Raw genomic sequence first — 71,699 nt, 5'->3', positions numbered from 1 at the left:
TCACAATAAAAGATGTGCATTAAAAATGTGGGGAAGAAAGAAAATAACCCCAGCCTCTATATGAGATAACAATATGAGTCCAAAGAGCATGAGGACGTAGGGGCAGCACAATTTGTCCTACAGCATTTGAAGCAAAGAAAGGACATGCCAGGCTCCAATGTTTAAAAAAGCCCCATGACTGAATTACATGATAAAAGGTTCAATCACAGCAGAAAATTGAGTTAGGTTACTGGAGAAGCTGTCACTTTTAAAGATGTAGAAAGTTGCAAGACCAGATTTGTCATTGGAAGTCAAATTGGTGAAATTTACCTTGCTTGTGAGCAAAAATGAATATTAAGCATCATTCCAAAGAGAAGCTTTAGAGAAATGCATAATCCTCTTTCTGTGGAGTTTTATTTCAGAAAGGGGCAATTCTGCACATGATTTATCTTTTTTCTGTGAATAAATTTGTTAAGCCTGAGAAAACGGAGTCCATTATATGGTCCCATAGTCAGATAGCACGATATACAGCTGTGAGATGTGTTATTATGCAGTAAAGATATAGCACAATTGCAATGAGTCTTCTCAGAAGGGTTGCAAATCCAGTAAGAATGGTAAATTTTAATCTTTTGTTATCTCAGCTTTGGTCATTGATTTCTCTGGCATTTTAAAATGAAGGGGAAAGAACCAGAAGCAATGTGTGATAGAAAGCTCATTAATTCAAAGCTGAATTCAACCCCAAAATCCGATTGATGCTGGTGAGTTTGGAGTACACCTCAAATGTAGGAAATTTCCTGCACCCACAAAATCAGGCTTTGGCGTGAACAGACTGTAGAGCTGACAAAGAAGCAAGATAATGCATATCCTTACTCACTGGAACCTATGAGCTGGAATAACAGCTGCAGTGTTTGGGCTGTTACCATCCATTTTGCAGGGTACAGGGGCTCCTAGATCTGTTCAAACAGAAATCTGTAACCTGTACCTGACCTACCCTCACATTACCCTCAGCCTGCACAGAAAGCAAGTGACCTTCCCTGCTGGTGCAGTGTAAATTGTTAAAGATTATTGTTTTCTCAGGAAGGTCTTCAAGCATGCTTTGCTGTTCCCAGTGAAACGCACTGTGACTTTACCATTGATCACCAGAGGGCAAAAAGGACAATTTCATCCCTCTAGAAAGAAATGCTCTGCAGCAATTTTCTCTTTTTTATTGTAACTGCGTGTCCTTTCACTTAATTTACTGAAATAATTCCATTTTTCTCTGCAAAACACTTTTATTCAATAAAAGTTTGTCCTCTTTCAGCCCCCTTTCTGTTTGCTGGCCTTGATTTTATTGCTTTGCTGGCTGACAACAAGGTCCGAACTCCCTGTGCAGTCCCCCCCTGTGCAGTGAAACACCCAAACATAGACTTTACTTCCAGATACTAAGGTGTAACACTGCCCAAGCTTGACAAGGATGCCCTGTGCCAAGCTGGAGAGCTGGATCTGGTATCTGTTGGGTTTAGCAAGGTTGCTTCACCAAAAGCATTAAGACAGAGGAGGTATCTCCTAGCTGAACTAAACATAGAGAGTAAAGCCTGTTCTGCAGATTATGAAAATGGTTTGACATACCAGCTTGCACCCTGCAGGGCAGAGAAGCCCTGGGCCAGACCAGAATGACAGCCAGCCCCGTCCTGGCCGTGACCTGGCCAGGCACAGGCGCCTCGGGCAGGCATGGAGGACACAAGCAATCCATGCAGGTGTTGCCTCCAGGCTACAGCCACAGTGACCCCGGGACTTACTGAGCTGGCGGTTGCGTCCAGGTCATCACGTTTCATAAGCACAGTCTGACATTAATCACATTGCCCTGTTTTAGTCAGGGCCCTCACGTAGTTAATCCTCTTGTGCCACTATAGGAAAGGGAACACATGCTTGACACCAACAGTGCAACCCTCGGGTACAATTAAACATCAGGAACTACTCAAACATTTGTAAGGTTCCCTTTTTATGCACATCTGCTTGTTGACCTTTGGGAGAGAGACTCTTTCATGGCCAGTTTTCGGTGATAAGAAGCTGCTATCACAAAAAAGCACTGTCACAGCTGGCGCGATACCAAAGACGGAGCTGGGAGATTGAAATGTTGCTGGAAGGGGTTCGTCCTAGTCTGCATGGGGCAGCGCAGGGAAGTTTGCTCTGCTGTCACCCTTGGTTTATCTCTTCAGCGGCTAAATAAAGGACTTCAATCTTTGCAGCTGCAAGCTCAGCAGCTTTCTCTACCACGCATCATTCACTCGAAGATAAAACCAGTTGTGGAGAGTCCCAGATCTTTGGTGCAAGCTGTTATTTGATTTATTTATTGGCACAGGGTTCTAAAACATGGTAGGTGCTTTTTTGCAGATAGGAGACACAGTTCCCTAGCTTTGAAGGGCTGACAGCAAAGATGTAGTGTACACAAAAAACACTAATGCAGCAACAGAGACAGAAAGCAAGTTTGCAACATTAGATTAAGTGGTTGCTTATGGTTGCTGTACAAGTCTTGGTTGTTTGAAGACAGAGATGCATATATACACATATGTATTCCTTATGCATGCACCTCTGTACTGAAGATGTCATAGGCGTAAACAACAAAATGGAGGCTCGAAGATTTATCCAATGGGAATTAGGAAAAATCCAGCATTTCCTGGCCAAGGTACCAGATCTAACCATGGCTCTAAATTATTACAGTGCTCAAAATAGTACAAAGGGCTGCAACATAATCACTGCAAAAAACGGTCAGGGGGCAGGGGACAGAACAGGCACCATCCTAAAGTGCAAAAAATGTCTTCTGTTGCCCCATGAATGGTGTCAGCATGTGAAAGAGCAGATCCTTGCTCAGTGAGCAGACTAGTGTGCAGTGGAAGGCGTGCAGAGTACCAGCCGACTGCAGGCACAAGTCACTGAGTCACCTCTGATGAAGTTCCTGCTCTGTAGACAGTCCCTTTTTGCAACAGTGAGTTTATCACGCTGGCTCACCTGCATGATCTCAACTAGCTCCTCTACTGAGCCCGTTTAAAACTCAGTGCATTGGTTGCCTTCTTTTTAACCCCTGCTACAGCCCCTCGAGAGCGAAGGGTGCCCTCCTGCCTCTTGCCCTTAGAGGTGTTGCTGTGGCAGATCTGAACTTTTCCTAATACCAGAGCATCTTGGTATGGGTTTCATCTGGCCTTTATTTTGTGTGTTGCCTTTTCAAGAAAACAGCTGAGACTTGTGTGTGCTCTTTGATTTAAAAAATGCAAGAAATAGTATTATATAGAGATGTAGAAATTAACGAGTTTCTCATCTAAGTGGACTGGTAGTGTATAAGAGGTGTTTGAGAGCATTCCTAGAGGGCCGTGACACTACCTGCCATCACTGAGAGGGTCATCTGAGTTATTGGCTATTATTTAAGACTTTGGACCATGTAATTGTTTCCTTTCTTCCCGAGATTAAAGGTAGAAAAAGCAATACTGTCTCTTTAGACAGGAGTAATCCACATCCAAAGCCTTTCCTGCTACTTGAGCCAGCCGTTTAGTTACTAGATCCTGTAAGTGGGTGAGAAGAGATGCTGTGCTGCCCCATCAAAATGCCACAGTCATGGCACAGCCACATCCTCTGCCTGCCCTGGGGGAGGCAGGACACTGTGGCCATTTGCAGCCGGTAGTGTCTGCACAGGAGCTAACGATGGCAAATCCTAAGGTAAGATTGCAGCCAGACAAATCTGTCTGATCCTTTTTCGTGGTTTTCTCAAGTGAAAGCCTTAGGAGATTCTGGGGTTTGTGGCTTTTGCCTAAAAGCAAATGCTCGTTTACCGCCCTGACTTAATATTCAAGTGTGGTTTTGCTCCCCCACTGTCCCCTCCTTGCCTGCAGGCTGAAGTCACGAAGCAGGCAGTGACTCCTGGTGCCTGACACCGGCGAGCACCTTGCACCGACTCCACCAGGAGCAGCTCCAAGTCAAACTCCAGGGCTGGAAGGGAGATCGGGGAGCGTGAGGCACTCCTCCAGCACCACCCAGCACTTCTTTAGCCAAGCACTCTTCTTCCTCCTCTTATGAAGTAAACATCCTCCTTTGAAGGTCAGAAGGAGCTGTGGCTTTGGCTTCAGCGGGGAACAGGAGCTGGCCCAGGGACCACCTGAACCTTCTGCTTTCTGGTTGCACTCCTGAAGCTGCAAAGCCACCACCCTAAATTTTAACCAAAGGTAAACTGACCCAGCCCACCAGTAGCTTAATTTCACACTGATGTCTGATCAGCAGGGACAGGTGTCTCTGCCCATAGCAGGGGAGTTGGAACAAGAAGATCTTTAAGGTCCCTTTCAGCCTAAACCATTCTCTAACTTTATGATTCTATGATCTTCTTGCTGATACCAGCTGACACCCAGCCTGGCCACTGTGGACCCCTGAACCTCCCCCTCAGCACCTCCCCTCTCCATCCTTTCACATCCCTCCCACACGCAGCAGAGCCCATGCTGCCTGGGGCCAGCTGAGGCTCAGCCCTGTGCTCGCACACCCACCTGTTTTCCAGACTGTTTTAAGGATTTAACCTTTCCTCTCTGCTTTCCTTCCAAGGCTTTCGTCCAGGCCTGTCACCTGGAGTCTGCATGACGGCTGCGCCTCTGGCCCCAGCAGCTGTAGCCTTGTCTCCTGCAAGATCCCACGAAAAAGACCTCATCCCGGCTTGCTGATGGGGCTGCCTCACCCCTCTTGGGACATCACATCACCATATCACCAAAAGCCAGTAATGACTTGGCTGTGTGTTGGTGCTCTGGTAATGCTGACCCTCATCTTTATTGTGTCAAATGGCCAAGTTTTCCTGCCAGCTAAGTAGCTTCCCTCATGTTCACCATTTAATTTTTTCCTCTTGCCTCTGTTCCAGGAGAAATGAAAACAGATGCGTGCCCGTGACAAAGTGGTCTTGCTCTGCCGCAGAGCTCCCTGCACTGGAGGTCCTCACAGGAAGGCACGAGGCACAGAAGACACTGCTTACGGTGCAAAGCTCAGCAGTGCCTCACTCCATCTTTATGCATACAAGCATCTGTACAACCTCTCTTTACAATGTGTCCCAGTGTGGTTTTGCAGGGACTGTGTTTTCTTCCCTGCCTGATATTCACCACACCCTGCAGATGATGCACGCGCTGGACCTCATGTTACAGGGGCTGCTATACAGCAGCACAGCCCCCTTTCCCTAACTACCCTGTGGCTGCTGCACCCACCCCTGGTCCTGGCACAGTATTCGCAGAGGCTATCAATCACTCCTGACTTAGCACCATTTCTAGCATGACAGAGTCACAAGCTCTGCAAGCACATCACTGCAATACATTACCAGTGTGGAGCTGGTTTCCTTCTGCAGGCAAATGAAGACTCGGGTGCCCAAGGCAGCACTGTTCTCCTGGACTCCCCATTCCCTTCTTGCATTTTACCTCGCTGCCTCATGTCCTCTTTATCCATCATTCATTTCTGCACTTTGTCCTTACCTCAGCTCCCCCATCTATCCTGATCATGTAATGGCTATATAATAATATTACCGATGGATTTGTTTTCTTCTGCGGATAAACTGTCCGTAGTCCAGCTGAGTCATATTTAAGCCCAACAATGAGGACTTGGTGAAAATGTAGAGAAAAAGACCTAGAGGAAGAAAGGTCTCCTGAGTCATGATCAGCAATCTACCATCAGTGCAGATGTGCCTTTCTATAGACATTTCTTACAGTACAGTATTTTTAAATAATAATAATTAAAAAAGACCCTGGAGAAAATAACCTTCCATTTGGCACAAAATACAGTTCTGGACACCAACCAGATCTGCATACATTTGCTTCCTCTTGCACAATGTCTTTTGTTGCCTTCCTCCCTTCTCTAGAAAATGGACAACGCAAGACAAGCAAATATACGTATTTTATTTTTGTTGTGAAACACTTCTCCTCATGAAAGAAAGGAAGCCTTGAGAGCATTTCAGACTGTCTTTTATAGTTCCTGTGGCTATAACTAAAATATGTGTTTTCAACATGAATCAGAGTGATATAACTACTTACACATCTTGTACGGTGCCTTTTTGTTCCTCCTACAGAAAACTCCAACAGGTTCCAATAGAAAATAACTCTTTTACATCCAGCTTCAAAAGCTACATTCCCATTTATAGCAAGAAAAGAAAAACATGAGAGCAGATGATGGCAAATCAAGCTGGGTGATGCAGACCTGGGGGATCTGGGAGTTCTTCTTCTGTGCAACGCATATTTTACCGAAGCTATGAAACCATTTCATTATGGGGTGCCAAGAGAAATGCATGTTCCATTCAGATCAGATTTACCCAACTGGGTCACTGGAAGCCAAGGTGCAAATACCCAGGCTGTGCCACATAGACTCTGGCGTGGCTGGTGGAGCCTGGCTGGTTTTCCACCCCTGTGATGGGAGAAAGGGTTGGCATCTCAGATGTTGCAGAGGAGGAGAGGCAGACATCGTTAAATGGTCTCTCAGGCCAGCTTTGCTGTACTGGCCACCCAGGGACCCCGTGTGCCCTCCGGGTGAGCGATAAGGGAAGCATGGTTTGAGAAAGGTGGCTGTGATGGTGCAAACATCCTCTGGCTACAGCGGTGAAGCCTAACTGCAGCCAGCGACAGCCGTGATGAGAAAGTGGAGTGCCAGAGCCACACAGCCCGGGCTCAGGCTGGAGGAGCTGCCTGGCTGGCTCCTCAAACAGGGGCTTAGAGCGTGACACGGAGGCACAGCACCGCCTGGAAATGTATGACCACAAGGTGAACCAGGGAGAGCTGTCAGCAGCAAGAATGGCAAGAGGAGGTGGGGCTGTTTGACTTGGCTCTGGGATACCGGTAAACTGAAGGAAATGTCAGTAAAGGTAAAAATGTCACTCTAATAATAGTAACTGACATTGCTGCTCCCTTTTTAATCAGAAATAACAAACACTCGGGGGTGGGGCGGGGAGGGTGTGATAGGAAGAAGATTGTTTGACCCACAAGGGTCGGGCGGACACCTCTGAAACAACAACATGGGAAGTCTGGACACAGAAACACCTAAGACATGAGTGCAGAGCCCACAAGAAGACCCTAGAAACGTGGGGGTCACCTTTATTTTCAACAACCACCAGCAGGAGAGTTTGAGCCATGCAAAAAGGCAGAGTGCAGATTTAGGTCCAGCCCAAAAGGCAGTTGTTCCCGGTATGTCAGGTTTTAGATTGGATTCACACAGGCTCTGTTTGGAGGAAAAGGATCAGGAATATTACTATTGCTTTCTGTGGAGCGGTAAGAACATAACCTTCTCCAAGCCTGCCATGGCATGGAGCAGCATTTTGCTGTTACTGGTTGATGAAATTGCACACCAGCAGAATGACAATCAGCTGTCCTGAAGGTTTTGTTTTCTTGCCTTTTAGACTTTACTGATCCTCTTCCCGAAATCACACTCTCAAGCTTGACTGCTGCACGTGGTGAAAGGACACCATGGAAATGCCAAAAGCAGCTCTGTGAAAGCCCTGTGCTGACATGATGCCTGTGCACTGCTTCACTAACAAGTGCCACTCATGCCCACCGAGCTGCCAGGATGCCTGAGGGTGCTGAGAACCTGCTGCTTTTGCTGGAACTCACTCGTAGGAGCTCTGGGACAGAGACAGTGACGTTGACAGGACAGCGTGCTGTGGCACAGCTGCTCCCTATCTCTTGGCCTTGCAGCACGCACTGCATTTGGCTGGCACTCATGTGGAAGCAAAAACGTTCTGAGCACCCCCCCTTTGCTATACCCCAAAGGGAAGCCTCTCTGCCCTGTGGATGCTCAGCACTTCTGAAAAGCAAATGTACAGCTGGGAAAGTATATACACAGACGTGCACTTTTTTCCTCAGCCTGGGCCTATGGATGTTCCAGATCCAATAGATGTGACACTTTGCTTGGGTTTGTTTGGAAAGAGCTTGAGGGGCAGAATCATGAGGTACAACTAGCATGCACTTATTAGACACGTCCATACTTCTGGTTGTGTGTCAGTGGTAAGATTGAGAGCCAATATCCTGGCAGTAAGCATAAAGGCCACTTGCACCTCTGAGAGATACTCTTAGACAGCCAGGAGTTTGCGTGCTGTTTACACTTGAAAGGATTTTCTTTGCAACCACAGATACTAGTCTGCATGTGTATGAAGGGTTGAGAGGTTTCTTCAGTGATGAAAGACACTAGGCCAGCATGCTCTGAAGTCAAACGCAGACAGGGTTTTTTCTTCCTTTGTTTCTGCTCCCCACCTATCTTGCACTGTGTGGTTTATTTATTAAGAACATTACAATCATTTAGCTTAATATAAGCCCAGAGAGTGCTCAAAAAGGGGAAGGCAATATATGAGTAACTTCTGGCTGCTGCCCTCTGTTGCATCTGTTAGGACAAATGCATATAAGCAGAAAAGCTGTGTGAGCAAAGAGGCAAACGACAAAGTTCTGTTAGAGAAAAAGCGCCATCACTGTGTACTGGAAGGTATGTTGAAATCAATGCTAATAGCTTCCTTGGAAAGAGTTTTCGAGGTAAATGTTCCTGAGAAGTACCTAGCAGATAGATGTTCTGACTCACAGGAGGAGGCTGTAGTGCTTGTGACTCTCAGCTGCTTACTGATACCACTTGGATGAGACAAGCAGAGGTTTCTTATTTACTGAGCTAGAGAAAGGTGAAAGTTCTGATGTGTTCAGTCTTTTAGTTATTTCAGTAATTTAATTCCGATTCGTATAATATTCTTTTTTCCCTTTAGAGCCCTTTCGCTTGGAGTCCTGTGATCAGAATCAGGGCTTTCGTTTCTTGCAAGGAGGAAGTTTGCGGTTCCGATGTTTTATGGGGGAAATCTTTAAAATACAGCCCAAAAGCTAAAAAATCCCAACCAACCAACCAACCACAAAACAGATCAAGTAAAACCTAACAAATACCTTCCTTCATCTGGCAGTGAAGCTATATGCACACACCTTCTTGTCTGCATGAAGCAAATGCTGGAGCTCTAATCTGCACATGACAGTCACTCCGGTTCAGAATAGCAAAACTATTTAAATTTGTTGAAAAGATGCCTCCAAACCTTTGCTTCAGCCTATTGTCCCCTTGAACATCTAGGCACACAATTTGAGGCTTTGTGTCCTGCACTTCCCTTCCAACCTGTTGAGATTTCCCCGGTGCTGGCCCATGCCAGCCTGGTTCTCTTCCTTGCTGCTCTGGCATTGCTCCCACTGCTGTCTCCCGGCTGGCCGCGCTGGCAGCCCTGTCCAGGAATGATCTTCCCCAAGAGAGGGAAGGCTGAAAAAGGAGTGCCAAGCCCGGCAGAGCAACGGGCAAGGATAAAATGCCAAAAGACCCAAATTCCTCCCAGGCATCCAACACTAGCACTCTGATCACCATCTTTTAAAAAGTCCTGCACTATTGAACTCTTGGTAACCAAGGCATCTGATGGAGGGACATGAAAGATGTCACCTCTAGGTGCCTTTTCACTTCTTAAACATGATCTAAACAACCCTCTAAGTGCAGCAGCAAAGTTTTATTTGCCATACTGCGGGACCAAAGGGATTCCAGACTTCACATTTTTACTATCTTACTTTCATGCAGTGTTAATTTTGTGTAGAATAGAAGTGCTGGAAAGAAGCACAACAGTGCTACTACATATAATGAAATTATGTTTTTGGATGCTGGGAACAGGCTTAGTACAACAAAACAAGCTCTGGTGTACGACAACCATGGCTCCTGGTGCTCTGAAAGTTTGGGTGTGCTAAACACACAGATGCTGAGACACTGGTTTACACCATCCCAGAACAAAACTTGCTCTTCACTTAGGTCTTTCACGTCAAGGGGATTGTGTTATCCTCAGGGACAACGAGAATGGGCCCAGGTCTGTCTCCCGGTGCTCTGGGCAGGGCTTAGTGACAGCTTCCTTGGCTAATCATCAAGAACCTTTACTTTTCCTTCCTTGGTGGCACAAGACATCATACCCCACTGCTTGGAAGAAGACTGTTTCTGATGGATTAAGGCAATTAGATGTCGTACCTAATGGCAGAGGACTGTGCTCTCTCCCTTCCCAGCAACAGCAGAACTTTGCATTGTGAGTTAGAAGTATGTCTGCTATCAAGGACGAAGAAAGCAATTCAGGAATATCTGAAAAATCCAGGAGTCTGCAGATAGGACAGCACAGAGGGCTTAATATGCTCCCCAGAGTGAGTATGCCAAGACACATCACCTGCTCCTGGTGGACAGACAGCAATGCCAACAAGCAGTGGAGTCCAACTCCGGCCGTTGGACTCCACAGTTCGGGAGCAGGAGTTGAAGTAATATCATTTACCCTTTAGTTGCTAGCTGTTGAACTGCTGACTGATGCCAATGACTGTCATCCAGAAAAAAATGATACCAGTGTATTACACTCAGTTAGTGTTAACGAGCCTGGAATAATCTAAATTTTCAGGTTAATTAGGCTGCTCCCATCTCTGGGCTTGTACCACAGCATCCTGCCTCTACAGCAGTGAAATATAGTCTTGCCCTGGGCTGCCCAGGTTATTCTGCAAAGAAATCACTAGCGTAACACCTGAAGAAACTCGGTGGCTCACATTCAAATAGTGCTATTACACTAAATTAAGGTCACCAGGCCTGTATCCAGATCAGGAAACAAATAGATGAAGGACTGCTATCTGACACCGCGGACAAGTGGCCCAACGCAGCCCACATCTGCGTGGCTAAACGCTCCAGGAAAATAGGATGGCTGTCTCCAAACTCCCTGTTGGAAATTACCTGGGACATCCATATCTTAAGTCATACCTTGGATGGATCCATAACTCTAAGAAAACTGTTCACATGAACACTAAAATTATGCCTCTTTTTATCTAACAGACCTCTTAGATCCAAACCTCCTTTCATAATGGTGTAAACCGATCCTATAAAACATGGACGTAGGAAAAAATGAATAAAGCCCTGTTCTCCTGTGGCACAAGCAAGTTTCTCCAGGCGTCTAAGAAAAAGAAGATTTTTATTTCATTTTATTCCATTTTTATTTCATTTTATTCCATTTTTATTTCATTTTCTCAATTTTTCAGTTCTGCAATTAGTAAAATCATTAGTATTTTTTAAATGCAATTCACAGAACACTTTCAGATGAATGATGACTGGTTGGATATGTATTCAACCTAACATCTTGACCTTGCTTTCCTTTACATGCCAGCATGAATCAGTGAAATCACTATATAAAACCAGTGTGAGATCAAAATCAAGTCTATGTGCAGTGACCATTATTAAAGGAAAAAAAAAGTGCTTCTTTCCCATTATATCACATAGAATCATTTGCCAAACAACATGCCATGTTGCCTTCAGGCACATGATTAATGCCAGTGCAGTTCCAATAAAGCTTACAAAGCGCACAGCCCCGGTCTCCCTGGAGAGTTAGGAACAACAGCGAGCAAAGCCTAAACGATGCTGTTCTTCGTCTTTCAGTCACCAGGGATTTCCAGCCTTTTCCTCATTTCTGAGTATTAATCTTTATTTCTTTTTCAGAGTAATGACATTTCTCAGCAGTGGATATTTTTATCAGCTGGCTACATCCACAAGACACTGAGTGTTCATTTCAGCTGTCCTGTTGAAAGGATTTTGCCTTGGAGTGCCACTTCCATTTCCCTTTTTCCGATTTGCTTATTCTCTCATTTCCATATTGTTTTCCAATTTGTTGTGGTCTGGGTTTTCTCTGTTGTAAATACCAGCCCCCAGCTTCTTTGCCAGGACAAAGGGCTTTCTTTCAAAGTTATCTAAGGTATGCTGTGTGTCTTTTGTGCACAGCACTAGGTACAAGTCCCTTTGTGACCAGGATAGTGGGCTAAATGCAAATGCTTTCACCCAGGCAGAACTACCAGGGGCCAAATTCTCATTTACATGAAAACCTCTTTATACCAGTCTGGTAGTGGCAAGAGCGCTTACAGTACCTACAGATACTTAAGGGCCATTTCCAGTGCCAGAACATCAGCATCCTTCATTGAAGGATCAGCTCCCAATCCTGATGCGTTTGGGCTAACTCTGAAGTTGTGGTTTTGACCCACTGTGGCTTTTAATCCTGGACACTTCATAATATCAATCAAGGCACTGCACAAACTAGGCATTTCTCTGCCTCCTCAGAGGCAGCTGTTTGCGGTGATTGTATTCGGATGTAACAGTAACATCTCTGAAATGCGAAGGTCAAGGAGTGAAAAATGCCTTTCCTTTAATCCTCCAGGGGCAATTTTTGGTATGAAAAAACCCCATAGGTGCTCAGCCTAACACCTAGCGGTGCTCTGGGATTTCAGTGGCCACACATTGCCCTTCCCAGCAGCCGGGGGAAGGCAGGCATGGAGGTGTGGGGTGCGTGCTGCTGGCACGCTGCAGGACCGAGCCCCAACCTCCAGGCTCAGACTGCTCGGGCAGGTATAGCTGATGAGCTCACAGCACACAGGCAGGGCTTCGGTGTGACAGAGTATGTATGTTTACTTTATTCATGGGTGCCTGGTTCTATTTTCTGATAGATAGATAGATAGATAGATAGATAGATAAACAGTCTGTGTGAGTGCATTAATAGAGTGCTTTCTCTGAGTGAATGCAAATATGCTTTCATTACCAATTGACTAAATCAAGTGTGGCTGTTCTTTCTTTTACCCGTTCTTGAACATGCTTATTAGAAAACCCTTGCTGATCAGGCCAGAAATGATTTTTAAAAAGGCTTCTAATGAAAACTCCTAGATGCAGTTTCCTGAGGAGCCCTGCATATGCACTGGAGACTGATAGGGAATTGGGCACTTAAATCATTGGTGGTGCAGCTCTGGGGGAATAAATACAAATTCAGTATGTTTAGTAGTGTCAGCAAGATCTGACATGATGCAAGACACTAAAAGCGTAGTCAAACCTAATGCATTAGGGCATTAGTTGAGCATGTGCAGGTGGTGAGACACAGGTAGCATTGTTTCACTGGATACATGAATTTTAAAGGAGTCAGTGGAGAGAACTGCTGTTTTTTACAGCACCATCCACTGTCCATCCCTGGAGGCAGAGAACAAGATGTGATGAGCCAAGAGTCTGATCTGGGGTGGCAGATCCATCTTTACATGGGAAAAACAGATAGTTCACTATGAAATGACATCATCTTTAATAGCGTGGGATCTGTCACCAGCAGTTGTAAACAGAGACTGATTTACAAACCAAGCAGCCTTCTTAGACAGCAAGACTTGATTCAAATTTGCAATTGCAGACCTTGGTAGGAGAGATCTTAAAGTACACTGATGTTATCTAAATCCTTCATTTTAAAGTTACGCGGCAAAGAATTTCTCTAGACTCAGCAAATCTGACCTTCTCACCAAGCATTTTCTACTTAAACAGAAGTTACATGGAAAATCACCCTCTCAGGGTCTTTAAAATAAAGGATCACATGCAGGTGAGGGCCAGTTCTGCAGCACCTAAGACTCCTGCTCATTTCATGCTATGTCATACATAGGACTTCAGCATGACCCTGTCATTGCAACTAATTTTTGACCCTGAGCACAGGTTTCAGTTCCAGCAGTTAAAGTCCATGCTGTGGACTCCAGCCTCACACCTCCCCGGGGCTTGGGGACGCAGCTTGTGCGTTAACAGCCCCCACAACACAGCCTGTGTCCTGCTGTAGGGCTTTGCCTTGTCAGGCTGTGATCTGCCAACCCACAATCTCCCTCCTGTATAATCAGAAAGGGGGAGAGCAACTGAGGTGCTGCCTTGCAACTGCAAGAGCTGTCCTGCAACTCATGCTACAAGCCATCCTGAAAATCACCCTACAAGCCAGCCCAAATTTCACCCTACAAACCAGCCCACTCCTTAGGGGCCACCAAGAGCCCTGGCCCTTTGCACCAGAGTTCTCTGCTGTGTCCCCTGCTGTGATGCCCAATACAGAGCACATAAAATGATGCTCAAGACAAATGTGCTACAGCATCTCTCTGAGAAGGTGGTTGCGTGCAGATATGAGAAAATTGTCATCCTAAGACAAGTTGCCATTGTATGGATGCTTTATAGTACTAGAGCCTTCCAACTGAACAATTGTAACTGTGTAGAAGTGGTTTTATTTACCTTAGCCTAAGTGCCTCCAAATTTGACATGATAAAACAGCAGAGACCTTCTCATATTAAAATAGCCTACATTACTAGACTGCTATAAATTTACACCTGAAATTATAGCAAAAATATTTATGTGCCTGTATCTTTCTTCCAAAAAAGACAGTAGCATTTCAAAGAGATGCTCAAAATCAGCTCCTGTAAATTTTAGAGACTGTTCCCATGAAGTGGTTTATTAAATAAACCCTAAGAATGAACAGGGGGCAGACGACCCTTTACGGAAGAGTATTATTGAGGATCTTTACCCTGCAGGACGGTAACAGTGGAAAGCTTAAGGCAGTGCTAGTGCTGCAGCTGAATTTTTAAAGACTGCCACCTCACGTCAGTTTAGAAAGGAGACACAATCCAGGCCAGCCTCCCAGTGCACTCGGTGGAGATTCCTCTGGTGTTTGCCTAGCAGCATATGGCACGGCAGCCTCGCTCCCAGAGGCACTGTTGGCCACATTATTGTTGTTAATTTTTAATTGAAAATCATTAATAATGTCCATACCACTTTACAAACCTAGAGCCAGCACGCACTCACTCTTTTCAGGGCAAGCATCCAGAAAACATGAGCTATAAAGCCAGATACTGCTATTTGCTGTTTCACATTGGTACCCATGTTGTGGTGGCTACATCAACATCTTTTGAGAAGGTGTGAGGCACCAGAAGATCATTTCTCCTCCTTTCTGACTCTGCAGGAAGGCTTCAGGGGAAAGCTGGACATGGACAGACACTCCTGGGGTGCCAAGGCTGCGACTCCAAAGGACAGCTGCCCCTGCAGCTGGCTCCGTTTCCATATCCTGCAGCAGGGCTTGCTTTATTGCTCTATTTTCTGCTACTTCTGAGCAAGAACTGAAGTTTCTTGCTTCCATATCAGGGAGACAACTGGTGAGAGACTTCTGGCGTGACTGTTGGTTTTAATATAGAGCAAAGAGTTAAAATGAGTGCTGTGGTTTTGCAGTAAATAGGAACGCTTCTGTATATAATATTTCAGTTATCCAACTGCAAAAGGACTTTTTTTGTACCTGACCTGCATTGAGCAGTGGTTACATTACAGGCCAAAGAGCAGGACTGCAACCCTTTGTGCCTCTACTGCTGGCTAAAACTTCAGCACAAAGCAGCCAAATTCCTTAGGAAGAGCAGAGCTTGGGGATTTGCATCCCGTGCACCTGGGAGCTGCGGCTGTCCAGACTGCAGCCAGGGGAGCATCAGCCCTACCAGCAAACTCGGTGCTGAGGTTACCCTCCCAGAAACATCTGGGGACTGGACTGAGGTGCTGTCTTCATACATGATCCCGCCTGAAAACAAACCGCTTCTTGCTTTTTGGACAGTTAAGTTTTCAGCCTGTTCAGCTTTCTGAGACAGCTCACAGGAGTTACAGTGTTGTCCTCGGGACCTGCCCTGAGGATGGAGAAGGCTACACAGTTGTGCACTGTCTGCTGCAGTGTTTGTGCATGCATGAGCTGAACTAGGTGGACCCATGGCAAGGGCTAGGGGTCCCCCAGCATCCTGTCCTATTGTCCCCTCAGTCAGTCTATGTCTGTTCATCTTATACATTTACGTGTGTGTGTGTAACTCACACACACAGGGGCAGCAGAATTAGGCTCTATTTCAATGCAGTCAGATGCCCAGTTCAGCAAAAACACATAAATGTGTGTTTAACTTCATGCTCTTAACACTAGGTTTAACGTCAGTTTACGCTCACTTTAGGAGGCATAATTCTTACTTCACTTTGAGTAGTCACCTGCTTGATCGCTTCCTCCAGCCTCCCTGAGACAGTCTGGCACCTACAGAACCCACAAACACGTTGTGCAAGGAGTGCGCTGAGCCTTGAAGTGCTCCTCTGGCTCCTGCAAGCACTCGGCGGGGACAACTCCTGAGGGTGGTCAGCTGGGGCGCGGGCACTGCAGCTGTGCCCCGGCGCCAGCCGGCTGCAGGGAAGAAGTAAGGTGCTTGTGGGACACAGGAGGGGAAAGTGTCAGCAGTCTGGAGGTGTGGATTAAGGGCAAAGCAGCATCTCCATGCTGAAGAGAGAGAAGTTTAAAATCTGCCTTAAATACTTACATGCTTCCCAGAACGGGTGTCAGGGGCAGACTTAGCCCGTGGGAGGCTGCGTTTTCCAGTCACCGCTCACCCTTTGGAGGGTCTCCATGGACAAAACTCCCTCATTCTCAGTGTGATGGAGACTCCTGCATGGAAAAGTAGGTAGGGTTGAAGGTGGTAGCCTGTCACAACCCAGTCTTACGCCAGTTTTAAATGTCTGGGAACCACATCCTCCAGCTGCAAATGTTTCAGAGCTAGAGACAAGAATTGCTGCCATGGAAAACCAGAGAATAATCCTCCATCTGCCCATGGGGAAAGTCTTTTCCAAACTCTAATCTGTTAGTAGCTAACCTAGGTCATGTAGCACAGTGATTTGTATTTCCCATTATGCTATCAAATGTAACAGTTTTCAGTATTTACCTAAATGGTTAATCCTTCTTGCATTCAGCCTCTATTATGGGACAGATCCTGACATGCTGTAGCTGCTCTGGGCCATTCTGTTCATCTCTAGTACCCAGAAATCTGGATTATCCTGCTAGATGTCGAATTTCCAGGTGGAATAGATGCAACTACCCTTACCATCCCTCCATGCTTGTGCCCTCTGTACAGCTTTTAGGGATTTCTGCAAGAAATCTCATTCTCTGCTGTCTTTTTGACACCAGATTGTCAGAAAAAGCAGAACCAAAATGAAGACCTAACTTCCAGAATGGTGGTTTGCAGATATCCATGCTTAAAATTATATGGCTGCATATTTAGGTGTAGTTAATACCTTCGCCTGAACAAACAGGTTTCCCTGCTGTGATGAGACAAGCCTCCCATGCAAGTATCTAGAAATCCCTTTTGCACAGTGGAAACATCTGGTAGTAGGTGGATTAAGTAAGTCAGAAATTGAGCCCAGAGGAGAGGAAGGAGACAAGGACAGGAAGGAAGCAAAGCTAGCAATCAGGTCCAGAGAGCTGTTACTGTGCAAGCTGAAGTGGGAAGAGAGGGAGTGAAAACATTGTTTGGGTTGTCAGATAGAAGAGAAAATAGAAGTCATGACAAAGAGGGAAGAACAATAAATATAGATGAGTTGAAGTGCTCTTCAAATCCACGTACCAGTTTTTGAGATTGAAAAAGCTTACATCAGACCAGGGCTTCTCTATCAACTCAGCCCAGTGCCGTCCTGTTCTCTGAAGAAGTCATGTTCCCCCCTCAAGGCAAAATGAGTCCTGGCACCCCAGAGGCTCCCCAGTGCCAGTATATACACACACATGCACATACATGCACACACAAGCAAACAACAAGGACACACATGCACACAGCATGACAGGAGAATATTCAGAATCGCATTTAGCATCCCCAGCAGCTTAAGGTTTACAGACTGGACTGTGAAAATAAATCTGTGCAGCCTGCACTGGTATTGAAAATCTATGCCCACCAGCCGCTTGGTAGCCATCTGTCCTTGCCGCTGAATACCAAGCAGGAACGCTCCATGTATGCTTGCTCAATTGCAATTCTGCTCACCTTAAGTTTGGGAGAAGCAGAAAACACCATGAGAATGACAAGGTGACAGCAACAATACTGCAACAATATGCTGTGGGGTAAAGAAAAGGAGAGAAAGAAAGGGCATTTCCAAAAGAGATGAAGAAGTGATGCTGACATTATCACACTCTAGGGAGAGGGCTGAAACCATGCAACTTATTTAATTTTCAAACTTAAGGTTCATTCAGATTTCCATTCCTAAAGGTAAGCAGCCAATTTCCTTTCTCCATGAATAATTCAGCCTTGCTATGTATTTACTATTTCATATGCCATCTCCACCTTAGTGTGTAACAGCTCATTTTGGATAATATGTCCTCAGCATTCTGGAAAATATCTTTCTCTTTCCTATTACAAAACATTTGCAAATTTCTTCAGTTTCTAGATCAAAGCTATTGGAGTAAGTCCAGGAAAAGTTGGACGTGGGGGTTAGCTTGTGGTTGTGTATCAATCAGCAGGTCACCAAAGGTTTCTGGATCCAATGTTAACACTGCTTGGGAAGATGTCCATAAGTTACTGAACATTTCAGCACAGGAAGGAGGAAGCAAAGAGTGAGTGACTCAACTGAATCTAGGTTTTCTTGTTTTCAGTAAGAGAAAACCAAATCTCTTCAGAACTTTGCCAAAACCCATGATTGAAGGCACATGGAAACACGTCATAGCATAATGTAGCTGTCCCTAAAGTCCATGAAGACATCCTTGCAAGGTCTCTGTGGTCTTTGGCTCAGACACAAAATGTACACAAAGTAGTGATCAGCAAAAGGACTGTGGAGAACTCCGTAATGAAACAAAACCTATCAGGGCAGGCTGATAGGTTAGAGATCAAACTGAACTAGGTGTGAACTCCTCTAAAATGTAGGTTGGAAGGAAGGTTTTTATTCCTAGAGAAAAAGGATCTGAAAATTTTAGAGCCAGGTCTAAATTACCTCAAAATTTGGGAGACATTTGGGTTTGGGATTCTGTCTCACATTCATCCTAAGTATAAATAAGAGGAGTACTGAGAGAAGGGGTCCTTTCAGTAATCTAGTCACTGGTGCTGAGCACAAGCTAAAGCAAACTAGAAGTCTGAACCAGATCCCGAACTTTGTGTTCAAGCTTGAAATTAAATTTCTCCCCCACTAAGTTTTAGTGTCCAGCTCTTCCAAGTGTGAAATAAACCGCATTAACGGAGCCAAGAGAATCAAAAGGAGACACCCTTCTCACACCAGGCTGGTGCCGATGGGATGAGAAGCTGCTTGCATAAGGCAAGCTTGCTTTATACTCCCTGCAACTAATAAAATAAAGGCCTCGCTATACTAGCATTTTAGATAATAACAGAGGTATAATTTGCAAAACTGTAGTCGAAGGGTGTCTTTCTCTCTTCTCATATCAGCACAAAGACAGCCTTATAGGAACTGAGCCAGAACTTGTTGGAAGCTCCATCTATGACCTGGACCAAAGTGCCTTCCCCCCACCCAGTTCACAGAAGTTGAGATAAGGATCTGCTATTTTTGTCTTTCAGCCTAGAGCTGACTGCTGTCAGTCTTGTTAAATGTGCAACATGTTCAGGAACTTGTACAGGGCAGAATTTTGCCACAGGGCAAAATCCGGCTAAGGGTATTAAATCTCCAAACATCCAGGGTGGACGAAAGCAGGCCTTGTAGTGAGGCATCCCTGAAAGCAGTAATAAAATGGTAATCTTCCTTCCTTCTCATAAAATAAAGCAACAAATGGTATCTGCAGTGCTGACAGAACTCGCTGTTTGCTGAGGCTGAGATATAGCCATTGGCTGTTTATCTAATGCAGATAAACAAGCAGATATCAGAGTAAAGGTCAATGAAGTATTTGCCCTATCCCTAAATTACACAAACGTGTGTCATCATGTGGATCATAGCTCAGCCTAGCTACCCTGGCTTGTGTTTTAGCTCATTCCTTTCATCCCAGAAGTGAACATTCCTGCTTTTGGCATGTAAAGGCATAGTGAACAAAGTTCAGGAGGCACCACACAGAGGGAGAGCTCCCTAAGGTTGTCATGGGAAAAGGGCTGCTGGCCAAAACAACAACTGTGTCAGCAGCACGTGTACGTATTCAGAAAGTACATTTTATGTAGTGAGAGAATGTCAGAAAGCAAACACAGAAACCCCCTCCACATAGTTTACCCAAATAAGTGGCCTAGCATAGTCTAGGAGGAGAGAGGGAATGGGAAGTGAGAAGTTTTACGTGACTGAAAGAGCTTTTTTTCAGTGTGTGGCCATACTAAATATGAAAAATATGAGTAAGAGCCATGGGAGAATGTGAGAAAATCCCTTTGGAGCAGTTAGAGGTCAAACCCTGCTTCCTTGGACACAAATCTAAAAGCAGGGTGCGCACTGGTGAACCTGAGTGCGGATGGAGTTCACTGACTTCGTACTGGCTGGGCTGAATGTGGCTGGACACAGATGCCAGCGCATCACTCGCTCCTCTCTGAGAGAGTCCTCCTGGGCTCCTATGATACGCTGTTTTTTCTTCCTCACATCACAGCAAAGCATTCTTGGGGAATCACTGCACTGAACAGGATATGGAAAAAACTATTCTTACTTTTTATTTGACAACTGCCATAGTGCCCTGAGGCCCCAGCTGTGGCTGGAACTCCACTGTGCAAGGCATCATGCCACGTGGAACAAACATCTTTCCTGGCTTTCGACATCACTCTCTGCCCCCGAGGAAAAGTCACTCCCAGGGGATAGTCTGCAGCCCCACACTCCCCATGCTCGAGGTGAGAGCCTTCAAGTGGGCTCAGGACTCCAGCACAAGCTCTGCTCCAGAAGATGTGTCCACAAGCCCATGTTGTGGCTTTGTCTCACCTCTGTTGAGCATCTCTGACCTTCCACTCCCTCAACAAAAAGGAAGAGTAGCTGCTTCATGCCTCTGTGACTTCATGCAGTGAATTTCCTCCTGCAGCTGGCTCTGTGCCCTGTATTACATCACTAGAAGGTGGGATAATACAAGGCTGGGTCTGTCTTCATGATTTCAAGACACTGGGGACAGTAATGTTTTCCAAGCCTCCTCCACTCATCTTCAGGAACTGCAAGGCTTGGAAAACCAGATACTCAGGCATATAATTCAGGCACAAGGTTGGTGCCATGAATCAAAAACAATGCAGGAAAGGATCTTGACTCATTACCATGAAAGGGAGAAAGCTGAAACTTGTGGCTCAAGCCCTTCAAGAATTTATGCTCGGATATAACTGAAACCTCCCAGGAGATCCTGGGTCAAGATAGAAGAAATAGACAATTTATGTCATTCCTAATGTATCCATCTCCTCCCCCAGCACATAGCTGCCATTTACAATAGCTGTGGATTTTACTCAGACAAATTACTTTTCCTGCAAACCACTGTGATGATTCCTGTTTCTTTGCATGAGAAATAAGAATACACACAACAGAAAAGTCAGATGGGACGGAGTAGAGGCCAGAAAAAACTTTATTAAAAATTATTATGTATCCACAGCAGCAAGTTATTACAGACCAGTAACTTCAGTTAGGGTGAAAAATAATAAAGCAGTTACATGGTGCCAGCTGAACAGATGTGGTTGTTCAAAGAACCAACATTTGCAAGACACACCAGAACTGTTAAATAAACATCCTCTAAGGACCTATGTACTTCTTCCCTAAGACAAAAGACGAGACACCACTTGCTACTTTCCTTTGTAAAAGGTCCTGCTGTAGAAATATGCACATTTCAGAGGGGTGCTGGTGGCCTCATGCCAGCAAGATCTGCAGATGTCGGGTGATACCTGTCTGGTGGATGCTCTAAGGTGCTGGGTTCTTCAAGCAAGTAGCATGTGCCACGGTTAAGAAAGTGCTACTTCCACAGCAAAATGGGAAGCTTGCCTTTGCTGCCTATCTGGCCCAAACCCAGACTTTGAAACAGTCATCTGTCAAAAGCCACAGCACTTCTTCCTCAGCTTTGGTGTAAATGATCCACCCTTTGCACCAGTTACCACCGGCTTGGATTTTTCAAACCACTTACAGTGCTCAAGAGTGACCAGCATCCCAAAGTTGGCCTTGTTGTCCCCCAGTGATACCCCTTGCAGGCCCAGGTGACAGCATCACTCAGTCCCCAAAGCAACAGGCCATGCCCACTGGGCTGTCACACAGCAAAGCAGAAAATAACCCACTAGAAAATCACAGCCTTTTGTTTTACCAATTACACTTCCCAATTTAGCTGCACCAAGACAATTGCCGAGTTGTTTATGGGGGTTTTTTTCCACTGTGGCAGCTGCTACTTCTTTGCTTTTTCCAAGTCTGCTTTCTGGCCACCGTTCAGCAGCTGGCCAGCCAGGGAGCAGGGGCGTGCTGGAGCAGCAGGTTACATGCGCTTTCCCACAGCCTTACTTCTGAGGAACTACTAATATTGACTAAATACAAACACTTTCTGGATTTGACAGATATATTTGCTGTTTGTGCTATCACAAAGGCTAGAAAAGTTGGGTCCCAGGAATTTTACAGCTTTCTCTTATTTAGTAAAATGGCATGAAATAAGAGGTAGGTTTCATTTCAAGCTGCTTCTCTATTTGCACAGGAAGAAATTATTTATTAGGTACAATTAAAAAGAATCTTTACATTTGCTAAGTTTCTATAAAACATTCAGAAAGCAAGACCTAACAAATTTGTGAAGGACATTCTGTTTAAGGCATTTATGTTTAATAAGAGATCAATGTAGCAGCATTTTCACTCTTAATAGATGTTATTAGAGGTTTTTCAGTTTACTAGGATACTAGTGAGGGTTTATTTGAATGATGACATATTTATGATTTCTGTATTTGACAACCAGCTTTGAAAATGAAGTGTTGGTTAGAAGAGATGTATAATTATGCACATCCACATGGGGAGTTCTGTATGTTTTACACACAGACGAGGCAAGCCCTGCCTTTAAAATCAGCTTCTGGCCCCATCCAGGGCATCATTGGAACCAAAGTCTGGGAGCATTTTTAGGAGTATTTGAGGAAATTTCCTTTAGGGGTGATGCTAGTGATTCCCAATTCTAACCATAGTGGCCAAATGTCTGAAACTACTGGAAGCCCAGTTTAAATTACCTGTTTTCTATGAGCCTTATTTTTTGGAAGGATGGATCAAATTAATCTTACTATTAAAACAACGGCAAGGAAACCATTGACTGCAAGCACAGGGCATTGGTCCAGGGAGAATGAGATAATTAATTGCAGTTGCTATAAACTGACTTGGGCACACCTGCTAAACTGAGGAAGCCAAAGCAATATTTATTTTGACACATTTTTGTGGGAGAATGATTGGAAAGCTAAGGATATTGTAACCTTATTAGTTTGTGTAGTTTTAAGTCTGAATTGTCCACAAATGATTGAATTTCACTGAGCTGTTAATACATGAGACTTACACATATCCAATTAGGGCTATTAAAAGCAAGAATGTTGTGGATAATGTGTCCAATGTTAATTAACTGAAATAGTATCAGCTCCTCAGAAGCTGCCTCAACCAGCCCCTACCAGCTATGATTTATAGCCACTTGGCTTGGCAGTGTGGAAATCTTAAAGACTGAATTGCTGCTGCAAGCTTACTCTTTAGCAGTGAAATTAGGCTATAACTCTATACAATTTGTTAGGAATGAAATAAAGAAATATTTTTCTTTTAATACTGATGTTATTTTAGAATATTGTAAGGATTTGCAAGTTGAAGCCCAAAGGATTTCTGTGATGATTACTTGAAGCGAGTAGTGGGTAGCCTCTCTAAGTTTATTAATTTTATAGAATCGTAGAATAGTTTGAGCTGGAAAGGACTTCTAAAGGTCATTTAGTACAACCCCCTGGTTCAATGGCTACTGTGAAGAAAAAAGCCACCAAAGAAAAAAACAAAACTGTTCACAAATCTCAAATGTAATTTTTCAGCATGAGCTGGGGCAGGGGTGTCAATTCCTGTGTACTGCAAATATGAAGAACATGTTTTAAGACTCTATAAATTGGGAGATACCTGAAAAAGCCTGAAACAGGAAAAGATGCTCATTATAGGATGGTGTGGTGAGAGGCAGGTTTACTTTTAACCTTACAAAAGGTTTGAGGCAAAACCACCAAGACATCCAGTGGGTGCTCCCTGAATAAAATTCTCATTTTAGCTCAGTTTTGAGATACAGGATTTGCTTATTTTTAAAGATTTTTAGATAGCAGAACCTGTTGTATACGTTTACGGTTAAGAAGAACCTTTCCTGAAAATGCAGATGAAAACTATTAGTTACAGTTTTGTGTGCAAAATGCATCAGCCACAAAAAACCAAACTTGTAATTCAGTTTAGAATACGTCATCTGACTAATGAAAAGGGATTAGAAGAATTATTCAGCCAAATATAAATGGATAGGGAAATAAATCATTTACTTAGTTGATAATAACTAAGATAACATGCTGAAGTTTTACGACCCAAGCATGAAATATCCCTTTTTCATTTTATTACTTATTTAAATAATTTTAAAATAATTATACTCACAGAGTTTTATTACCTGCCATGGTGTTTCAGCACATAATTTAAGAACTATTTTCATTTTGGCAACCCTCACACTATATCCAAATAGGGTTCTTCTTGTTGGGACGGGAAGACCCTGTCTGTGTCATTCTAGAGTTTTTACCTGTACATGTGTGATTCACAAGATGCTGATATTTATGCACAATCATGCATTTCTGGTCATTTTGAAACGAGGATCTATAAGACTGAGGATTAATTCCATGCCTCCCTTTTAAGTATATAGCAGGAAGATACAAACATTACTATCCAGCTTCACTTTGTCCATAGGTGTGGTGGGTTTAGAGTGACAACTAAAAAGCAAGCGGTGCGAACTAAGAGAAAGACAATGATCAGAAAAATTAATTAGAAGAATTTTGGTCAATGGTGCGTGATGTACCCCAAAAAAATGGGCAAAGAAAAGCATCCAAGTAAAGGTATAATTAGCATATGGGTATTTTTTTAAAATACCTCAAAGCCCAACAGAAAAATTCAGCAGCTACAATAAGCTTTCATTTAAAATTTTATTAAGTCCTAAGAGTATTGTGGCTGCATAAGTTATGATTTAACTTGCAATATTAACAATTTATTAAACAGTATTATTTTTGGTAACAGAAATTAATAGTCACATGCCACTAGCAAATCTGATTACTAGTACAGGACCAAAATTGTTACCAACAAGATTAAAAACTGAAGATGTATTAAAATCTCCTTCCAAAGAAAGGCTGCCTATCAGTGTGTAATCTTGTTATCAGCTCAGACAGGAGAGTCTCCCCCGACCCTGAGGGAATATCCTAATTTTGCAGAAATACAGGTTGGGAATATTTAGAGGTGAGATGTTCACCTAATGTCAGTGAATTTCATTGTAGGCATGCAAGTATGTTACTCAGAAAGGTTACAGGAAACCTTTTTCCTGGTTAAGAAGGAAAATGAAAATATGCTGGTTTTATAAGTTTACTAGAATTCCTTTTGGTTAGTCATGAAGACAAGATAATATGAAAATATAGTGATGATTTATATTTTGTAGAAACCATTTGTGGAGCAACAAGATATTAATTGCCTTGACTAAAAGTTAACTAGAAAGGGAGAAATAGAAATAGAGAAAGCAGGGCCTGAACAGCGTATTTATGAGGAGGGGTCTTCTAAACCCTCCTAAAAGTGACATTTCTAGACTGCCCGTCACAACGCTGCTGCCTGGCTGTACTGGAGTAGCCTAGGTAAACAACTGCTTCGCTGAGAGCAGTAAAGAAAATTACCTCTATATTTCAGTTTTAACATATCCCTGAGGTTTCTCTAATAATTTTTAAATGATGGGCCAGAAATTAAGCTGGCAAAGGCAAAAGGTTAATTGGCTGGGTTTTAATCTGAGGATAATCCAGTGCTATCTTTGTTAATGTCTCCAACAGAGAAAGCTTCGATCTGCCTCTGGACTGCTGAGTGATTTGTGCCCAGAATTTTTTAAGTATCTAAAAATTGTTTATTCAGGCCCAGGGCCTTCTCCCAACAGTATAGACCATGAGCATCATTTGAGTTATCCTCTTAGCAGATCACAACTGGAAGCCCAGGCCCAAGAGCTTAAATCTTGTTACAAGTCTTTTAGTGTAACTGTAGTGTTGACAGGCTGTAGGCGAAGCTCCCAAAATCTCCTTTTACAATATCAGATGGAGTGACATTTTTTTTATTACTAACAAAAATATTCTGAGCACTTGTGCAGGGAAAATGTACCCAAACATGCACAAGGTGCAGAAGCTGAAAGAACACAGTGTAGAGCATCCTGGGCTGTGGAGCTTTCTCCCATGAGAAACAACGGGCTTGCACTATGTACCCTCAGAACATGATGCAGACTGTCTTTTTGAATGTATGCAGCAGAAACCACCGAGAAGATCATTCAAAGTAACCATGCATGGAGTCCCCAAAGGAGGGAGTGAAATCAGTCTTTTTCTGTCTTAATCAATGTGAATCTCCTCGATGTACAAGGTGTTTAAACACTTCTGTAAAAGATATGTTACAAAATATAGAGTTAGGCATGCTGGATCAATTGTACCTCCTGCAGAACTAACTCTCACTACTGCTTCAGGAAGTAAATCCACTGGATTTATACTTTTATAGGATTTCCATTAAGTCCTGTGCTGTTTACATTGGCTTTATATTAAGGACCTTATGTAGACCTAAATCTGATTTCTGGAACTTAGGGAGGGATTGTGTGTCTCAGCTGTAGTAAAATGTAATCCTGAGCCAAAACTTTGAGCACAGTCAGTGATCTGCAGAGTATGAGCATCACCCCATCAGCTAAGTGGTGTCAGAAAATTATCCTTCCAGAAGAAGCTGACCTACACTGCTCCTGTTATATTTAATTACTTTAATTGACTTTGTCCATCTAGACAATGTTGAAATCAACACATAAGCAGAGCTTTCATGGCTTAATTGACAGAAGCCTGCAAATACATATTTGTATAGCTTTAAAGGATGAGGAGTTGCTCCTGTAGAGAATCAATTGCTTCTTTCAGCTGCAGCTAGGATTTTGTTCAGTTCCATTTCTTTTTCACTCTCCAGCACAGAAAACCTCTGCTGTTCTTCTGTTTATACGGAAGAGCATCCTACATTCTCAGGCAACACTTCATCCACTCAGCAAGGTAAGTGCTCAATTTATGCTTTGAGCTCAGCAGGATTTTCTCCTTTTTTTTTTAAGGTCTTTTTTTTCTATTGCCATGGACTGACACTGGCATGACCTTCCATGGAAGACCCCAAGAGCTTTGCTGGCATACACTCCCTGTCCCTTAAAAGGAGAAGCATGTGAGAGCTTCCAAGCTGCCTATTGCAAGACAGCTCATGTATCTGGCAAACGGCCCCTGCGCTCTCGTTCCTCCTTTGCTGAAGGAGAGGTAAACACCTGTGGTCAAGAGTAAAAAAACATTGTTCAGATACATATGTGCTAGCTGTCTGAGGAGGCCACCATGCTGTTAGGAGGTCACTTGCCAGGTTACGGAGGTCAGGTACCAAATATTATGCCTGGCACAGCACCAGTGCCTGTGGAGAGGACCCAACCAGCCTAGGCCCAGTGCCATCCTGACAGATGGACATGTGTGCAAGCATCCAAGTAGATGTAGGCAGGATACCTGGTTTGGGATGCCTAAATAGGCATCTTCTCTGAATTTCTGTGCCCTTCTGACTGAAGGGAGGCACCATCCCTGATCCCAGTCGATACACAGCTGCAGAAAAGCTACAAGCTGAATTCTGGACTCTTAGTCCCACATCTATACTTGCTTCAAGGACATTTACATTGACAGAGTGATCCAAAGGGACCTTAATATGTGAGAGACAGGTTTAGACACGTGCTTTTAACCAGAAGGAGGTGCTGCTAAGTGCATCTGCCCTCAACGCTGAGAAAGGGAATTTGCCCTTCTGGGGCGCTTGTAACGGGCAGAAAGAGACATTGGGACGAGCTGGTTCCTCTGATGTACCCGGCTGTAGGCACTGCTGTAGGTTCAACGCACTTGAAAGACCAAAAGAAACAAAAACATTCAGCTGGCTTTGAAAGAGAAACACAGTGAAGGTCGAGTCTTCTGACAGACTTAAAAATTCTGTAACATCTGCCTCATTTGTCTTCAACTCTCCTCTAACTGGTGATAACAGATCTGTGTGGGTTTTATGTGACAGCAACAGCTAGGAAGCTAGATAAGATCATCAAACACATTTTATATAAGCCATCAATAACAATATTCAGTCACTAGCACTGTAGGCTGGATGGAAATCTATGCCCATTCATTTCAATCAACGTGTCAGTTTAATGATGTAATTTAATAAAAAGAAAAAAAAGAAAAAAAAAGGAGAAAGGAAGGAAGCTTCTTCATAGACCAAAAGTATTTCCAAACTTTTCTTTTTCAAAAAATACTATGGAAAGAACAGCTACAGAGGCAAAACTAGATACAAGGTTATCTACAAGTGAAGGTGAACCAGGCAGGAACACAGCCATGAAAAGTTATGTGCATGGCTAGAGGCAGAATTGCATTTTGGGAACTGAGACTCACTTGCTGCACAGATATTGTTATATTTAAGCACAGATTCTTCCTTCAGACACTGTTGAACATGCCTAGTGCTCCTCTTTGTAGCCCAGGGGAGCTTGCACACCTCATCCCCACGGGGCAGCTCAGCCATCTCTGTCCCAGCAGACACAAGGTACATTCCTTGGCTTTTATACCAAAAATATTTTATATAAAAAAGCGACTTTAGACCTTAGATGTTCTGAATTTTATGTGTGTCTGCAAAAAAAATAATTCAAAGTCTGATCCCTCAATAGGTGACCATTTATTAAGATTTTTTTTGTGTGGAATGCTTCAAGAGTATATGATAGCAAGTTGAAAAATGCTAATCTTGCAGCTTTACAGACAGAAATATTCTGTGGTTTCAGAGAAACTTAGCACATATTTAGCAGTGAAAGGCTTAACACTGCATTGCAGACTGGTCTTTTCAGACCATCTTGGCACAGATCACATCTCCAGGCTCATGCAAAGCCACAGCAAGATTTTAGGCCTAGAGACGTTGCCTCACACATGGCAGCCTTCTCTTCCCAGGCCTCTTCCAGCTGCTGAGCCACAACAGATGTGCAATCTGCCCTTCTTTGGCCTCTTTATGTGAGAGCTGACCTGTCCCAGCTTTCATGGCTGCATAGTATCACCACGTTTGGGAGAGAGAGCAATATCAGGAAAGCACAACATGCAGTTGCAGATTATTTTAACAACACTGAGGCTGAAAACCACAGCACCTCATGATCAGAGGATTCTTTTGCTGGTCAGGGAGCTCTGAGCATAGCTTGGCACTGCCAGTGTCCCACCAGGTCGCCGTCTAATCACATCTGTACACACAACAAAACAAGCATATTCCAGGAGCTTCACAGTCTGTTTAAACCATTTAACGAAAGCAACTTTCAGAGGCAAGGATGCCACTACAGACTGTATGTTTAAAGGTATGCAGCAGTTCAGAGAGGAAGATAAGCATATTAAAATCTGGCTTTCCTCACCAAACCTGAAAAAAGGTTGCCCATTATAATTCCAATGGCATGATGAACCTGCCAGTGGCAGGTCTAGAAGCTGCAAAATAGTATACCATCAGCCAGTTGCACATACCTCCTGGCCGCTGCCAAAAGCAGCTGCAAGCAGAGCCTGCTGTGAGTATGCTGGCAGCAATGGATTCCTGGGGAGGCAGGAAGGCAGGGGACATCCAAGGGACATGGGGCCAGGGGATTCAGTGGTTTCCCCACCAGCCTGATGCCTCATCACTGGCCCTCCTCCACTTGCACAAGAAAGGAAGATGAAGCCAAACCCTCTGGGGTGGGGTTTGACAATTCCTGCTTTTAGGTATCTATAAGTCAGTTTTTTAAGGCCTGCGTTGGGCTCCCTCTGTAACACAGCCAATGAAGAGAAGGTAATCCATTCTGTCCTCAGATGATGACAATCCCTGGGCTGAAGACCTCTCTGGAGATGCCTCTCATTCTGCACTGATACAGACAGTGTCAACCAGTTTGTGTTTGGGCTACACCTGAACAAGGCACATAGGACTGACTATTTCCTTGGGCCAGGGTCCAGCTGCACTGCTACTTGCAGCCCCTACCACAGCAAGGTATTTTGGACAGGTCCCTGGTTGAGCTAGCTGAGAGACAAGGACCTTGGAAGCATGAGATCATGCATCCGCCACTTGGCTATCTGTAACATGGGATGTGACAAGACAAATTTCTCCTCAAGCATGCAGCTCATGCATGGACCCAGACAGAGGCACGACTTGCTGAGCCATCCAGGTGAACCATGCAGGCTCACACCGGTGTCCAAGGCCAGCCTTGATTGCTTCCCGGTTCTGCATTCAAAGCAACTGAAGAGGCAGAATTTAATCAAGACTGCTACATTGCGTCTTGGAGGATATTAACTTGAGGAACAGGACCCAGATGAGCAAGCTTTTAATTATATGCGAGTTCTCCTGAGCAGGGAGAACCGTTTTGAGCTTGAAATGGGGAACATTCATGTGGCCTCGAGTGTCCCTGAGTAATCTATTAAAAAATCTAGTTCAAGTATGTGGCATTAAAAATATCAAACCCCTCAGCCATTCCCTATTGTTAAAAGTGAAAAAATGCAGCTAATTACATCCCATTAGCACTATTTCACCAATAGAGCAGTTAATCAGTGACACCATGAGGCTAACTTCATAAAACACAGGCGTCACACAAACCTCTCTGTTCTAGACACCATCAACGAGTAATGCACTTTCATAACATGTCCCAAATTTCTGCTGTCTTCATTTTCCTGTGCCTCTCTTGACATGCTGAAATAAGTTTTTAGGCCCCTTCATTCTACATGGTTCTTGCAAAATTAAATCACTGTTTTTGAAAGCTATGGCCTAATCTGATTTGCTTTAAAATATTTTTTTTCCTGTTCTGTGCATTTCTTTGTTAAATACAGGGGTTCTATATACCTTTATGCTAGTGAAAATGCACTAACATGTTCCCCTGGACAAAACACCTAAAAACGTTACATGGGGTTCCACAAGACAAAAAGAGATGGTACTCAGTACCACATCAGGGCAAATTTGTACTTCTGCATTATAGCATGAAGCTATCCTAAAATGAGCTTATCCCAGCTTCTGGTGATTCTTCACGAATACTAAGTTGCACAGTGTGGCGCCTTCTCCCTACTACTGGTGAAGAGAGCATGATAAAAGAAAAAAGCAGATAGCTAGAATACAGCATGCCGGACTCTAGCCATCACTAGCTGTCAGTACAGTAGTGTAACTTGAGGGCTTCATATTTATTCTTGGAAAAAGTCCATCATGGGGCGAGATAAAGGAGTTCAATTACAGCACAAATGTACCTTTGCAGTCACCTTCTTCACCAGCTCCCGTCAGTCTGGGCTAACAGCTGAGGGATGAGCCCACGATTTTAGAAGTATCCAACCCATAAATTTTCATGCATAACTGCAGTTACATTAATTTGACAACTCTGTTCATAGGTTGAGGGCAGCTTCTGTGGAAGATGGAGATGACAGTGTTCAAATTATGTCAGTTGTTTTCAGATGAAGTCACGTGGTCAATGACCCTGCATACAGGGAGGTCGTGGAAATCTCAGAGGTTTCTCAGAGCATCAATCACCTATCATCATATTTCATTTGGGTTGTTGAAGCCAAATTAATTGCTGCTTCAAATCAAGCTGAAGCCTGCAGCTTCCATATACACGGTTGCTTTCCGTAGTCAGCGCGCACAGAACAGGGAAGTGCGGCTGGATACATTATTCTCCATTTCACCTGAGTCTCTCACATTTGCCACCCAGCCAGAACTCATCGAGAAAACACACAGCAGTGTCAGGCTACAGCAGTGCCTTTCCTGTACGGCCTCGTAGTGCCACCTTCAGACCACAAGAAGATGTACCCCGTCACTCTCCCAAGGAACAGCCCATCCCACCTGTAGCTGCGCTCCCGCTCCAGCCAGAAGCACTCAGCCCACAGCGAAGGTGAATCCAAAAGACGGCCCAACCTCAGATCCAGGCTGAACTTTGTTTCCCTGCAATACGGCAAAGGAAAGCGGAAGGATCTTTTGCAACACTAGGTCATTAAAAGCCGTGTCCGAATCTGCAAGTCCTAAGTCTTCTGTTTTGGAAGAAGAGCTTTCACAGAGTACCCCATCCTGAGTCTGGCTCTGATGAGCTCTTGTGGGTCCTCTTCCATTCCTATTATGGTACACTGGTTAGTAAAAACTAGTGAAAAATGAGATTAGCAGTTTTAGAGAAACCTTAACCTACTGAGCGGCAATTTTACAACCACAACCAATTACAGGCACAATAATTGTGGTGAAACTAATTTGAGAAACAAATGAAGGCATTTAAATGCCTGATCTGCAGACACAATTTGCCATAATATATCTGTTTTTACATGAGCCAGAGGCTTCCAGCAGATGTAAACAACAGAAACTATAAATCAGAAGAAGAAGTAAACATTTGGCTTTTGGGTTTTTTCACCCTCATATTCAAGATGGACACCGATGAGGTCAATTCTAGCTATTTATTTTTTGATTACTCAGAAAGAATTATTTTATTAATCATTAAAGGACCCTATATTCTCAAATTACCGAGGCATCAACATATATTTTCTAACATAGTTCAATCTTTCTTAATTATGTCTGAATTTTACTTTTTGTTCTAATTTCCTCTTCAAAGCACAAATACTGAAACACAACTCCTATATGCTCTCCTGTCTTTGCTTTACCATTCTTCCAACCTCCATCTTCCTCTTCAGTATTACTAATAACTCTTACAGAAAGCTTTACAGTTTTAATGTATTTTATTGGCGTGTGCTTTTAAACTAACTGAGAGTGGTTGGAGGCAGAGGAGTGTGGCATTGGTGCAGTGACATACCTATCAAATATAACCTCCACATAGGGAAGCTCATCTTGCAAGATACACGCAATAAAAAACAAGACCTGACAAGACTGATTTGTCTCTTAAAGTATTGTTTATACAGTGTAAGATGTCTAAATGTCCATGTTCTCTTACTGATATAACATGACATATTTTTAGTAATCTAGTAAAATCTGTCTACTTCCGTGTTAACCAGTCTTAGGGGACTTTTTTCTTAACACTTTTAGTTTGGTTTTGGGGTGGGTTTTTTTGAGCAAAAATAATCAACATCTATCAGGGTGATGTATTCAGTGAGGTTAGACCAAACTTCTTCAAGGCCCAGCCTAAGCCTCAAAACGTACTGTTCTGGGGGACAGCTTTCAGCCACAAAGCTCTCGTCTGTGACAAACTGGGATCCATGCGGCTCACGTGAAGACCCCTCAGCTTCCTCCAGCGTTCTGGAGAGCAGATACCCCAGAGAAATGCTCACGTTAAATTTTAGACCTCAATATCCCCTGTGCATCAGGGCTATGATAACTTTGGGAACCTATGTATATAACCTCTAATTACTGTTAAGAGCAGGAACTCGTTAAGTAGTTGGTTCTTTGAAAACTGTAACAAGTTTCTTTGTCTATATGTATCCACAACATCAAGAATAATTGGTAGGTTCTGTGAGGGGTTCTTGGTGCTGGCTCAGTGTCTCACCGATCAGAGATAGGACTTAAAAGCTGACCATAAATGGCTGGGCAAGGAGGTGGCTGGGACTGACAGAAGCAGTTTTTCCAACAGCTTGGGAGATGACGGAAAAGCAGAAAGAATGGGAAGTTGCGAGTTAAAAAGCTGGGAATAACAGAAGAGGAATTGTTGAAAGAACTGGCAGAAAGGAGAATGTGGGGGACACGCAGGAGGTATTGTCTGGGGAGGGAAAAGGTAAGACAGGCTGTTGTGAGGGAGCCTTAGTGCCCCTTGCTGCCAGACTAACCAGGATCCCAGGGGAGTTAATAAGACATCAGATGAAGGGTAATATAAATGAGGTGGTGTTACATTCAAAAAGTTCATTCAACAATCTGACTATCTCGGAGGTAAGAAAAGCAACGGTGAAGTCAGGAGCACTGCAAACAGACCCAGATCCCTGTCAGGTTATGTACACCATGTCCCTTAGAGATTGCAGCCTTTGGCTGAAATGCTGGCCCATCGGTGGGGCAGGGGGACAGGTGCTATTTCAAAGAACCTGGGGTAGACATTTTAGAGCTAAAGCTGGACAGTGGGATGCAGATTTCAGGAGGAACTGCCCCAGGGATGTTCTACACCAAGGAAAGAACGTGCTCACTAGCAGTAAAGTCAACTGGAATGAGCTCAGATCCAAGACAATTATAACGTGGCAGACCCGAGGGCCCACTCCTCCCGAGGGCAGTCGGGCAGGAGGGCCCTGCTCCCCGCAGCGGCCCCCCAGCGGCTACGCTCCTCAGGCAGAGCTGAGGGGAACTTCTTAACCGCACACACACCATCAGCTGCCGAGCGGCGCGGGGTGTTCGGTGAGGGAGGGCTTTGCCAACACCGACACGGAGGGCGCTGCCGCCTCAGCTCACGGCCCGGGGTGAGGGGCGGGCGGTCACGTGGGCCGTGCCCGCGCCCCAACGGCCCTGCCCGCCCGCACGTGCGCCGTGCTGTGCCGACGGGCGCCAGCGGGAGGCAGGGGCCGGCCGCGCGCCCGCCGCGCCTGCGCGGAGAGGCGGGGCTCCCCCCGCGACACCCCTCCCCCCCCGTCACACCCCTCCCCCCCCCGTGACACCCCCCTCCCCGCGGCGGCGGGGGGCGCGGCGGGCTGGGCGCGCGTGCGCAGCGGGGGCCGCTCTGGCGGGGCTGAGGCGGGCCGGGCCCGGCGGGCCGGTTGCTCGTCCGCTTCCCTGCCGGCCCGCCCGCTCGGCTCTGCCGGTCAGCGCCGTCCCCGGGCGGGGCGGGGCGGGGCGGGGCAGGGGGGCGGGCTTACCGCTCCGGTATGTCGCAGACTGCCATGTCCGAGACCTACGGTAGGAACCGCGGGCGGGGCGGGCTGGGGGAATCCTCCTCTTCCTCCTCCCCGCCGGGGGAGCGGGTCTGGGCAGTCACCCCCTGAGGAGCGGGGGGGGGAGGGGGGTGCGGCGGGGCCGGTGTGGCGAGAGGAGCGTGCTGGCAGGCGGCGGCTGCCGGGGGTTTCTCTGCCCCGGGGGGTGTGCTTGTCCTTTTCTTATATATATATATATTTATTGTTATTATTCTTTTGCCTGTGAGTTGCCTGTACTGCAGTGCCCTCCCCCGTGCCCGGAGCGAACGCTTAGTGAGCGTTCAGGATTATCTTCCGCGGTGCGGAGGTGCTGGCTCGAAATTTAAGTGAAATCTGGCCGAGGGAACTTGGGCGGTACTTGTTACAGTCGGGTGGATCCCGAAGGGAAGGCGCAGTGCGTGTCCTCCGGGAGAAGCCGCACGTTTCTTTCGTTGGAGGTGGCGTTCCTTTGACGGTCAAGTTAGGATTTCGGGCCTCTTGCCTTAGGTCATCAAAAAAAACTGGTTGTGAGTTAGGCAGAAAGATCAGTGAGTATGTTCGTACGTCCCTGTGCTGGCCTGGATGTTTAACTACTGGTAGTAAAACACCCGAAGGAGTAAGTGGGTGCAGGCACACCCTGGCAGTGATTACACTGGAGCATCAAAGAGCAGTGAGCAGTCTGGAAAAGGTATTGCCGGCTAGGTGGAGGAGATGGGAAGTGACTGAATAGTATTAATTTCTCCTGTTGGTAACTTTGCTTGAAACAGCTCTGCTTGATTCAGTTTGGTTTTTCTCCCCTTTCCCGAACTTACAGTTCTGTAATATTTTGCAGTATAAAGATGTCATCATACGTGTAAATGTAGTCATAGTCCCTGTGATAGGTTGTTGGAGAGTAAGATCAGAGCTGAATACTGTGACAAACCCCCGCTGTCATTTTCTAGCTTTGTCTGTTGCAGCATCTTCAGTAGCTATTCAGACTTTAGAGCTGGACTTGCATCCTGTTGCTTTTAGTTAGTCTTGAAAATGAGGAATAGTTTGGATAATTAAAGCAAAATAGGACACAACAACTCAGCTAATGGTGAGGGAGGCTGGGGCGCCCATCAGAAGCTCTTACTAGTAGGCTAACTGACCTGATTGTTTCTGCTGTGTAAGTCAGTTTATTTTCAATGCTCTTGTCATCCGTGCTTAAAGCACTGAACTAAGAGGCAAAATGAGGCAAGAGTGTGGTGCAGCCCTGGAAGTGCAAACGTTAGGGTATTAAGATCCAGCTTCTTTTTTCCGTACTTTCTTGAAACATATAACATTTATATGTAGAAACCAGAGGTGCACTTTGTAGATCTAGATTTGAGTTTAAAGTAATTCTTCATGCTCTGAACTCTTGTGAACAAGAACGGGGATCGGTTTGGCTGTGTTTATAGTAGGATTGGTGGTCTCTCTAAGCAGAGGGGTTGGTAGACAACCAGAGATGATAGAATTTTCAGTGGTGTTCCTCTTTTGATGCTGTAACAGTAAGCAAGCTAAATAGATTATTATATCTTGAACAAGTACACTTCAACAATTTTTGCATCATTCCAGTGATGCAAAATAGTGATTGTAAGCCCACTGTAGCTGTTGATACTTTCTGATTGTTTTGGTATCCTAAGATAATTAAAATTGGAGAGTTTGCAGTTGTGGGTTGTTCCTTTTGTTTGTTTCATTCTGGTTTGGTGTATTTCTCTTTCGAGTTTCAATGTTTCTTCTGTTCTTACACAAGCTACAAAAATTCTGAGCTAGAATACTTGAGAGTTCCAAGTTTTAGAGTAGATAGAAGAATAAAAACTAAGTTATAATGTTTAACAATGGCTATACCATCACTGACTAACAGTAATCAATATCTAATTTTGCAGTGTCCTGTCCATATATGTAGCAGCCCAATTGACATTCAAAGTAAACAGTATGATGTGATAAAATCATGGATCTTCCGTGCTTGATGAACTCTCTGGGATTTAGAGTGCTCGCTGTCCTAACGGTGTTTCTGACCAGCTGTTACAGGGATCATCAAGGACGGTAGAAGTATTAGGGGAGTTTCCCACTGGTGGCTGAGGTCAGTTGTTGCTGTATCGCCTCAGTGCTGGAATCCCTGTATCTTCTGCCCTTGTAGATGCTTATTCATGAGTTGGATTTTTCATCTTATCACCTGGATTATGAGCCGTTCTGATTACGTAACCTCAAGCTTTTCATCCTGTATGGATAGGCTCAGGAAAGCGGTTGGTGGTTTGTCTGACTTTTATATGACTTTAATTTTGCTGTGATGTTTCACCTTCTTTTCCCTTTGAAAGGAGGGGATTTTTTTCTGATATTTTTCTCAATCCAAGAGAACCTTTCCTCTGGTCTGCCCTTTCTGCCTATCCACTTAATTATCCACCTCAGTTAATTTACATGTCTCTTCCTGTTGGGTCTTTTTTTCCTGCCTGAGTTCTTTTCTCTGTGTCAGATTGTCTGCTTTGATTGTCTGTTTTTCCCAAGTCTTTTTGTCCCTTACTGTGATTCTTGTCTCTTCCTGCTTCAAATCAGCTTCTGTAGCCTCTCACTAAATTCTTTGTTCGCAATCCATATTTTCTCTCCTGTGGATCTGTTTCATCAGTTGTATATCTTCTGCTCTTAACTTTCCGATCTGTTTATCGCTTTCCTATGTGATCAATTCATTTCACTTATAAAGTGCCAAAACAAACCGATCATGAATTAAAAAAAAAATCCGTGAATTAGAGACTGAGTTTAGAAAGACTGTTTTACTGCTGCTTTTGGGAGAGGAAGGTCATTCTTTAAAAAGTTACCTGGTAACATTGGAAACAAATCTCTTATTCATAGGAAAATCATTTTAACTCAAATTTTCTGATATGCGGTGGCCTCTCTATGGACAGGTGCTGTATAACAACACATGGATGCTTTCTGCTTCCAGTTGCAAAATGCTATCAGTTTTATGTTATGGGAAATACAGACTGACATAAAAGTAGCTTACCCTTATAGGTAAATGCAAAGCAACCTTTGGATTTTAAATGGTAGAAGGATAGAAGAAAGGTGGTAGTACCTTTAGGTAAACATGATAAGTAAGATTCCAGTCAAATCTCTTCAGTCCTTACTTCCCTCTATTTTTTCCACCAGTATCTACTACTCACAGTCTGGTCACATTGGTTTATTAATCTCTGTTGTTGTCAGAGAATGTGTAGTCTTTCTGTCCATTTAAAAGTACTCCTTTTTGGTCTGGACAACTTGATTCATCCTTTTCTCCCCGTCTCACCCCCCTTAACTGATGGTCTCTGCATTTATCACCCTGGCCTTTGGTTTATTTCAAATCTGATTTTATTGCTTAGAGGGCATAGCTCTTTTGCTTGTCAGATGTTCCCTCTTTCAAGCATTCATTATGCAAATTGGAATAGAGCCAGGCTTATCTGTTCTACCTGTTTATCTTGCTAACTCTTATTGCTAGAGAAAGGAGTAAGCTGGGGGAACAGGTCCTCTTGTCTCTTATTTAGAGGCAGCGTATGCCAGTAGGAATGTTTCAGAGCACTTTTCCCTTTTGCAGACTTGTGCAAAATAGAAAATGTGAAACTATTAGAAGACTTCTTCATGGCGTGAATTAGTTTCCAAAGGGTCAGCATTAATGAATGTAAGTTCTACTCATCAAGGAGTTAGAAGACAAAACAAACTGAGATTGAGGATATAATTCGGGGGTTTTTCCCCTTCTGTATTAGCAAGCATATAAGAAAAAATACAGTACAGAGTACATTTTAAAGACTAAGCTGTAGTAGCTCAGAAGCTGTTCTGTTATTCCTTCTGCTGGAATAAACTTCGGTCAAAGGAGGAGGTTGCATGTCCGGGGGTGGTTTCCACATCAGCCATCTGTTTTTGCTGGTACTTGAGTCAAAGCCCACGATTGTCTCCTCCTTTCCCCTCGGCTCCCCACCCCATCCCACCCACGTGTGGTTTAGCAGCTGATGCATCTTTGGGATGGAGCCACAGTTTTACTCCTTTTCACCTATGCTAGAAAACGAGTTTTGTTCCCTGTACCCCCTACCCAGTTTGGGATCAGGTGATGCATGTAGCTCACAGAGGGGAGTAAGTTGATTATTTACATTGTCTTATTTGCTTAAACAGCCATGCTATCCTATTTTTCATCTCTCTATGCTTTCTCTAGGACATGTCTTGTAACCCTTTTTCCTTTTGGCACAGAGTTCAGTTTTCATCCCAGGTCTTTCCTGTATAATGACGATCATCTTTACAGGCAAAGTACTTGAGCTTTTCTAGACCTTTTCAGTAGCCAGTGTGGTAGCAAGCATTTGTAACATCTGAATGATGTTGCTTTTCAGCTTTTCCGTGAAGAAGGATCAACAGGATTCAAAAGAAAAACTTCTCTAGGGTGACAGCCTTGGCAGCTAACTGGAATGTTGGAGCTCAGAGCTGCTTTGTCAATCACACAAAAAAAGGCCAAAGAAAAAAAAAAAAAACTATGAAATTAAGTGACTTGACTTCTATGGGAAGAGGAGAAGAGGACACCAAAAAGAAAAACTACAGCAATTAAGCAGTAGTGAAGCACTAGAATATGAGTTGCATTTGGTGAAATTGCAAAGAATGAATATATAAAAGTTTTTCCCAAGTGTGAGTGCACAGTGATGTTACAGCTGGGCTAAAAGAAGCTGCCCAATCTCAGCAGGTTTCTGCATTACCTAACTGTGCTAAACTTTTAGATACATCTGCAGAGTTCAAAGAGAAGATATTTCATGTCCTAAATAAAAAGTTATAAAAATGTAATTGATGTGCTTCCCTTTATCATACAGTATGACATTATAAGAAAGAAATTTCAGAATAACAAAATGAAGAATGTTCTCCCTGTTCTTACCTGGTATTACCTTACTTATTAATATGCTAGGCTGTGAACTTCAAAATTTGTTAAATATGGATATTTGTGACTTTTGGTATTGGCAAATCCCTTTGGTTTTTTGTCCTTCCTTGCAGTTGATTAAATGTGCAAGGTATTCCATATTTCCTGAAATGTGTTATCCAGTCCTTGTGGATAAACCGTTAACTTAAGTCCAGAAGCCTTTTGCTGTTTTGAACTATTAATATAAAATTGGAGTGTAAACTGATGGAAGCACTGTTACATTTGTGAATGTGACTTTTAAAGTGTCATTTAGTCTACCTGTGTTTGGAAACATTGCTGCCGCCTTTGGTGCAGAAAGATTTTTATTTTTGAATGATAAGATTTTGATATGAAAGTAAGAGAAATGTGTTTTAGTCTACCATACAGTAAACAAGTGAATTGTAACTGCAGCTTCAGGTTTCACCTTAGAACACCCGTTTGCTATTTTGCCAGAGGGAAATAATGGGGTTTTGTCTACTAAGTGTATTGAATGGGCATTTAAGTGATTTATTTGTAAGAAAGATTCCCTTTTAAAGTTGTCTGGCAAATAGAATCTTGATAGGAATTGAGAGTCTATTATAAAGTGCTGCTAGAATGTGCTCTCAGTTTAAAGACACGAATATAAAATCCCTAAATAGCACTCTTGCTTTCAGAGCGAAATATAAAGCAACTCCACTTAAAACACCTCAGGAAAACTACGTTGCTGTTGTGAAGCTGTTCTGGATCTGTCCCTGACAGTGACACCGTTGTCTCAGTTTCTCGCTGGCCTCCAGCCTGTCTGCACAGAACAGAGCAGTGTGTTAGATTTGCTGTTCATCATGGGTTTGGGGTTGCACAAGTACAGCGTCATGAACTGTGTTTAACAACCAGCACTCACAGTTACAGAGCACATTAGCACAGGAATACAGTTTTGGTTTTCTTCTTTTCCTGGTTTAGTTTGGAAGTAGCTGTTACACTACGGTCAATAACCTTCCTTTGAAAAAAGGAAGGTAGATGTCATTTTTGTAGTTGTTTTTAACAAGAAAGTCTAACAAACAGCATTCACTGGCTACAGAGGAGAACCAGTTTTAACTGGATTTTAGATTTACTTTTTGAAAAACTGCAGAGACCAAAACCAGATTATTTCCATTGTGACTATGTCTCAGAACATCTTGCTTTTTGAGGAACTCTCTGAAAGTGGTAAAAACAGTGAGATTACACCCACCCACAGAAGTTTAAATATGCAAAAAGGTACACAAGACAGCTAACTAGTGATACTGGGTCCATTAAAAGAGAAACTTGGCTTGCTTTCAGAGATGAATTCTTTCTTAACCTAACATTTTGGGGCTATTGGTGATATCTGCATTTCATACTAACAGTGAAGGTTTGGTAAACGAAGCATTCTCAGCTTCAGCACCTTTTGCAGTTGAGATGACATGAAGGGCCCTTCTTCACAGAAGATAACATACAAAATTTTCACAACCTGAAGCAAAATCCTTTTTGTAACTTATTTTTTCCGTCCAGAAAGCATGAGCAGCTGAGTGGGGGTGTGAAGAATGTGTTTGGAACAGAATGTCTTGAGCATCTAAATGGTCATATTTGTGAGCACGAAACAGCAGTCTCTTTCTGAGAAGGGTAGAATACAGAATCTATACCAAACCTGTTAAAACACTTGAGACAAGAAAAATCATGCAAAGGTAAAATGTAAAAAAGCAAAAATCCTTAGTAAAAACTACCTCACTTTAAATATGAATGAAATTTGGAAGACAGGTGAAGACAAAAAAGGATGGTGGACATTCCCAGGGCTCATAGGCCTCTGTTTTCCTCGTTGATTTCGTCAGTGGGAGTTTTGTTACCATATGAGAAACTTGCTTATTGATTTTACCATTGCTAGAGGGTGTTTATGAAGTACCGTAACAAATAACAATTCCTGCATGAAATGATATGAGCAGGTAGATTTGTGTGCATGTTAATTCAATTTGCAAAACTAGACTCAAACAAGCTTCCAATAGCGATGTATCAGTGCTTTGACTTGCTTAGCATAGTCTATTTTATATTTTTTTTCTGCCATCCCTGGGACAATATCTATGTAACCCATCTGACAGCTCTGAACACTGGTAATGAAATTCATGTTAAGTTTTTATTTTTGTTGATATTGCAAACCTAATCCTTTTCATCGCATGCTTACCTGATGTCTTCTGGAGACCTGCTATGTTTATAAGAAAAACTGTGCAATAAAGTTGTAAAGGTGACTGTAAAGAAAACTGCTGGTGGTAGAAAAATACATAGTGGATCCTGGGTGAACTGTAAAGGTTGCCTAGTTTGCTATATGTTAGGGGAAGGAATTGTAAACCTTCTAATCACAGTTTATCAGTGTATATGTTTGAGAGGGGTAAGACAAGGAAGCTTTCTTCAGTCTTTAGCCAAACTGAAAGCAGATCTGAGAAGGTAGTATTAAAGCATTATATGTAGCGGTTGAAATAATACAAATGGACCATAAATCTTGAATACATGTATTACTAATGCACGCTGATGTAAATGGCTCATAAATGGGTAAAGTACCAGAAGTATCTGTATCTTCATTTACCCTGCGGAGGAAATGTGAAAGCAGGCATTCCAGAATAAAAATTACTTCTTGCCTGTAAATTCTGTAGAAAAATATTGTAGGTGTTCTAGCTTTACAAGTATTAAACCAGAGTTTTAAGCAGTTAATATAGAGAAGTTCAAATCAATGTGAATAAAAATTTTTAAAAATATTTAGAAGTACCAAAACATACAGATTTAAAGAAACAACATCGTTATATAGGATGTTTGTACTGACTGTAGTTAATGCCTTACATACCTTTAAAACAGGTTACTGGAATACAAGTCAGCTATATACCTGTAATTCAGCGTATTTTAACTTAATTCAGATTCAGCCATTTCCATCTCTTCTTGTCATTCTTCTATCTCCATAAAGAGATAGCATTCTTAGCTCTTACTTTGTAACATCGCTATTGAATGCACTGGTTTATTCTTCAGTTTTATTGTTATTTTGTTGATTTTGTCATCTGTTCCCTTCTCTTTGAAATAACAGCTACTAGAGAATAGCTAGCTTGTGTACTTGGTCTTGTGGAAAAAAAATGTGAGTGCATACTAAAATTCAGCAGTTTCTTTTTTTTGTCTTTCAATCTTCAGATTTCCTGTTTAAGTTCTTGGTCATAGGAAATGCTGGCACTGGAAAATCCTGTTTACTGCACCAATTTATTGAAAAGAAATGTAAGTATATGTGAGCACAGTAGGAGTCTCCATTGCTTTGTACCACAGATGAAGGCTCTCCTTCATGGGTGTTTATTCTTTGTATGGAAGTTCCCCTAATTCTCTTACTTGTTTAGATGGGGATTTTGACTGAGAAATGTGTCCAGAACCATACTGTAAATCTTTGTTGCTCACTGTTTGCCCTCCAATCAAAAGCCTGATATTGAGCACTATTCTTTATTATTCTTAAATAAATATAACAGGATGTTGATGAAAATACAGACTTACTTTTAGTGAGAGTTGTGTCTTGCAACTGTAAGCTTTCCTAGGTATAGAGACTTGAATCTTTTAGAAAAAATACCGAACAGATGAAAGAGAAGTTGAATTGTTTGGTTCTGTTTAGAACCTGTAGTCTCTTTCTAAATAGACATTCAGTGTTCTTTGATAAGGACTGTGCTCTATGATAAGTACTGGCAGAGACTCAATTGTAAATTTAGAGATAAACAGATGATATAAAAGAAAATTTCATGTTGGGTAGTGCACTTAGCATCATGATTAAACAAAAATAATACGCGTTTAGAAGCCTTCTTACCTTGCTCAACCAAATGTTAATTCACCTTATCTCTCAAGGAATAATTTTATGTGTAAACACTAAGGAACATGGCATGTTTCTAGGATTGAGCTTGAACTGTGTCCTTGCTTCTAGTAAGGGCAGTTGTCTGTTGCTGATAATCTGTGATATCAACAGTGTACATAGAGCAAGTATCTTAACTTTGCGCTTTAAAGAAGTAGCTCTTGCTTATTCGTGTCTTTTTGTGCTCTGCTTTTCCATGAATTTAAATTTTAAATTGCACACAATTGGTAAAAAAGTGTACAAATGTTGTCTTGCTATTTATTAATGTGAACGGGGAATGAGTTGATTAAGGCAAGTGTTTCTAGTAGTAATTTTGAATTGAATAAGCTGTTCAAAAACTGTAAGTTTTCAAAATAAATAATTCAAAAATTTATTTCTGCATGGTGGCAGCAGACATGAGTGGCACTGAATATGATGATTCAGGAAACAGTTTGTAAGTTGAACACTGGGGAGTTTCAATTGCACTTAAATTGGACTATGTGAAAACTAGTTATTCACTCTATATAGTCTCCAAATAAGTCTTGTTTTTATTTCTTTTTTGTAGTCAAAGATGACTCAAATCAATATAGTCTCCAAATAAGTCTTGTTTTTATTTCTTTTTTGTAGTCAAAGATGACTCAAATCATACTATAGGAGTGGAATTTGGTTCAAAGATCATAAATGTTGGTGGCAAGTATGTAAAATTGCAGATATGGGATACAGCCGGACAAGAGAGATTCAGGTACACTTTTCAGTCCTCGTATTAAGTGTTGTTAAATTGTTCCTGTGGGTGTTGGGTATTATCCCTGCGTTTAAGTAGGCATAGTTTCTTGGTCAGTGGAATTGTTAGTCTGCTTTCATATTACTAACTAGGTCAGGTCTTACAACTTGGACATAGTGACAGAGATCCACTGATTCCAGTAAAGCAGCGCTGCCTTGCAGGATTGCAGATTCTGCTCTTTCTTTCATTGGGTATTTTCTGTGATAGTTAAGGTGTACGCGTAGAATATATGGCTAAAAGTTTGTTCCCTAGCCAGACTCAGAATAGTTTTTTAACTAAATGTGTGTGCTTAACGCTGTTTAGAAGACCTTCTGTTGGTTGGAATAAATAAATGCGAGGAGGTTGTATGTAAACTGTTCAAAATCTGCATGAGAGCAATTTTGTAGTATAATACTATTTTATTAAAGGGGGGAAACAATCAGTTGTCAAGTTCACTTGGCTAAATACACTTCTAGAAAGACCAAGATCTCTTGATTTTCTTAAAGAAAAAGCAATGTATTTGTCAGCTTAGAACCACCTATGTATTTTTAGTGCTGTATTTTAACTGTGTCATACATCTGAGGCATAGATCAAACTCAGTAAATATCTAATGTATTCCTGAGTATATTCACCATCAAATAGCACATAATTTTTAAAATATTTTTAGGGGTGGGGTGTGGAGGGGAGGTTTCTTTGGTTTGGGGTGGGGAGGCAGCGGTTAACAAAGGTGAGTATGGTGGTAGAAGTCTGAGTAATAGGCAGCAAGCCAAGTAAATCTTCTATTAGGCAAGCGCTTTGGAGAATCCATGACCACGTAAAGCTGGGCGGTAGTCTCCGTTAATGAGACCTCTTCAGTGTGTTGGCCAGATACCCTGAGGTTCTGAGGAGCTTGGAGGCTGTGTACTTTCAGAGGCTTGTGCAAATTCTGCTCATTCAAGTTCAAATTGTTCACAGATGTGCAAGTCTTTTTTTCTGTTGCTTTTTATAATTTGCCTAATTCTTTTCTTTTCAAGGCTGATCACACCTCTATGTACTTAGCAGGTGGTTTTTTTTCTGCGTCCTCTGCCTTTTGAAGGATGCTTTGCTTTGGTTTGCTTGCCTCCTTTTCAACTTAAGGAGTCTTAAATTGTTCCATTACAGCTAATTTGCTCATTCTTTTCTCACTGTTGAGATTTCAAACATAAATTACTTATGTGGGTTTCATGCCACAGAAACCACCATCAGCTCCCAGTTCTGTATCAGGCCATACAGTATGATACGAACTTTGAGAATCCCTGTACAGCTGTATTTAGTGAAAGTGCTTTGTCAGAAGTCTAGTTGTAAATAATCTGCTGCTGCACAGCTGATAATGTTGTCTTAAAAACACATTTTATTTTAATTATGTAAATGATAATTCTGGTTCATAATATAGATTGCATTATATTAATACAGATTTGAAACAATGAAAATGTTATAGAAATGTGTATTTGTAATTCCATTTCAGGTCTGTAACAAGGAGTTACTATAGAGGAGCTGCAGGTGCTTTGCTTGTCTACGATATAACCAGGTGAGAAAGCTAGCAACTCTTTTGCTTATAGACTACCAGATACAGTTAATGCATAGTGATTCCTCCCCAAGTACATAATTCTCTAAAGGAGAATGGGCAGGAAGAAAAGAAAATAAGTACAAAAAGTACTTCTGGTTTAGTGCATATTTAAATTGTAGAACTTGCTTATATGAGATATTGTGAATGTCGTAAACGTAAATGGTCTCAAAGGGTTAGACAAATGCATGGGAGCTGGCCCACCAGCAGCTGGTCTAATCGTGGTGGACTCCATACAACCACTTGCAACAGAAACTAAGAGCAGACTTTAGCCACTTCTAACGAAGGTGGTACACCCCTATTTGTGGAAACAGCTTATTAGTATGCTGATATAACAGGTCATCCTCTGGAAAAGCTAGCCCTACCTATGCATTCCTTAACCGTAGCCCAAAATTCTGTTCATCTCTGCATCTTTTTAGTATTTTAATATTATAGGCAGCCAATAGAATACCTTACCATTACACATTTCTGCTTTTTTTCCTGGCCACCATTGACTGATACTTGCCAATCAGTTTTGTGTTGGTCAATGGTGATTTGCTAGTTCTGTTGCTTTTTGTCTCATGAGCGGACTGTTCTCCTCTGAGCAGTCTCTGAAATCTGTGTTTTGTGCTTAAGGTCAGTTGGACTCACCTGGCAGTCTTGCTGCTTGCAGGCTTTATCTGTGACCACCAGTGCAATGGCTAATGGTGTGTGCTGGGTATCTGCCTGTGATATTACTGGTCTTGACACAAATGTGAACATTCAGAAATACAATTCTACACAAGCATAGTAAATTCTTACAATCCCACCTGAAACTTAAGTATCAGTTGCATTTCACATTAAACAATAACTCATTCTTTTATCCCAAAATTTCCTGCACAAAAGGCTGAAGCTAGATTAGTGCTTAAAATTTTAGTTTTTTACATTAACAGGTTATGTTATAATTGTGTGTATTTATTTATCGTTGTTGATTTAATTTTGCTTTTTAAAAACTTTAAGTTTTTAAATAGTTTCATGAAGGAACTTGATACTCTTCCCAGTTCATAGCTGGCATAATGAGATCGTAGGTGACTTGCCTGACTAGCAGCAGTTTGTTGTTTGCCACAAATACAAATTTGCCTTTTGAGTTTTAGTACAGTGATCTGTTCACAAGAAACAAATGTGTTCTAATAAAGGATGTAATTTTCTACATAGCCGGGAAACCTACAATGCGCTTACAAATTGGTTGACGGATGCAAGAATGTTAGCAAGTCAAAATATTGTGATAATACTGTGTGGAAACAAAAAGGATCTTGATGCAGATCGTGAAGTTACCTTTTTAGAAGCATCCCGGTTTGCACAAGAAAATGGTAAGTAGTACAAAATCCTCATGTAGCATTCAAAGGTGCTTAATACTTAAAATAATTTAAATTTTTGTGCAGTTTGGGAGTACTTTGCCCACAGTACTTTGTCAAGTATCTATAGAAAGGAGAATTCTGTCAGTATGTGAGGCACAGAGAGAGGATAGTGCCTGCAGTGAAAACTACATGTACTGTTTTAAGTCTCATTGTTAGTGATTCTTACAGTCGCAGCTGCTACTGAAAGAATACCTTCTGTGTGGAGATCTGTTCCCTAGGAAATGTTAATACAACTTCAGGTGTTGCCTTGCCTCCAAAGGGCTGAGCACAATTTCCTAGTTTTCAGCATCTTACAGATTCTATGGATCATAGACAAGGTTGGATGGGCTGTGCTGCAGTTGGAACCAATGAGTTTTACTTATGGGGAACTGAGTTCAGTGCATGGCGTGAGTCCAGAGGACCATTACCTGTTCTATTTATTAATAGTATTCAGAATTTTCAGTCTGAGGACACATTTCTGTGGGAGCTAAAACCAATCTCAGTCTGAGCTTCTGTGCTGCAGTCCTGCCGTCAGTAAAACCTGATTTTTACTTTTATAAATCAACTACAGATAAAATTTTCTACCAACTGTGGCTACTGGCTGTCCTTTTGCATATAACTTTCTATTAGTGGGAAACTATGATGTTCTTTGTCTTCATGTGCTATTTTGCAGTGCAGCCCTGGTTATTATCTTTGGATTCCAACCTTCTAGGATTAATATATAAATTTCAGAGGAAGTTTTTTGTGGTTTTGCTATCAAAAGCAGATTTTTCTGGACCATACTATTTGACAATAGTTCTCCTTAAGAAAATTTTGACTGTTCCTAGCTTTCTTGCTTTGAATTACTATGTCAGATACTCCAGACTTGTTTTGAGATTGTTTTTTCTGGTGTCAAATGCAGAGCTGATGTTCTTGGAAACAAGTGCATTAACAGGGGAAAATGTTGAAGAGGCCTTTGTACAGTGTGCAAGAAAAATACTCAATAAAATTGAATCAGGTAAATTGAGATTTATATTCTTTTTTTTTTTTTCCCTGAAAACTAAAAGTACATGTGGAAAGATCGCCATTCAAAGTTCTCGAATAGAATTAACCCTAAGAACCAAAATGTCATTGCAGTAAAATAACCCATCTGCTTTATAGCTGCTTCCTGTATGTTTTAATAGGAATGGATGTCTAAGTCAGATCTGTATACCTAAAAAGGGGAGAGAGTGAATTACAGATATTTTTACAGTGTTTACCTTAACAGTCAGTTCTGAGTGTAGGCTGTGCATTTTGTGGGTTGCTATGTCCCTACAAATATCAAGCCTGACGTGAGACAGTTTTAGCAATGCGGAATAAAAACCTCTTATCAGGGCAGACTTTTAATTCTGCTTCTCATATATAGCAGGAAATAGACTGAAGGGAACTTCAACAGTAATACTGAAAATTTCAGGGATGTTTCCTAGCAACTGTGTTTCTCTGAAGTGACCTTCCTACCTCTGAGTTGAAACCATTTTGACTTTTGCAGATCAAGAAATATACGAAACCTTCTCAGCACAAGTGGGCAGGTTTCTACTGGAGACAGGCTCCTAAGCGTTAGGTGTCATTACAGCTAATTTGCATTCCAGTTTTCCTCTCTTAGCTTCTAGCTGTTTGATATCTTCAAAGTTTTAAGTATTGGCCATGTTGGAAAGTCTGTCTCAGAGTAATTGTTTATTTTGAATGCCAAACACAAATTTTTCGATTATAAGAATATGGTATTTTCGTATGAATTTCCTGATCAATGCACCAAATCAATGCCAAACAGCAGCTTTCATTTTAAACAAACAAACAAAAAAAACCAAACCAAAAAGCAAAGTATAGCTCGTTTTTCATGATACTGATGTAAAGAGGCATTACCGCAACAGAAGTAAGTCCTGTTTTCTGTGAGCTGCTCCTGTTGTCTTTGTGCCAGCACACATACATTGACTCATGGAAAAAGTGGGACTGGAAAGAACCTATGGAGGTCTCTGGTGTAGCCTCCTCTTTAAAGCATGTTCAGGTTCAAAGTGAGAGCAAGTTGCCAGGGTCTTATCAGGGCACATTTTGAGATGTTGGAGGAACAGAGATTCCACAGCCCATCTGAGCAACATGTTCCGGCACTAAGCGGTTGCTGCTATCTACCTAGTCAGTCCCCAGCCTGTACCAGTGCTTGGGCTTGTTCCATCACAGTTGCAGAGCTCTGCATTTGTAGCTGCTGAATTTCATGATATTCCTGCTGGCCTCTGGCTCAGCCAAGGCCTTTTCTTAATGGCAGCCCAACCCTTGACCTATCAGCTGGTCCCCTTAACATGGTGTCATTTGCTAACTTACAGAGGGCTCACATGTGCACAGTGAACCTGAGTAAGTGATCTGAATTATTCAGAGGGATTCTTTGTTTTGGTTGTTTGGGTTTTTTTTGTGGGGGCTTTTTTTCCAGCCTAAATGTTTCTAATCTTGGCCAGTAAAACCTACAGCCGTAAGAACACTTCTGAAGACACGGGGTATGGCAGAAATGGGTACCAGAAGCAGGGAATCATTTCCTCTGGGGGAGTGCTTTATGGAATCCTGCTGTCAGATTGATCCATTTTTGTTTGGCTCAGTATCTACAATATTACTATCTTTGCATATTAGTCTCTGAAAGCAGGTGTATTTTAACAGCATTCACAGAAAACATTTTGGACATTTCCTTTGTTAGAAGTAGTTAGTGCAAATACATTTCTTGTTGCAGCCTAACTCAGAGACAAATTGCTTTGTCATTATGACTAAGGGCACACGGTTGAAATTACAGAATAAAATGGTACAGGTTTGGAATTGCCTGAAAGTAAACAGAATTGTGGTAGATCTCTCCATAACTAGAGCAGAATATTTACTCCATTTAAAACTGCATTTTTTATCTAATGTTGTCAGTTACATCAAAATGTATTGTTTGCACATGATCCATCCTCTTGTGACCATTTTGTTTCTCATCAGGAGAACTGGATCCAGAAAGAATGGGCTCAGGTATTCAGTATGGAGATGCTGCCTTGAGACAGCTGAGGTCACCACGTAGAGCACAAGCACAAAGTGCTCAAGAATGTGGGTGTTAAAGAAACAAAACACAAAAGCCCAAATACTTCCTTTAGATATGGAAGGTAAGGTTACAAAAATCTCAGGGTGTTGGATAAATTACTGTATTTCATAAATGTGCTGTATTGAGAGCTTGGCTTTTTCACAGTTAGCCTGTAAAGGAACATAGAATCTAGTGAAATAATGCACAGTAGAATGGATGGGGTTTTTTATACTTTTTTTTCTTCTACCGTCTGCCCACTAAAGCAAGACTACTGCTCTTAATGAAGTATTTCTAGATCTTTGCTTCCTCTGAGTAATGCTGTGGAAAACATCTTAAAATTCTGCATTCCTGAAATGCGTTATAGCCCTAATAGTTCCCTAATGCACTGTAGGGAAGGTGAATCATTTGTGTTGTATCGTGGACAAATATTACTAGAAATGAGAATTCACAAAATGTATGGTGCAGTGTCTTGTCCAAAGCTATTATATAGTCTTTTCTGAAAATACGAAGTTTAAAAGCTAAGACTTGAGAACTACAAATAATACTGGATTTAAAACCTCTACTGACTTTTTTTTCCTACCTAAAAGAAGTCTGAGGTAGTTTTGATTCCTTTCTGCTATGAGCAGAATTGTGAACAAGAGAATAGTAGTATTTGCTGCTTAGGCAGTGTTGTCATCTTAACAAAGCTCTTCTAGGGCTGTTGCATCCTGTGGAAAGGGTGTGCAGTCTTCTAAAAGTCTTCCAAAGACATTCTTCAGAGAAAGTGAGGAACAGATTTTTCCCTTTAGCAGTGGTAGGGGAAGAGATGTAAGTCATGTAACCTACTTCTAAATACAGCTTGGTGGTTAGTCTTTCTTATAAACAGTTGTCCTTAAGACACTTCTCTGTTCATGGATTTTACTACTTGCAGTATGTAAGTGGCTCCTGGGGCAGTCCTTTCTCCCTGTGTAGTTAATTATTCTGATATAATTAATCCTTATTCCTCTAATACAAGAACTGTGATACCAAATTAAACAAGTACCACAGACACAGTTATTGCATCATTTTTACTGTATTAAATTTTCTTATCAGTTTGAGCAGTGCACACCAGCAGAAGCTTTACAGAATGTTAAATAAGGCGGCATACAATTCTACATTCTCATATTTTGTTCTGTATTTCAGGAGCTTGGCTCCCAATTAAAGCTCAGAATTTTAAATAATGGATAGGAATCCTTAAACTGCTTTCCTCCTTTATTTTCCTCTTATAAAATATCATCCTTCAACTAAGAGACTGCTGGAAAAGCACATTAATTTAGTTCAGCTTTGGTCTGGCTCCACAGGAGTGAATATTTACTGATCTTACTTCAGGAGCTGAGTTTCCAGATTGATCTGATGTAGATAATTGATGGTGGTCTTGTGTGTTTTACAGCTGTCCTTGCAAATGGTGTTTGAAGAAACAGAAAAGCTTGAAGGCTATGCAGTTCTTAAAAACACTTTTCCGCTATCTACAAACAGAACAGACCACTGCTGACAGAAAGGTGTTCCATGTGGTGTGGGGCAGGAATGTTCACATGACACAAAAGTCTGCAAAGTGAACTTGATAATTTGGTGGACAATATTAAGACATACCTGTATGTAAACATTTTCCATTACCTATTTTTGTTCTTTCACCTCTAGTTTAAAGCATTGCTATATACTGTAAATAATGTAACAGTAAATTTACAAAGCATGGTATACTTACGTATGCTGATAGTGTTGCACTACAAGCAGTTTAATATTTTATTTTTTTATCATATAAACAAATTTAACTGAGGTAGGCTTTGCCATGTTTGTTTGCCGCACAATAGTTTATATTTATGACCTGAATTATAAAACCACTGGCACTGTTGGTGAGGGGTGGTGGTTATATTTTTTTCTTATTTAGCTTGCCACATTATAACAAGATGTTGACATGACTGATTTTCAACATGTGGTTAGGACCCACAGTTACATTTACTAATATGACAACTTGGAAAAGTAATTTTTGTTGACATTCACATATCTTGTTTTATCACAGTTCTTAAATAATTTCTGAAGCTCTTTTATCAAAGTTCAAAAGTTTTGAAAAAATACGTTTGAAGTCTCTCAAATGGCTGTTGACTGACTTGGATTTTTTTTCTCGGTCCTGATGTTTTGTATAGCACTGGCATCATGAAGGTGGAATGTGTATGTGAACAGAAAATGTGCATCATCTGTGTGTGTTGTAATTCTAGGGCAGGGCCATGGGCTTGTGGAGAGTTACCACAGCAGGAGTTCTCCTAATCTTTCATCACGGAACGATCAGCTGTGAATATATATGATCTCTGTTGAAGCACACCTGGTGAAGTAGTGCTGCACCCCGGTGGGTGGTTCTAAAATAGCCTGAGAGTATGAAATCTAAAATACTAATTTCTTAAAAATTCATTAAGTTCAAAAACTTTAATTTTAGAATTAGGCTTTAAAATTAGGAATTTGCAGTCTGTCTTGCTGGAGCTTTGCCTTTGAACTTCATGTGAGTCCATTATACATATTGCCCCCAGGAGACTTGTGGAAAGGGAAAGGGAAAACCCAGGCATACTACTTAAGGAGTTCTTTCTTCCTGTGAAACTCAACGGGAATTTCAGCCTTGGTACTGATTCCTGCCCCCCGCCCCTCCCCATGCTAAAACACAATTCAGACTTTCTTTCCTGCCCTCTCTTTATTGTGGGGAACAGGCATGGGGCAAGAGACTAGGAATCTTGTCTTCATTCCTCAGCTGGAGACAGAAGAGACTTGCAACGTGTCTAAATATTGTGTATTGTTTTCACAGTGCTGTGACAACTGATCAGGTAAGAAACCCGGGGCTATTGCTTTGCCAGACAAGCAGCTGCAGAACTAAGCTCGTGTTTCTGGAGGTAGCTGAATTCTCCCAGTTCAGAGGGACAATTTCACTTGTACTGATGAGAATCACTAGTGACATCTTTACTTAGTTATACACCTAATTGAATGTCTCCTTGGAAAACACAAAATAATTCATTTGGTCAGAACTCAGTACTAAAATTACAAGGTCAAACATGCTTTATTATTTTCTATATATGAGTATTTTCTATTTAAGGGTTACTTGTCAAGTGCATGTTTAAAAACTAAACCAGAAAACTGAACTTAACAGTGTAATTCAGAGGGCAGTTAAAGCACGAGAGCAAAACAAGAATGCTACCCAGAGGTATGCCATCATTTATGCAATTAGAGTTGTGTTTAAAACTATTCCCTTTCTCCTGGTATTTTTGGTTCAAATGAATGCTTATATGAAAACTATATACCTTAGGTCATCTCTGAATTAAAAGGAGATGAGTTTGGTCTGTACTTGAAAAGCCTATGGACCCAACAGCCTAAGTTGTTTGTATCTCTCCAAGGTTATATTTAAGATTTGATTTGCTGCCTAACTAACAGCAGTTATTTCCAAGGAGTATCTTCTGCCTGGTGAGAGTGTAAAGTATTTTTGAAGCAGCTTAACTGCATTTACAAGAGCATCAAAGAACTACAAAGAAACTTACCTGTCTTAATCCTCACTGAGTTTATTTTGGCTTCCAGTACACAGAACTGGAAGTAACTACCCAAAGCAAGTCTCTTGAAGGAGATGGTGTTGGTTCCAAATCCCCAAACCAGTTCTGGAAAAAGACAAAGTACTGGGGAGTCTGTTCCCCTCTTTACCACTATCTAATCAGGTTTCTTGGTACACTGACAAAGGTGAAAGCAGAGTACTTGCTTATCAGCTGGGACATGGCACCAGTAAAGCTAAAGGTCTCCTGTCACTCTTACAGTGGTTGAAGGGGTAGTCTTGGCTGTGGATCAAAGTTCCTTTCCATCATTACAGTAGCAGTTGAAAGGAGCAGGGGAGTGCTGTTAATTAACTCTACTGCTTTTCAGTAGAAATTTTAGGGAGTTGGCACAGATTTTCTTAGACTACTTCCTGTCCTTTTCCCTTTGCATACAGGACTGGGCTCTTTTGTATACTTAGTTCTTATGATCATTTTGGTCAAGTGTCTGTAGTTAATAAGCAGTAAGCACAGTTTTAACCTTTCTGTAACCAACAGTCTCAAGCTGTCCCCTTCCTACCTGGAAGGAAAGAATGGTGTCATTATAATGAGGTTTGCCAGTTTTATTATTCTTTTAATGTATATTCTTTCTGTACACACATTAACCAGGTTAATGTGCATGTTTTGTAGTATTGCAACCTTTTATGCTGCATATCTTGCTAACATTTTAAAAAAAACACTTTCTAAACTGGCAACTCCGGAGGGAAATACTGTTGGAAGCAATAGCTCTTACCCATACAAGCTATAGTTCACTATTTCTTCTCTGAGGGTTTTTATTTCTAGGAATAAACCTCATGCCAATAATAGCCCTGGAACAGATTTTAGCCTTTAGCATTACAGTTGACACAGCAAACCAAACCTAGCTCACCTCATCGGTAAGTTATAGGTAGGTTACATTATGTATTATTTTAGTGTAAAATTCTTACTTTACCAAAGCAAGATGGCTTGGGAGTTTTACATGAACCAGTACTGGGTACCTATATCCTAGGATTTATTGGATGTGGAGCTTTAGCTGTTCAGACCGTTGAAAGATTTAAATGTCTTATTAAAGCCTGTCTTGCCTTTTAATGAGTCTGTTGGCCTACACTATTTAATGCTTGTATCCAGCACCAAATAAAAAAAAATCTTTCTTGATTTTCTAGGTACTTTCTATTTACTTCAGCAAGCAGAACTTGTAAAGTGAAGTCTAAAACGTAAGAAACCTAGATGGTCTTGAAAACAACACTTTTTCTAAATTCATTGTGTAGTCAGTACATGGCAGGGAAAGCAGCAGCTAAAGGAGGTGGAGGGCTTCAGGGTATTTCCCAGGAGCAGGGCCCAGGGCCCTCATTGCCCTCTGTGGGGGCAGCTTTGCCCGTGACATGGGCCAGCCCCAGCCCTGCTGTGACCCCCTGTTCAAGAGGAGTGGTAGGGAGCTTTCCCTCTGTGTCTCCTATGGCTGCAGAGCTGCACCTGCTTCCTTGTGTCTTTCTGTGCTGCTGACTAGGGATGAGATGGATCCGTCTAGGTGTCTTGGAGAATGTGGCCTCAGAAGTCTGTGCTTTAAAAAAGCTAAAGCAAAAAAGGTGATTTTCCTGACTATTAGGCAATACAGATTGAATTTACAGTTGACCCATTTCATCTGGTCTTTGTATTCAGTTAGGCACCTTATGGCTCAAAAATACATAGCTCCCATAAATCCTTAAAAACACACACTATAAAAACTGATTACTTGCTGAACAATTAATGCTATAAAATTCTCAAGAAATACATTGTAAATCCACAGGAGTAAAAACACAGGTCTCATTTACTGTAGCACTTCAGTTTAACCATCCTTTAGTAGAACAAGTACAATGGTACAAATAGCTTAACCTTTGCTAAGTGATGCAGCTTCCTTTCCCCTCCTCCCCATGTTACCTTTTTTTTTTCCAAAGCTCTGAATTTAGATTCCCAAAGGCTTCACCATGCATAGCAGTTCAGGCAGCTATTTTAGATTCAGTTTTTTTCCCCACCCTCAGTGACAGAAAAAGCCAGTCAGACTAGGAAAGGGTATTGAGAATCTGTGGCAGAGTTACAGGAGGAACATAGACAAGCTCAGCTCTCAGATAGACCTGTAACTGTAATCTAAGCCTTTAGCCAACACCCATCATTACAGAAGCCTGTCACTTACTTTCCAGGAGAGAATACATGGGACAAGCAGAAGCCACAGTTGGCATGCAGAGACTAAAGCATCTGGTAATGGAAAAAACCCAGTACAAGCAGTCAAGGCACTTTGTGTCACTTATTTTATTCACATATACAAGTTGACACTACACTAGTAAATATAGACAATATAGAAGCATTAAAAACAAATGCTGTTTAAAAACTTTAAAAAACACATATTGCTTCAAGCTTAGATGATATTTCCCTATTGTTTTTAAAGTGAATTCAGTGCTAACAGTAGCTGAGGCAGCTTTCCATTCACCTGTACCCCTGATTTTACAGGGGCTACTGCCAAGGTGTTGAGTCAGGTTCCACATATGGCTTTGCTGCTGAGTGCACTAAGTGAGCTGGAAAATAAACTGGAACATCCAGGTTACCACACACAAGGCCCTTGTTGCTAGCTTTTGGTCCCTATCACAGTAAAAAAAAAAAACAATAATAAGAGAGGCCTTTATAGTTCAGTGGCACTGCATTAAGCCATTAAAAAAAAAGATCAGATATACTTCCCTAGAAGTTAAAAAAATTTATTAAAACGTGCATTTGCTACCTGGATAAAATTCTTACCAAAAATTCAGGTCTGCCCCTCAGTTTTGTTAAGTTTGGCTTTTAAGTTTAGCTATCGCTTTGACTATCTCAGCTTCCAGTGGAAAATTCTGTAATTTATAGTTGCAGAGATTTGACAGCAGTGACTGAACAGGCATGCTACTGTATTTTACAGAAACATTCTTACGCATTTCTACATTGTAAACACTAGTCTTCACAACACTATAAATTGCAGCATTACACATTGTAGAAGTCTTGTTTCACTTACCTAAGTACTTTGAGAAACAAAAAGGAATAAACAACTATTTTAATGAAGACTTTGGACAACTGAGTATTTACTGTGTTCTTACAAAGTTTTACTTCTAAAACAGGAGTGAGAAGTGTTCATCACTTAGCTGAATTCAAGAGTCCATGCAAGACAAATTTCAGAACTTCCTTAATTGATAGGGTGACATTCACTACGTTTTCTGGTTTTTAGTGAGTCCAGTTTGATGCAAAACAGCCACCTCCTGTAAGAATCTATGAAATATAGTTAAAGCTTTTACACTTGAAAAGTTCTGCTTTCCAAGTAATTTGGCTTTTTGTTTGTTAACATCAAAACACTAAAATAACATTTTTCCAGACTTCAGCCTGCAGATGCCAAATATTTTGCATATACAACTTGCAGTGACCAGAACTATACTGTTTCACAGTCTAAGCAAACCTACTAGCCTTTTATTTTTCGTCATTGCCCAAATGCAGGAAGGCTACCTGATTCACAGAATAATTTACCCCTCACTTCAGGCATTATATTACTTAAAGCAAGATGGTACCAACATAGCACCCAGCATTATTTTTAGCTACAGACTCTTTGAAAAAGCATGACAGTGACTCACATGACCCGATTGGTGTCACTGCTGTCTTGGTGGGGAACAGCTCTTGACCAGACACGCATAAGAACTGGATCATTTCCTCAGTACACAGCAGCCCTGATGCTGTCAAAGATTCTCCTGCTCAGCAGAACACCTGAACAAGCCTGTTTGAGACATTTTAAGTTTGGTACCCTGTATCCAAGGCAGGAGACATTTAAGCCTTCTATAATTATTGGAAAGTCCAACATCTAACAGGAGATCCATCTTACCCAAAAATGGGTGCTTAAGGCAGGCATATAGTCATCTTGGCTTTTCCCTTCTCAGTGGGAAGAGAACTGTAGGAGCTGTCTTTGAAAGCATGGCAAGATGAGCCCTGCCCTATACAATCAAGGAAACTGACAAAAATGTACTGAGAGCACCGTCCATCTGCTGTATTTACATGAAGCCTACGAAGCTTGTGGGCAACAGGGACAGGCAGAATTCTTGGTGGATAAGGCTGTTAAACGCTACTGAATTAGTGCTTTGATAGTGTTGCTCAAAGCTAGTTTAGATTTCTGAATCGAGACAGCATCAGATGCAACTTAAGCATATTTACAGCAGCTATTTAAAGAGGAAAACACAAAAGGAAATTAAGAGAATCTCATACGGAATTAAAGGCATCCTTTGGAATAGTTTGCCTCAGTTTTGGGCACTGTTCTGAAGTTTTAGGAAGTTCTAGCCTGTGGGTTGTCTTAAGTTGGACTACATTAATTTTGCTGTGCATAAAACAAATGCTATTTTGCATTCCCAGACTTAAGAGCTCTAAGATCCCTAGTAGGTAGCCTCAGCAGGAGTTGCCTGTATTTTTATAGCCTTATGCTTAAGACAACAGGTAAAAAACATTATAATTTCACAGATTCCAGGAGATCTTAGCAAGACTAGAACTGAGAGTAATGAAACCTTTACCGATGTAATGAACACTAGGAGGCAGCAGGGCTTGGTCCCTATGCACAATTACTTTCCTTCAATAACACAAACCAAACTTTCCACTAAGCACATAGCTGTGTTGCTGTAGTAATTCTAGAGTCCTGCTAACACACTGGAATTGTGGAATGAAGCTAAGACTGGTGCAGGTTTCTGCTGCAGAAGTGCAAGTGTGCTTCCTGTGAGAAGGTGTCCAGTCTGTAAAACACAAGCTTCGAAACAATTAAAATGAGATAACCAACATATGTCACTAACACACAACATCTGAACAAAACTTTGAAGCTCACAACTACAGCAATAATCTGCCTAAAGCTTAGTTATCAAACTGAAAAACAAAAATTTACAGCAGCTTAAGGGAAAAAGACAACCAAACACTGAGGGTATCACAATGCCTTACTATATAGAAGTAGGACCTACAAAGCAAGAGTGCTCAAACTCCATTATATGTTCTTATTTACTAAAAGGTACAACTCTCCTTCCCCTAGCCCTCACCCCTCTATAGTGAGGAGTTCTGCATGAATTTTGAGAGGCAGAAAGCTTCTCAGAACTTCTCTACAAGTTTCATCAACGTGATTTAAGTTTAAAACCTTTTAACAGTATACTTGTACAGTACCACCAAATGGAATGCTTATTGCACTCTGACCCCCACTGAGCAGAGCAGATAATTCTTGTGTTAAAAATAGCCTTCACTAGATAGGAGCCAGCCCTCTCCTTCAATAAATGCATCTACATGATTAAGTGTGGAGTAAGTGTGACCACAAGCTTAATACAGTGGTACAACTTGATACTGGTAGAACAAGCAACTGCTTATTGAGCAGCAGCTATCAGCTAATGATTGTCTACATCAGTTATTTGGTACAACAGGCACAGCAACAACAAAACAATCCTGTAGCTGCTCCTTGCCCTGAAAATTAGTAGTTTACTCTAACGACCTTAGAAATAACAATAAAAGTTAGCATTGGCAGATTCACTAATTGAACAAAGGGGTTTTTTTGAAAATTTCTATATACAGACAATACTTGGTATTTGCCTGCCTAAAGCATCTACATTTATTAGTGCTGCTTACCAGAGCCACTGGCTTTCCTGCTGCCTGACTTAATACTTCTACCAAAAAAGTATATTAAGTCAGATAGTACTATAAATGCAAAGGCACCTCCATCACACCTTTAAAGTCTTTCCCCAAGACCACCTCCCTGTGACTTGGACTTTTAAAATAAGGGACAACAGATTAGTTGTAACCAAGATTTTAAAAGGTGTTTGCTTTGACTCCCTGTATGCTAAGGTCTCCCCCCTCCCACCCCCACAACAAGTCAACTGAAGTATTAGAAAAATTCCCAAAAGGGGAATTGTTTTAAAAGTTTGGGTAGCTATATCTGAAAGCCTCTTCAAATGTTATGGCTCCAACGATACACCCCACTGTGAGGTAGGTAGCCAAGATAAAAACATTGTAACAAATATTTTAACAGCTGGAAACTCCCTATAAAAACCTTGCATAAGTAGTTTGGTTCCTTGCACCAGTGTCCTGATATGCGTAACTTCTTTTGAAGATGCCTAAGGGAATGCAAATTCACAGAGCTCTCGCTGAGTAGCATCTCATATATTCTGTCATCCACGGGTTATCTGGTGGGGAGGGCTTTATTTGCCAGGCTGTCTCTGCTTCTGCTGATCGTACTCGCCTCTGAGAAAGCTTCCTTTTCTCCACTTGTCTCCTGTTCTTTGCTCGTAGAGCAGATTCATGAATCTAAAAGACCAGAGTTAGTATTACAGCAGCAAAACAGCCTAGGGACACACACACCCCCTTCAGGAAAACTAAGGATCACTTTGTATTTGTCCCAGTCCCCATCCTGAAGAAGTGGGGTTTGCTGGCAAGATTATATTTTCTTCTTTAACTTGTACCACTAACAAGAAAAGCACAGCGGTTTTTTTATATATAAAAATGCCTCAATTTCTATTCTGCATTATCATTCCCACTTCACACTATTAAACAACTGCAAAAATCTGGAATGTTTCTCAATCCTACTGTGACATATTCTAAAAGTCTCAATTCTCTTATTTCTACCATTTTTAAATTCTTAAACATCCTCAGTATGCCCAAGCATACCTTAAAAAACAGCGCCATAATAGTAAGGCAAATCCCTAGAGACTGAAGAACTTCATCTTGACAATATGCTGCAGGCACACCCGCATTTTTATGTTAATAAATTATCATATTTTCCCCAAACTTAGTCTTAAGAGCCAGCTTCTATGTTTGCTTGCTTCTGTCTCCAGATTTAAAACTGTCTCCCATCTCAATTAGGGGAAAGTAACACTTTTCAAACATTTAAGAAAAGTGACCTAGCCGGGCATTAAGTAGTCAGTTCCCAATTAAAGAGACATCCTTGGTGACAAACCACCACGTAATTGGAAAGGGTTTCAGAAGCATCCTGGCCATTCACTCCAGCTCAAGACCTGATCTTAGGGGTTCTGTAACTGTTTCTAGAATAAGAAACGTAGAAGTCTTAGAAAGCATAAATATCTCTGCTCAAGACAGGCATCAGCCTCTGTTAAGCTTCAACATAAGGCACCAGTCAACTATTTCCTCCGCTGACCAAAGCTTATCAACCCATTAACAGTGTCCACTATCAGGAAGGGCAGCTTCTTTCAAGAGCTGCAAGGCCCAAGTTCCACGTTTCCCTCAAAGGTTGACCTGTCAGGAAGTAAAAGACTGTGCTTCAAACTCCTTCCAAAGCAGCCCACTGGAAGTCAGCTCTACCTTATACATCAAGAACACCACCCACCTTAGTCCTCTGGTATCTCGGGTCATAAATTCAGACTCTAAATTCGTAGCAAGATAAAGACAAGACACTAGCAGGGATAGAATTAATGATTACATTTTACCAGGCCATGAGCATTACAGAAAAAGAAACTGATCTACTATAAGACTCCAACCTTAGTGTTTCTTGCTAAGCCAGAAAACAGACCCCGCTACAGCGGAATCCTAGTGCTGTCCATGACCGTATAAATTTTATTTGTGCTATTTTGCTGGTATTTACATCAACCCTGCAATCAATCAGCTATCTGACAGCCCATTCCACTCTCAGCAAAAAGTTCCCTGCTGGCAGCCCACTGGAACAGGCTGCCCGACAGACATTCTAGCAGTAGAGCATTTGTACCTTCTCAGTAAGGCTCCTATTCCTCAGAAGCACCCCAGCAAAAGTCACTCTTCCACAGCACAAGTGCTACCCCAGTGTTTATATACATGTCTGCTGTGGGGTGCCTGGTGCTAACTGCCTGCTGCTTTTCTCTTGTTTTCGTGAGGTTCAGAATGCAAAAATACATTTATAACAGCCAGAAACAAGATAGCCAAGTTTTAATCAGAACTTGCAAGGATTAGTCAAACATGGGACGTTTCAAAACCAATTAACAGTTAAGAGCTATTTGATTTGGACATATCAAACCTCTTCAGGTTTATTACTACATATTTTATTTTTTTAAAAAATTTATTGCTGGAATCTTCATGCACTCAAAAGCATCCCTGAGAAGTTTTACCTAGGTATGAGATATATGTCTTACCCAAGCACTAAGTAGTCGCCACCCTTTAACAAAACAACTTTTTGTTGTTGAAACTTTTACTTACATCATTTGCTGAAGCAGAAGCACAGACATTGTGAGTTTTCTGGCTACCAGTATCTGTCTGTCTTTCACCCCACCCATACAGGGCAAATGGATGTTTATTCTGCTTTGGTGCATCTGTCTTTTGAGGACTTTTGGCTGATCTTCGATCATTACGACTGGACAAGGCACTTTGGCTTGGACGGCGTCCTGTACGGCTGGTTTTGTCTGCTTCCTTTACAGAAGTGTGTTCTACAGTTTTTTCTTGCTCTTCCTTCTGCTGCTTTTCTTGATCTTCTCTTCCTTTCTCTAAAGAAAGGAAATAATCAAGTTATGCTTTAAGCTCCCAATGATAACATATTAACATCTGATTTGCACGGCTTCTCTTAATACATCACTGAAGCTGTGCCTTTTTTAGAAATGGAAGAAGTCATTATTCCTTAGCAACAGATATATACCCTGCTTAAATGCCTTCATTCTTTCTCTAGTGACTACAATATTTCAAGCCCATCCCTCTGTACATCAGCTTTCACATACTTAAACATGCCTTTTGCTAGTGAGGCTACAGAAAACAAATGGCTTCAGGCAGCATTTTAAAGACTGTTCCCAGCGATCTTCCATCTTCACTATTTCATCCTTCCATCTTTCAGACAGCAAACAGATGGACTGCCGAATGCCTTGGAAATGCTGCCAGCCAGCCAGTGATGAAGCCTGATAAGACTATGTGCAATATTAAATCACTCATGTTATAAGCTTCCACTGAAAAAAAAAGGTGATTCATTTTCAAGCTCCCTGATTACACATACATCTCGACTATGGTTTTCTGTTTATGGAGGAGCGGGGAGCATGAAGCAAAGACATACAAAGCGACAGGCATTGCCCTTGCTGTCTGTTCTGTAAAGTACCACACTCTACAGGCAGTGCTCTCTGAGCCTTATTTCCTCCACACGCGCTTTTTAAACCTTCCATAACAAGGGTCCAGCATTTGTCCCCTAGGCATTGGGTTTGTAAAATAAGGTTTGGGAGGAAGAATTTAAAGCCTGTATCATTGTTAATTTGCAGATGTAGATCAACACTGATGGCTGAATCAGCAGTATGAGACATTAAGTAATAAAAACACAAACAACTGTTTCTTAAGATCTAATCTTCTTGCATTACAGAGGTATGGAGAAACTAGTTTTCCTCTGTGGTGCCTCACAGTCAGCAGTTCTTGAGGTTCCCTGAAGCATATACTGCTACTTATACACAAAAATTTGGGTGTTAGACTTGAGATGAGGAAAGCCAGTATCTGGTATAGCACTGCAATACTTCATTAATCTAAAAGGCTGGTAAGAAAGTCATGCCTTACCATAAGGATATAAGTGGTTTTGAACAAGTCTGTTTTATAACATCATTAAATATGATTCTGTGATTAAATATAGTCAAGTAAATGCCCATGGATAACAATTACTGACTGGAAAAGAACAGCCAAAGATTTTTTTTTTCCACCCTTGAGACCTGTAAAGTATTACTAACTGGTAACAAGAGGTCTTGAACTGTTAATACTAAACTAATATATTTATCAATGATCTGGACAGGGAGATCAAGTGCACCCTCAGTAAGTTTGCAGACAACACCAAGTTGGGGGGGGGCGGAGCTGGTCTGCTTGAAGGCAGGAAAGCTCTGCAGAGGGATCTGGGCAGGCTGGAGCAGTGGGCCAAGGCCAACTGTATGAGGTTCAACAAGAAGTGCCAGGTCCTGCACTTGGGTCACAACAGCCCCATGCAACCCTACAGGCTTGGGGAAGAGTGGCTGGAAAGCTGCCTGGTGGGAAAGGACCTGGGGGTGCTGGTCAACAGCCAGATGAATATGAGCCAGCGTGCTAGCCAAGAAGGCCAACAGCATCCTGGCTTGTATCAGAAACAGTGTGGCCAGCAGGACCAGGGCAGTGATTGTCCCCCTGTGCTGGGCACTGGTGAGGCTGCACCTCAAATCCCATGTTCAGATTTGAACCCCTCACCACAAGAGGATAGAGATACTGGAGTGTGTCCAGAGACAGGCAACAGAGCTGGGGAAGGGTCTAGAGAACAAGTCCTAGGAGGAGCAACTGAGGGAACCGGAGGTGTTTAGTCTGGAGAGGAAAAAGACTCAGGGGGAACCTTATGGTTCTCTACAACTATGTGAAAGGAGGTTGTAGGCAGGTGGGAGTCAGTCTCTTCTCCCAAGAAGTGATAGAACAAGAGAAAATGGCCTCAAGTTGCACCAGGGGAGGTTTAGATTGGATATTGGAAAAAATTTCTTCACCAAGAAGGTTATCAAGCATTGGAACAGGCTGCACAGGGAAGTGGTCGAGTCCCCAGCCCTGAAAGTATTTGAAAAACAGACATGGTACTTACGGTCATGGTTTCGTGGTGGACTTGGCAGTGCTAGGTTAACGATTGGACTTCATGATCTTAAAGGTCCTTTCTAACCTAAATGATTCTATGACAGTAATCAAATACATTGCTTTCAGTACATTAGTGAAATATTACTTTGGGAAAAAGTAAATACTCAGAACCCTGGTTTAGTTCTCCATCCTGCAAATCTTCTACAGTAGTCTGCACAAGTTGAGGTTAGACATTGAACATGGCCCCCAAGCATTGTGGGCACAAGCAGACATCGTGATCCGAATCCTCTTTAAGGCCAGCCGTGCCTTTTATGTAAAGGCAACTAAAGCCTTTCATTAAGCTAACAGCGTAACAGTCCACTAATAAGCGATTCCCTTCAAGTGTCCACCTTTGAACATTAGGTGCTGCTTTCTGCTAGACAAACAGTGATACAGTTCAAACTCTGCGACAAACACACCGAACTTGCAAGTTTTCTGCCACACCATCTATTTCTGATTGTGGTAGGGACCACCTGCAAGCTACCTCTGTTCCGAGTCTCAGCACTTCCAGCCACCACCAGCATACCTGGCACATACAGAGGGAATTCCTCCGCCGGTGCAGTTCACCTAGTTTAAGGCTTGCTTACATATTGAGAGGTTGACCACAGACAACTAGCACAAATTTTGCCTAAGTGGCTTCATTAAAAGCAGAAGGGCTTGCAAACCCTGTGACAAAATAGCAATCATTCTCGCTAATTGCTATGATTTAACTAGTCAAGCAAGTACATGCCCAATCTGACACTGCTTTAATTTCGCTTCTGCATCCATCCAGCTCTGATGAAATGGAAGTTACCTGCCTGGCACACTGGTTAAGGACCCATTTACTCTTACACTCACTTTGTGCTTGTAAAGACACGAAGGCTTGCCACATGCCCCAGCATTCCCATAAGGCGAGCCTCATGCGCTCTCCTGCTAGCCATTAGTCTTGCCAGCACGTCTTCTGCTTGCTGCCAACCAGCACAGTGGCCCTGGTTCAAGCTAACCTATACACACTTCCAAGCTGTGCAGGTGCAGCATTCATCTACGGATGAAAACGCAGTACAGCTGAGTATTTGGTTAAGACTAGCCAGCAGTGTTAAAAGGATTTGAAGCTGTATTTGTTAAGAATTCAGCTGAGTGTCTGCCCCCACAAAACAACCAAGAAAAGCAGTCAAGGCCAAAGGAGTGACAGAGTGAGAAAAAATGGCCCAAAGAATTTCACATATCTAAATATTGGGTGCACATAGTTTCAGTCATTACAGCCAAGGCTGGATAAAAAGCAAGCAGCAGTGATGTCAACATGGTAAAAGACCTGCTTTGCATAGCGTCCTGGGCTCTGGGACACACAGCTTCACCTCTAACAAAGCAGCTCATTCATCACAGTTGCAACAGGCAGCACAGAGCTATTCTCTTACGAAATATTATCCACACATCTCTCTACACAGCCCGCTCCTCAAAAGGGACAGGGCTAGGTCCATTATCAGAAGGATGCACTGTTTTGAGAAAATAAAACACTGAAGTAGGACATACTGCTGTCAGTTCTGAAACAGGAGTGCTTTTATTTTAGGAAGCTGTTCCATCCTCCATTCAAGGGAAAATGTCCTCTTCCTTCTCTACAACAGAACGGAGCACCACAGAGTTCATGAGCAGCAGAGGAGACATTTAGAGACTTAAAAATACAGTAAAGTAGGGACTCTGCAATTGCATGGATACTCTAGCTTCAAGATAATACTACTTCAAGGCAACAGCCGTGCCTGGGGATGCTGTTCACTAGGATTAGTTCCAGCTGGTGTAGAAATGATTGAGCCAGCTTGTCCCAAAATAGCAATAAAAGCATATGGGTAAATGGCACACAGAGTCCTGCGCACAGTCTTGCGGTGAATGCTGTATGCCAGAGCATACTATAGCACCTACTATTAGAGCAGGTATTTCAGTGAATTCACTCCTACAAGGCATTTATACAGAACTCTGTTGGTGAAAGCACAAAGCAGGTATCTTTAGCAGTTATTTAAGACTTTTGTTTAAAACTAGAGTTTATATCCAAGCCTTTTTGTTAAGCATCCCTTTCCACAGGAAGGTAGAAAAGCAGCAGTTGATAGCAGGGAAGGAGGTAGACCCAAGGGCTCAGGGAGCCCAACCACCCGCAACACCTTCCAGCTCCAGCGGACACAGGAAACTCAGAACTGACTGGCCGCAGCATTACAGGGATTAGACAGGAGAGGGGAAAAGCTAGGAATATTTAAAACTGCATCATGGATGCTAAGCAGAGCACACTGGACAGGAGGGGATTAAGTGCTTAGCAGGCAGAACAAGGCTGCCAGGCCCACCCAGTATGGCTGTTGAAAGCTCCTGCCCAGAAGCAAGTCACTTAAACCCTGCTGCATTGCCCAGCTTGCGTAACACCTCCCCTCCTGGGCTCAAGCAGGAAAAGCTCAAGTGGAGCTTCTCACCCTCCCACGGGACTTCATGCTCGATGGGGCAGCTAGGACTCCCATTTCAAAGACTTACTCCAAGTACCAAAAACCTTCTGATTAGGCCCCACAGGTACCAGGGGTCGAGCATTCTCTCTCTATAGAGATGTTTGCTTCTTACAGCATTGCCTCAGGGTCAGGAGAAGCACTTCGTGCTTGAACTGCCACGGGCAGAACTCAGTTTCCTGCTTTAGTACAAACACCTCTGCAAACAGGGCAGGTCTCCAAGGCCTCTTGAAGGCAGCATATGCTCACTTGTGGGTATGAACAGGCTACGGCTGGGTAGAAAATAGTTACTATAGCTGCAATAGACTGCAACGTCATTGCTTTGAGACAGATCTTGTATGAGGCAGTATCAGAGCTACCAGCAACACAGCAGCTCAGTTGATTAGATTCACAGAAGCTTCATCTGCAGCAGAGTTCAGAAAGAATGAAAGAAATTCAGGCTTAATAGCAAAGCTCATTTCCAACCAAAAAAAAGTAATTGACCTATCTTTGAATCACAGTACCATCACCCCCTAAACCAACACTGTTGCCTTCCCCCATCACAAGCTACTCCTTCCCAGCAAATACGCCTGCAACAGGATGGCTGACAAGATCAGGGAACAAGTTTGAAATTGGATCTTCTGCTGAGTTGCACTAATCCAGATCAGTCACTTTCCAACTACTGTGTGGCAACTGCTTTGATAGAAGCTTGTCACTGCCATCACTTAAGACCTCTGCACAAAAATGCTGAAGGCAAAATGGCAGTAAGGATTGAAAGATGGCTTTATTCCCCGTGTGTGTGCAGCAGTATCATTTCACAAGCAACAGGTCTGACAGCAGTGCTGCTGCCAAGAGCTCCTGTCTTTCACTTACCAGCCCACTGGGTTCTGTTGACAGTTTTGAGGATGTGTCAACTCAACCAGTTGATTTAGGTCAAGATGTTGTTGGATTATGCTTAAAGCACATCTGTGCCTGGGCATGGTCTACAGAACAGTCCCACAAACAGCTGCTGCAAGTGAAGGGCCAGAAGGAATTAACCCAAAGTTGCACCAAGCACACCTTGGTATCGCTCAGCTATAGCCTGGGCATGAGATACAGTGACAAAACACGTTTGTCCTATGTGCTCTCTCAGGTATTCATGTCGGTAGTGCCTTAGATCAATACCACTAAGCCTTAAAGTCAAGCTGCATACATCAGCTTTCTGTACACACACCAGAAGCATTTACAAACTGCTTTACAAACACACAGAGGCTCGTCTTACTGAGGGAAAGCAGCAACTGTGGCCACACACACCGTCACAAATGGTCTTTACCTCAGATACTAGGCAACACTAGTGCTTGGCCAAACACACTTGGCCACAAGCACTGTCAATACCACTCAGCCAGAAAACAGGCTCCCCACAGAACAGAGGGAAGCAGCAGTAGCCAGGTAACAACCAGGATGCTGCAGCATGTGGGTGGATGTCAAGATTCAGAAGACAAAAGATATCATCAACATGAACACACACAGCTACCCACAGAGCGCTTCAGTGTAATTAAGTTCTTCCAGAGGAAAAAAAAGCAGCCAAATAATGGAAGATTCAGAGCAATAGTTTCTATGTTATCTCCTCCACATGTTTTAATCAGCCAGAAAAAAGAAAAATACATCTTCAAAATTGTCCAGTACTGAATGAGTCACTTGCTTATGTATTAGCATGTACACTAATACAACACACTTCTCCACTAAATCCAGCTGCCTAAGCAGAATTGTTCTCAGTCCTTTTGCTAAGGGCTTAGCAAAGCTCTTAAACACTTGCAGAACTTCAAACATTCATCCTAAGCCACTTGGCAAAGAAACAGTTAGGTACCATTTTTTTCCCATTCTAAGTGTAAAATAGCAAGGACCCAACAGAACATTAGGCATTCCCTTACAGCAGCCATGGCAAAGTTGCATCAGCTACAGGGGCACAATTGCCCAAAACCCTATGGCTTGGCAGGCTGCTGTTGCTCCACAGTCCCTTTGCCACTGATAGAGTAATGAGGACACAACTACGCACGCACCGCAGAGTCACACACACCATCACTGACCACAGAGTGCCCACATAAGCGGCACATCCACAGCTACCCAGCTTTCACCCACTGCCAAAGCTAACACAACCAGAATCAGGCTACCAAGCAACTCCAGCCAGATCTCTTCCCCGAAAGGAGTCAGAAGGAGCAGCAGGGAGCAGGTGAAGGACCGAGCAGAGTGCCCTGGCCAGCAGTCTCTAGCCTTGGCAACTGCCAGTCCCATCTAGATCATAGGAGAATACCTGCTCTATCCACTGGCTCAATGAGCAGAAGAATGAAATTCTGGTCCCTACCGCAACTGCCCAAGACTGGCATGTGTTCAAACTGCATCAGAAAAGGTGGGAATGCAAAGTCCCCAGAGCAGCTTCAACAGCTTCCACCCTCCCCTCACTAGAAGCCAAGCCTTTAGACTTGCCCATCAGAACAAATCACCTTTTCCCACGCAATCATTCCCTGCTCTTTTGCAAACCCTTAGGGCTTCTGAGATGCTACATACTTACTTCTTCCACACATACTCCGCAGTTTAACTTCCTCAAGGCCTGCGGGAGGAAAGCAAGATTAGACCCACTAATACTTTGTTACATACTGGCTAACTGGAGTGCTTCCATCACTGCACAGCTTTGGAGAAGTGGAGTACATTACCCTGGCAGCTAGCAGCTGTGTATCCCCCCATATGGGGGCTGGGTACCACAGGCCCACCCAGCCATGAGGGCTACAGCTCACCGCAAAGCCCTGCATCACCAGCATGCTCTGAAACACCAGGGCTCTGAGATAACAGCGTAGCTAAAGCTTTTGTATAACTGGTATTCTTAAGGACAGTGAATGCAGTTTAGCCTTGAATATCAGAATACAGATCATTCTGGTAAGCTCAAGCCCCAAGGGACATAGAATCATATTAGTCTCCCCACTCCAAACAGGCACATCTAGCTGAAAAAAAATACCACACAACAAAAAACCCAACAGGCAGCACAAGGCTTAGCTGAACAATTGCCGAGGATTTTCCCTGCTACTGTACAACATTTACAGCTGATCCAAAATACTTTGCAAAACACCTATCAATGGCTGCCAGATGACGTCTTCTTGCATTATAGGTAAGAAACTGTATCCTATGGGATAAAAAGATACTAACTTGGGAAGCTTGACAGTGGTCTACTTGCTCTGCATAGTCAATTTTTGAGACATCAAAGGGCAAGACAAGCTAGAAAAGAGCAAAATACCATCAGCTCTGCACCTCCTTAGGCCTACAGCTGCCTGCACTCAGCTGCAACCCCAAGACCAAACCTCAGGTCTGGGTTAAGAACCAAGCGTTTGGCTGAGACAGATTACATGCGCAGATGCAGGAAAGCCACCGCACCAAGCACCAGTCACTGGCACAGCGTCCAACTTGCCACTGCTTTTGCGGGAGAACCTGCTTATATAACCGCAGAGATGCTCCACTCCCATGGCAACAGTTTACATAAGTGGCTGTGACTCAGGATGAGAGTTCCCACCACTTGGCTCTTCAAGAGACGCCTCCGATGCGGCAGCTGCGGCTCCGCCGGCCGAGCGGGGAGCGGTGTCACCGCCGAGCCGGCACACCCCGCTGGGCGGCTGCGGGACGGGGGGAGCCCGGCACCCTGCCCTCGGTGAGGCCCTTTCCTCAGCGCCACCCGCTCCCTGAGGTACCGCCCGGGCTGGGCCGCGTCGGGCCCCCGCGCCCCGAGAGCAGGCGAGCCGGGCGCCCCCGCACCGCCACCCCGCAGGCCCCGGGCGGAGCCATCTTTGACAGCCCGGCAGCGGAGGGGCAGGGCCCGCACGGCCCCCGCCGCAGCGGCGCCCCCGAGCTCATCCACCCCCACACCGCCGCCGCCACCCCCCCCACACCGCCGCCGCCACCCCCGCTCCCTACCGGGGCTCGCCCGGCCCGCCTCGCTCGGCGCTGGCGTCGCCGCCGCCTCCTCCTCTTCCTCCTGCGCGGCCGCGGGGCTGCCGGCGCCCGGCGGCGAGGGGGACCCGGCGGTGCTGCCGCCGCCGCTGCCGCTGTCCTGCTCCCAGCCGTCCCACAGCCAGGGCCGGTGCGCCTGCTCCAGGAGGCGGCGGCTGAGGCGGTAGCGGAGCAGCTCCAGGTAGCAGGCGCCGCACGACTCCCACTTGGGCTCCTTGAAGCGCTTCATGTACTCCGTCTTCACCCGCCGCGCCGGCACCACCATGGCGGGGCCGGGAGGCGGCAGCCGGGCGAAGCCGCGGCCGGGAACCGGGAGCCGGGAGCCGCCGGCCGAGCCCGCTCCCTCCCGCTGCAACGTTTAAATCCAAACAGCGGCGCCCGGCCCCGCCCCCTCCCCAACCGCCACCCCCCGGCCGGCGTCACGGCGGGTGCCGGAGCGGGGGGGGGGGGTCCGCCGCCCCCAGCGGCCACAGCGCCGCCCAGCGGCGGGGGGTGACGGCAGCGGAGCGGGGGCACCTCGGCAACCCCTGAGGCGGGGTCCCGCCCGGGGGCGGCCGCGGGTGCTGGGGGCTGCGGCCGCCCGCGGCGCGTCAGAGCGGCTGCGTGTGCGGCGGCTGTGGCCTTGCTGCGCAGCGCCGGGCAGGCCTGAGCTAAACGCTGTTTCTGCAGGGCACAAGGGACGGGCAGCCGCGGGGGGCCTGCGGGAGGGAGGCAAAGGTGCCTGCGACAATGCGACAACAAGGACATCTCTCTGTTTTGCATTAATCTGCTTTGAAAACCCGTCTCCGGTGAACGCCGGAACAGGATTCGCCTAATCCAGCCCCGCGTTAGGCGGTCACTCGGGAAATCAAGCGCTTGGGAGGTAAATGCGGAAAGCAGCGGCCTCCGCAGCCTCGCCCGGCCTCCCGCCTGCCCGCGCCGGGCCACGGCCACGCCAGCCGGCCACCCCCCGGGCCCCCACCGGACGGCTGCGCCCCTCGGCCCGGGAGCGGTGCCCGGGCATCGCCCTCCCTCTGGCACTTGCTGCCTAAGGCCTCGCACCCGCATCCCGGCCCTGGGGCTGTGGGGGGCTGGGGGCTGCCGCGCTGCCGTCGCCACCCAGCACACGGGGCAGCCCCGCCGTGAGGAGGTGGCCAGGGCCCCCCGTCCAGCCCCAGCCCCTGGCCGGCCCGGTGCACACGTTTTGGGTGGCTGCACAGGGCCCTGCACAGCGGCTCTCCAGCTGCCGCTCCAA

At 43.2% G+C, this 71,699-nt stretch overlaps 2 protein-coding genes across 2 annotated transcripts; one reads left to right on the top strand and one right to left on the bottom strand.

Moving 5' to 3' along the window:
- Positions 1–34,333: 34,333 nt before the first annotated feature.
- On the top strand, positions 34,334–54,593 carry RAB4A (RAB4A, member RAS oncogene family). Its single transcript, XM_056343354.1, has 8 exons — positions 34,334–34,488; positions 42,535–42,615; positions 43,835–43,949; positions 45,451–45,513; positions 46,723–46,877; positions 47,806–47,901; positions 49,875–50,035; positions 51,362–54,593. The coding sequence occupies exons 1-7, from the start codon at positions 34,458–34,460 to the stop codon at positions 49,988–49,990; spliced, it is 657 nt and encodes a 218-aa protein (XP_056199329.1). The 5' UTR covers positions 34,334–34,457; the 3' UTR covers positions 49,991–50,035; positions 51,362–54,593.
- Positions 54,594–55,771: 1,178 nt separating this feature from the next.
- CCSAP (centriole, cilia and spindle associated protein) lies at positions 55,772–70,848 on the bottom strand. The gene is made up of 3 exons (XM_056343353.1): positions 70,430–70,848; positions 61,680–61,963; positions 55,772–59,804 (listed from the first exon to the last, which is right to left on the bottom strand). The coding sequence occupies exons 1-3, from the start codon at positions 70,728–70,730 to the stop codon at positions 59,631–59,633; spliced, it is 759 nt and encodes a 252-aa protein (XP_056199328.1). The 5' UTR covers positions 70,731–70,848; the 3' UTR covers positions 55,772–59,630.
- Positions 70,849–71,699: the final 851 nt, after the last annotated feature.

The sequence above is a fragment of the Falco biarmicus genome, chromosome 6, assembly GCF_023638135.1.
Source record: "Falco biarmicus isolate bFalBia1 chromosome 6, bFalBia1.pri, whole genome shotgun sequence".
Taxonomy (NCBI): domain Eukaryota; kingdom Metazoa; phylum Chordata; class Aves; order Falconiformes; family Falconidae; genus Falco; species Falco biarmicus.
The sequence above is the reverse complement of the archived record's forward strand: the minus strand, read 5'-3'. Positions and strand labels throughout refer to the sequence as shown.

What these genes read in the sequence shown, in the direction of transcription:
- CCSAP (XM_056343353.1), bottom strand. Translation starts at nt 70,730, where the DNA reads ATGGTGGTGCCGGCGCGGCGGGTGAAGACGGAGTACATGAAGCGCTTC. An exon ending in GGCGGGCCGGGCGAGCCCCG is followed by an intron (nt 61,964 to 70,429) that starts GTAGGGAGCGGG and finishes TCCTTTCTTTAG; the next exon opens with AGAAAGGAAGAGAAGATCAA. An exon ending in CTTCTGCTTCAGCAAATGAT is followed by an intron (nt 59,805 to 61,679) that starts GTAAGTAAAAGT and finishes CTGGTCTTTTAG; the next exon opens with ATTCATGAATCTGCTCTACG.
- RAB4A (XM_056343354.1), top strand. Translation starts at nt 34,458, where the DNA reads ATGTCGCAGACTGCCATGTCCGAGACCTACG. An exon ending in GCCGGACAAGAGAGATTCAG is followed by an intron (nt 43,950 to 45,450) that starts GTACACTTTTCA and finishes ATTCCATTTCAG; the next exon opens with GTCTGTAACAAGGAGTTACT. An exon ending in CCGGTTTGCACAAGAAAATG is followed by an intron (nt 46,878 to 47,805) that starts GTAAGTAGTACA and finishes TGTCAAATGCAG; the next exon opens with AGCTGATGTTCTTGGAAACA.